General features: G+C 34.4%; 2 pseudogenes; one reads left to right on the forward strand and one right to left on the reverse strand.

Moving 5' to 3' along the window:
- The first annotated feature begins 21,054 nt into the window (after window positions 1–21,054).
- LOC114638338 lies at window positions 21,055–22,248 on the forward strand (annotated as a pseudogene).
- A 24,146-nt stretch (window positions 22,249–46,394) lies between these two features.
- On the reverse strand, window positions 46,395–47,261 carry LOC114638358 (annotated as a pseudogene).
- Between the last annotated feature and the right edge of the window lie 20,446 nt (window positions 47,262–67,707).

A 67,707-nucleotide genomic window follows, 5' to 3' on the forward strand; every position in this document is an offset into this window, starting at 1 on the left:
CTCTTCCCCCCCCTCTCTCTCTCTCTCTCTCTCTCTCTCTCTCTTTGCCACCTTTTTAACTCCACTCCCCATGCCCTGAATAAACTATTTTCTGTACTATACCATCGTGTGGCTGGTCCATCAGTGGAAGGGATAGCTCTGCATGGGCCCACTAAGACATCCCCTTCCCCCATACCTCACCACACACCTCCACAGAACATACTCTCTTTCTCTTTCTCTTTTTATAAACACATCAGGGACCTTAGATGAAATGCCCTGCAGTGGGGAGAGGGAACTTGTAGAGACCACATCCAACAGAAAGACAGGGAATCAAGTGAGGAATTTGATTGCCATCCCACATTCAAAAACTCTGACCCATAATTATTCCTGTCTGAAAGAACTGCAGGGATGGAAATGCAGAGGAGCCTGAGGAAAATGAGGTCAAGCAACAGGCCCAGAGTGTGATCCAGCTCAAGGGGTGGCTCCAAGGCCTGACACTATTATTAAGGCTATGGAGTGCTCACAAAAAGGGACCTATCATGTCTGTCCTCCAGAAAACTCTACGGGCAACTGAAAGAGTCAGATGCAGATATTTACACTCAGCAAATGGACAGATGCTGCTGACCCCTGTGGTTGAATTAGGGAAAAGCTGGAAGAAGCTGAGGAGGAGGGCAACCATGTAGGAGGATTAGTAGTATCAATTAACATGGACTTCCAATGATTTCTCAGACTCTGGACCACCAACCAGGTAGCATAAACCAACCGATATGAGGCCCCCAACACATATACAGCAGAGGACTCCCGGGTCTGAGTTCAGTCAGAGAAGATGTACCTAACCCTCAAGAGACTAGAGGCCTCAGGGAGTTTAGAGGTCTGGTGGTGGTGGTGGAGTCATCCATGTGGAGACAGGGTACTGGGGAGGAGGTATGTGATGTGGATAGTCAAGAGTATGGATGGGAGGGGAATAAAACTGAAGTGTAATCTGAAGTGTTAAGAAAAAAGTTTAAGTAAAATTTAAAACAAAAATCCCTACCCACATTAAGTCTTCCCTTTCTCCTCAGAGTAATGGAAACCCCTCTTGGGTGCCATCCCACTCTGGGACATCTAATCCCAGCAGGATTAAGCACATCCTCTTCCACTGAGGCCATCTCACAAGAGTATCCATTGGCAGGCAATAGTGTTAGAGACAGGCCCTGCTCAAATTGATAGGAGATTCAAATGAAGATCAAGATACATATCTGCTACAAATGTGTACATTCAGCAGCTGCATTCCCTTTGGTTGGTGTTGGAGTCTGTGAGCCACCATGGACCAAGGTCAGTTGACTCTGTAGGTCTTTCTGTGGTATACTTGACTTGTCTTGGCAGGTCTGCTCAGTTCTATCCCAATCTTCCACAAAACACTTTGGGTTCTGCCTGATGAATGGCTGTGTGTTTCTACATCTGTATCTATTTGTTGCTGGATAAAATAACTCAGGAGATAGTTATGCTAGTTTCCTGTCTGCAAGCATAGCAGAGTATCATTTATAGTGTCAGGGATTGGCTCTTTCTCATGGAATGGGTATCAGCCTCTGTTCCACATTTATCCCTGTACATATTATAGGCCAGACATAACTTTGGGTTGAAGGTTTCTAAATGAATTGGTGTTCCCTCCTTCCACTGGAAGTTCTGCCTGCCTGAAGGAGATGGCTACTTCAGTCTGTATATCCCCCAATGATAGCAATTTCAGTTAGGGTCACCACCATAGACTGCTAATAGCCTACCCCATCCCAGGTCTCCAGCTTGTCTCAGAGATGCTCCGCCAGCCCCAATCAATTTTCATTCTCACTACCAGTCTTCTCCCATTCCCTGTCTCCCATACCTGGTTGACACCTCCATACCACTTCCCAACCAGGTTTCCACCCAGTTTCCTCTCTCCATTCAGCTCTGATGACTATTTTGTTTTTCCTTCTGAGTGAGATTCACACATCCGTCCTTAGGTCCTTCTTATTACCATTTTCTTTGGGTCTGTGGATTGGAGAATGGTTATCCTGTACTTTATGCCTGATGTCCATTTATAAGTTACATACTATACACCTTTTCTGGTGGCCTACATTACCTCATTTAGGACGATATTCTCAAGGTCCATCCATTTGCCCACAAAATTCATTAAGTCACTGTTTTTAATAACTGAATAGTATTTCATTGTGTAAATGAATCACATTTTCTGTATTCATTCTTCAGTTGAGGGACATCTGTTTGTTTGTTTGTTTGTTTGTTTGTTTTCCAGCTTCTGGCTATTACAAATAAGGCTGTTATGAACATAGTTGAGCCTGTGTCCTGGTGTTATGAATGAATTGTTCCTGTCTAAAGGAAATACATGGACAAAAATGGAGCAGAAACTGGAGGAAAGGGCATCCAGCAACCAACTTGGCATATATCCCATGCTCAGGCACCAAATTCTGATGCTATTATTGATGCCATGTTGTGCTTGAAGACAGGAGTCTAGCATGGCTGTCCTCTGAGAAGCTGTAGCAGCAGCTGACTGAGACAGATGCAGATACTTACAGCCAACCATTGGACTGAGGCTGGTGAACCCTATGGGATAGTTAGGGGAAGGGCTTAAAGAGCTGAAGGGGATTAAAACTCCATTGAAAGACCAACAACACCAATGAACCTGGATCCCTGCAGAGCTCCAAGAGACTAAGCCACTAACCAAAGAACATACATGGGCTGATCCATGGACTCTGGCAATTATGTAGCAGAGGACTGCCTTGTCTTGCCTCAGTGGGAGAGAATGTGCCAAATCCTGTAGGAACTTCATGCCCTGGAAATGGAAATGTGGGCAGGGGTGGTGTGTGGGGTGGGGAGGGGGCAAGCACCATATCAGAAGCAAAGGGAAGGGAGGATGGGGTGAAGAACTCAGGGAGGGAAGTTGCAGAAGAGGGGCAACATTTGGAAAGTAAATAAATAAAATAATTAAATAAAATAATTGAAATTCATGAACCATTTTATTTGTTATTTTATTGTGTAGGTCCTGTATGTGTGTAAGCAAATCTAGTGTCAAAGTGCACTTTGATGCAAAATATTTTGGTTATTTTGTTTTGTTTTGTTTTGTTTTGTTTTGTTTTGTTTTTCAAGACTTGATTTTCTCTGTATAGTTCTAGCTCTCTAGGAATTCTCTGGCTTAGAACTCAGAGATCTGTCTGCCTCCGCCTCCTGAGTGCTGGTATTAAATGCAAGCATCACCAGTACTGCTCAGCATCCAAAATGACTTTTCATAAGATTTATTTTTATTTATCCATGTGTCATTCCATTGTGTGTGTGTGTGTGTGTGTGTGTGTGTGTGTGTAATGCTTGATAGGACCTGGAATTACAGGTGATATAAGCGGCCTGACAGGATGCTAAGAACAGAACTTAAGGCCTCTAAGAAAAAGAGCAAATGTCCAACAGCTAAAAAAAAAAAAAAAAAAAAAAAAAAACAAACAAACAAAAAAACCCTCTCTCACATGTACCGTATCACTCTTATGAGCAAAATTTGAAACAAACAGTGAGGAAGAAAATCTCCAGTTAGATAAAATTTTGATAAGTTCTGAAGGTAATGCGTCTGTATATCCACGGAGACAAAACTTCTATATGTCTAAATCTTGTAGTTATTTCTAAAATGGTATCAAGTCCATTTTGCCTTTCAAAGCATTTGATAAAAATCTCTAAGCTTGTACCATATATGACAAAAAAAGAGTCTTACTTACACAATTCAATTTTTCTAGAAAAATGTAAGTATAACATTGGTATGGGAATGATTGCTTTTAAAATGTTTATTTTGGTTTCTGCAAAAACATATGCCAAGCTCTAGAACAGCACACAAAGTTGTGCATCAATGTTATCTCCTTGCCAATCTTATTTGCCATTACATAGAGACATAGCAAATAGAGACTTCAATGTATGCATGTGCTTCTAGAAATTTGACCTATACACATATAACTCAACATATAAAATAAACATAAGCTAATCTAATTAATAAATCAGTGGATTGTACTCCACATTCTCATGTAATTATTTAAAAAGGGAATTGTAAAGGATAAATAATCAGTAGAGAATAGTGTTCAAAGTGAAATCCAAAACCTTCAGGTTACTTTTAAAAGATAATATGGAAGGAGATTTGAAATGGTGAATCGTAGGCAGAAACTCTTTTCTTCGGGATGTATGTGGCTTATTATTTGTAGGTGAAAACACCAAAGGACTGGGAAGTTTCTGTCTTCATAACATAATGAATAAAGAACTCCAAAAGTGTTACTTTCAATATTAGAAGAAGTATGCCAAGCAAAAAAAAAAAAAAAATCCTCAGTCAAAGATACTGATGTACTTGTCCCTAAAGCCATACTTGTCCTTTTGTCATCACATAGTATAGCAATTATGAACATCAATGTATATGCAAGCATATATATATATATACATATATATATGTATATATATATGTATATATATACACATATACACATACACCTACATATATACACACATATATACATATACATCATCTACCTCTACATATGTATGGTTTTCAAAGTATATTTTTACAACTTGGATAGCCTTGAAAGATATTAAAATTTGCTGTTTCATTAAATAGCTCCGACTTTATCCTCCTCTGCCTCTTTTTCATACCTTGTATAGTTACACAGTATCTTGGTGATTTAGTACACTCATGACACTTTTCCATCTCCAAACAGAATCTAATTAATTCAAACTTTTTTATTTCTATATTTATGAACATATTGTTCATAGAGATTTCTTATTGTACATGTTATGTCTTATCTTATATTAGGATTACTTTACTTTACAATTCAGTAGAAATGTGAGTAGAAACTATGAGATCTTTCAGTAAATGTGACTGACAATTTTTGGTGTCTTAAGAGGAAGGTTCAGGACTGTGAGTACTGAAATTTTCAGATGTTCAGGTCTTTGATGTGAAATGTCACAGAATCTCCTTATCATCTAAGCACATCTTTCCATATATTTTGATTCCTTTTTAAATAATTTAGTGTCCTATGGGTAATAATGAGGAAAATATTCATATCGTCACACAAGTGTTTTGTTTTTTCAAATACGCTTTGATCTGCAGTTCATGAAATTTATGAATGTGAAATAAATATATATGTAGGTCTTATTATGCTGTCTATGTTCACTTTATTGACATACATTCTATGAATGTATGGATTCACATCATCTAGTATTGTTGCTATAACAGCAACTTTATATAATAATTAACATTATTATCAGTAAGTGTTTAAAAACTCATCGAGGTTTGCGACAATAATAAGAAAATTTCATAAATTCAAAGGTAAATGCTTCTCTTAGAATATCCCATACCAAGTAATTAGTGTAATAGCCTGAGTTTGAGGTTTTAAATAGAAACAATTAACACACTGGTAAATTTCTGAAAGACTAATGTTGTAAAAGCTATTCAACTACTCCCCTTTGGTTTCTTAAATAAATTGAAAATTATACCAAACAGATTGAGCAAATAATTTAAAATAAGCTGTTAACTATATTTGACTCATTTTTAAATTAATAAAACCAATTTACCATGACTGTTTAAAATGACTGTTTCTGGGGTTGTTTTTTCAACTTCAGTTTTGAAAATATTCCTCTTGTATTTTTATTAATCAGAAAATCAAATCAAATATGTATTACATTTAATTAGCATAATATTAAAGTATTTCAGGATTGTTTAAATTAAAACCCAGTAGGTAACTGATATAATTATAATCATGTAAGGAATCACAAAATCTCATTGTGTTATAGTATCTTATAAAACTATCTTCATACTTCATAGATGTAAAGTTGATCTGGAGTAAAGTAAGTATACTTGTGATAGAAGAGTAATTTTCTAGTATTTTAGTACATATTAAACCCTGTAATCTGACTTAAAATCTAAAGAGATGCTAATTAGAGTTTTCCTATAATTGTAGAAGTTTCAGTTCTGATGATCATTAGGATCTTATGTTGTGTAAGCTCTGAATATAAAATCATTCTAAATGGTTGGATATATCGATGACTACAGGAATACAAAAATACCAGTCCAAACGAATATTCAGCACAGATGTTTTTGGAAGTGTGAGTTTTTTTCTCCCATTTTCTACAACAGAGTGTGTGAGTCTGGTGATCAGTTACTATCATGATACTATACTTGAACAACAAACGGTAGGTGCAAATGACATGATAGATCAATTCATTTGGAGCTGGCAGAATGTGATCAGCATTGCTTTAGGTGAATAGTAGAGAAAAGAAGGGTTTTGTGAAATTGATTCCAAAATAATAACTAAAAATAATTGAGTTAATATTGACCTTTTCATGTAATGGTAAACTGAAAATCCAATGAGGATACCATTCAAAATAAGAAATATTTAAAAATTCATTTTGGTTGACATTTTGTTCAATACAATTTGAAATTTAATATATGTTATATATGAGTCTGGATTCTCTTGAGATATAGAATCAACCAGAATATGTGTGTGTGTGTGTGTGTGTGTGTGTGTGTGTGTGTGTGTCTGTGTGTGCACATCATTATGTATATACCATATTTAAAACATAATAAAATAAAACACCATAATAAAAACATGAATTAAATAAATATGAAAAAGTAATAACACATTTGTAAACCATAATGAGAAAGTTAGCAGGTAGACATTGTCATAGCTGAAGTAAGTGAAAAAAATCTAGCAGCAATGGCTTTGCCCTTGTGGCTCGGCTAACATTGGACAGTAGCACAGCTACAATGTGTCTACCCATTTCAGCTATCATTATAAAGAAAATCTCTCATTGGTGCATTCGTAATCCTGTCTTACGAGCAATTCTGCATCTTGTGATGTTGAGCATCCATATTAACCATCACAAATCATGATACTACTGATGAGCATTGTTGGTTCCTTGTCAAAACAACATCATTAAAAGCAAAGCTTCAATACTCAGGACACTAAGAAAGATATGTCAAAACCTTTTAATAACTTCTTGGGATATCTTTACTTTATGTACTATTTTTCTTTAAGACATGAAAGCTAATAATTTTAAATTTTACATCTTCACTAAATGGTCTGTTATAGAAATGTGTGGTTTTTGGAGCCTGGTTTTCAACTACTGTTCAAATGATGAACAACAATAAACAGCCCTGTTGTCAGTGGAGTGGTGAAATGCTGTTTGGCAACATCTAAAAATAAGTGAGATGGAACTACTGGTGAACTTCAAAAAAGTCTAGACCAGTTGGTATTTCTTTTTTTCCTGTTTTAATTAACCACAGTTCGAAGCCTTATAAACTGTTTTCTCAATGAGCCAATACAGAAAGTGGTATCAGGAGTGTAGTACATTTAAGGCACATTGCAAAACCTTTCAATATCTATGCACATCTGTTTAATATGGTTCACATGTGGGTAAAGCAAGTGTACTCTCATTCTGTTTTAATTGCTAGAATTTACCATTTTGAGGAGGAAGTCACTTTTTGATTAAACCAATTTTTCAGACACTGAACTAGATTACAATGAAGCATACAACTTTTATGAATCTACCTTTTAATTGTCAACATTGCACATTGCAGTTCTCTAGATCTTAAACATAATTAAATGTCAGAAAATGTCATGTGAGTTTTTTTCTGGTAGTGATTTGTTGATTATTCTACAAAGGCATTTTAAAAATCTTCAGATATTATATTCTTTGTGTAAGGATCTTCACATTTTCAAACTATAATAATTAAGACGTTGCCCTCTCTGTATTCTTTTCATTTTCTGAACATAGATGAATAGCTCCAATATAATGAAACAGTCTCAAATGCATATGTGTATTAGCATACCCTGAACCTCATGCATAAGATCTGCTGGATAGCTCCTGGAAGAGAAAACAGGTTCACTTATGTGAAACATACAAGATTGTTTGATTGATATTGGTTGATGAACTGGGGTACATCTATATTTTAGTTTTCAGTTTTCATAGATATTCTTGAATAACTCTTAAATCAGCAGTAAGTGCTCCAAGAATCACTCATCATTTACTTATATGATCTTAATATTTTATAATAAAATAGTCATAACATTTACAAATATCTAATAAAAGGAAACTGTTGAGGAAAAGTTTCAATTTGTAGTCCTTGCTGACCTAAAACTCACAGGCATCATCCTGCCTCTGTCATCCCAATGCTAGGATTAAAGGTGTGTATCATCACATCTAGCCAAAAAAACCCACACTTTTATTTAAATTCCAGATAAATTACAATTTTATAACATATTTGCATATAAGTTTTTAATTATTGTGAAAAGGGGGACAAAAAGAATTGAAGATAAAATATTGTCAGCAGAAAATAATAGGTTTATTTAGTACACAAACTCAAATTTTCCATTTCCAGACTCTCAACTGGCACCTAAATTAGATTCATTTTTCTTGTGTTACTCTGACTTATTTATCCATCATCATCAGCATTTCTATCTTCTGGTGTTAGAGGGCTATTATCAGGCTTAACAGGAACAGTAAAATGAGAACAAGATCCTGGGAAACCATCTATTTCTTTATAGAAATTTTGTTCCAGGCAATATTGAAATTGATTCCATTAACAGATTTCATTCATTCATGGTGTTCGCCACTAAAGAAACTTCAGAAGGAAACATCTCAAAAAAGCACTGCCCACCACATCACCTTAGTACATTTTTCACATTGTTAGGTTATGTGATTTAATACTTAACTATTTCAAGTTTACAATTTTAATGTATCCAATTCTATCTGAAGCCAACAGCTTACAAGCAGTATTGCTCTCATCCATGTGTCTTTCTTCTTCTTTCAGAGGCCTCAATTTTCTCCTTTGGAGAACTGGTGTAATAGCAAAGCTCTCTCAATAAAATGCATTCTAAGTACCTCCAAGAGGCAACAATAGAAGAAGAGGCTTCCTCTTGCTCCAAAGCACACTCCTACTACATTTTCAAGCTGAAATTAAAAGAACATGAGCGAGACCTAGTGACATTTGCTCTCTATCCTCTGGAGCAACCTATATCTGCAGATGTCTTAGTGATCTTCTCACTCACATAAATGAGACTTGTATTAACTGGTGATGGTCTGCTCTCATTATCTGTAAGTTTCTCAGCTACTCAGCAGTTTTTCTGGTATCAAGGGAAGACATTATGTGATGGAAAGCTTTATTACCACCTGTAAGATGGTTTTCATTCTAGGCCCAAAAGCAGGAGTAAGGGGACATGTAGTGCCAATATTTTTCAAAATATGAACTTTCATTGGAAATTCTATCATGGACTCACAGTAAGTCACTACATCTTCTACTTACTATTTTTTTTTACTATCATTAGATATTTATTCCTCTATTAGCAATATTTATTGGCTAATATTTCCTTGTATTTATTTCATTCAAATTATTTATAGGATAGCTGTCCTGACTGGACCCTGCTCAGTGTGCTCTTCTTGCCCTCATATGTTTCTTCTCATTTTATATCCTGTTAATGAGACACAATGAATACTTTCTTTGACTTTAAAAAATTACCTCTTTGTGGACTCTCTACTGGAAAAGCAAAACCCATAGGTGCAATTGAAAGCAGCATCCAGAAGAGAGTAGATATAAAGAGTGATGTGTAGAGATTTTTACATCATCATCTTTGTTCAATTTGTGTATATATTTTTGGTTTTCAGAGACTATTGAAAATAATTGCATACACATTTGTTATCTCCTGAGTTCTTCAACAGTAAGATCATATCTTATCCTTTTTCTTCAAAAGTTAAATATAAGACTTGGGGCCTGTTAGACATTTAATAACTATTACTACACACAGAGCTTTATAGATAAAATTTACTAAAGTTCAACAGCTACCATAAATAAGCAATTTAAACCTAAGGAGACCTGGGAACACTTATGAGTTTCTTTTTAAATTAATGTGACAGTTCACAATATTTCATTGAAATTTTATAAAATCATTCGAGTTTCCCGTGTATGTTGTTTATTTAAAGATGTATAACAAGCACCTTCTTTGAAAAAGATCAGTCTTTAATTAAGAAGTTTCTAGGAGAGACTGTTTCATAGCAGAGTTCTTGTCGTTCTGGCTCTTACAAATATTTTATCCCATATTCAACAATGTTCCCTGAGCCAAACATGGAAAAACTCTGTTGTATGTCCAATCATGTATTTGTGTGTCTGTTTGTGGTGTATTTATGTAACAGAAAAAGAGGCTATCAATTTCAGAAGGAGAAAACGTGGCAGGGTTTTCAAGTAGAGTAGCTGGGAGGGGGAAAGCAGAGGGAAAATTATGCAATATTTCATTACAAAATTACATAAGTATTTCATCTAAAATATTTTTAGAAATGGATGTTTCTGGTTCTAGGGAAGCTGAACACTTCATTCAAATACATCCAGTGCAAGCATGAGATCTTACACATAGAACCTGTGCTCAGAACGTATCTACAAACCTAGATATGGTTTCTACACCTGTAATCTCAGAATTGCCATGCAAAGACAGGTGGATTTATGGACCTCAATAGCCGCTCATTCTAGCTAGATGAGTTTTAGGTTGAAAAAGAGACCCAGTGTCAAAACCTATAATTGGGAAATGATTAAAAAAAACATTAAATCTTGACCGCTGGCCTTCACATTCATGCTCACCCATATCCAATGTACATCTTTATGGACACAAATAAATACACATCATACAAACACACCATTTCTATTCCTTTAGAAAATTATTCATGAAAATTATTAGAATAACATACTGTAATGTAACATTTTAATTTCCTTCAAGATAAGAGAAATGATTGTGCAGCCATTGTGTGCAAATAATAATCAGTATTATATCCTTAGCCATTAAATACACAAATCTGCTTTTTTTCTACATTATATCCATGTAGCAAAATTAACACAGATTTTTTTTTTAATATTTGGACACCATTTGCTTGCTGTCTATTAATAGACCAAAGCCGCCCGGCCTAAATAAAATTCAGTGAAAGCGAGAAAGCTCCAACTTGGTGGCTATATTGTTAGGTTGAAGTTTTATATGAACGGGAATCAATGGAGACTGAATTGAATCGTAATTCCCTCTTTCCATGGCCTCTATCCCTGTCACCCATGGAAACTTTATATTCTTAATCTTCTCTGAGACTCTGAAGCAAAGTTTAGAGAATAGAATAATCCCCATCACTGTCCTCTCCACAGCAGTTACTTACTTTCTCTTCTATAAGAAAATAAAATGTATCATAGGAAAAATGTAATATTTCTCTATGACCCTAATATGCCCCAGGAAGTCTTACAGCAGTAAACAATATTTCCAGCTTCCTAATTATTAGAAGTGATGAGCACTGTGAGGAGATAAGAGGCTGATATCACATGATGTGATAGTGTGGCTGCAACTCAGTTATAATTTATTTTCCTAAAACTTTAGATCCTTAGTAAGTAAAAGATTGATCCTATTATGTAACTCTCTTTATACCCTTAGGGTACTGCCTTTTTAGCTCAGCAAATATATAGGTATGGAATTGAAAAATCCTGTGAATAGCATAAACATAGAGAAAAATAACTTTAGCAATTTATCTGAATCTCCCTTGCACAAAAACAATCTCAACAAAATAATTTAATGCATATGCTGACAAAATATGGCTTTTACTCATCAAATTTTCTTTTGATCTGATCAAACCCTTCTAATATTTTTATTAGACCTGAAATCACTTATAGGAATATATTAATTTATTTATAGAAATTCCAGATTACTGTTACACAATAATTGACCGTTAAAAATTGTGTTTAAACCAGAAGATTTGGGACTTATATATAGCTTTATACATCATGTCAATTTAAGTCTGTAAAATCCTGAAAGTGTCATTTTTCATTATAACTTCATCTTTTGGGCACAAAGAGCTATAACTGTTGGACATTTTATTTGAGAGTCTTTTTTGAAATAATATAAAAATGATGGACAAAAGTTACTACTATATCTTTGAACTATATTTTACTGTGTATTTCTTTTTATTTGCTTAAATTTAGTAAAATTTGACATTAAGTAAATATATTTGCCAATTCTGCATATGTTTGAAAGACTAAAACACATATTTCTATGTAATCACAAATAGACTTCATATTATTGAAATTTTAAGTTACAATTAAAACATTAGAGAATGCTATTTTCAAATGATTTGAAACTATAGGGAAAAATTATCAGCTTTCAAATTTAAAAAGACACATGCGATAAAAGAATAAGGGAGAGATACACTAAAAACCAAAGGAGCTGTGATTACAGAGTGATGGTCAAGATGGCAACATTCTAGTTTTTGAAGATGAGGGATAAAGAACACAGGCAAAGTAGAAGAATTTAGATCTTTGTTACATAGTTAAGAAAGTACAAAAACTCCACCAACATACAGAGCCCTTCTAGTTAAGAACCATGCTACAGATATGAATCAATGCATAAAATTTAATCATCAAATTTAATTGATTTTAAGTGCTTATAGTGTGTGTTGTTGTTAACTAAAGAAAAAACATATAAGTAACAAAGACTTAGAGTGTCTACTCTAAGTTTACATTTTTAAAACTGTAAGAAGAGCAAAATTTCTTCCTTCTATAGAACACTTTCTGAAAATGAAGAAATTAATGTTACCATGAAAAAAAAATTGAGATAAGAACCAAAGACTTCCAGAGCTCTCAATCCCTTTTCCAAGAACCCACAAGGCTCATTTGTATAAGGCATATTTGCCACAGTTGGGGTATTTTACTTTCAAATGTAATAATTCATCATCATTTCTTCTGCATTTTGCTTTTGTTAACTCTGTATTTTTAGTAATTACAGGTGAAGTAACATGGATTAGATTTGTTAGAATAAAATAGATGTGTTGTAATAACAAGCAATTCAAACTGTTTTACTAGCTTGGGAGAGACTGATGTCTCTTTTCAGCATAGTTGTTTTTAATGTAGTAGTTCAGGTTGAATACAAATATAATGGTATGGCTCAGAAACATTGGAATAGACTGACAATGGTTACAAAGGCTAGTTAAAAATAGTAGATTTAAGTAGCACTTAAATTCAATGGACAAAAATTTAACACATGATCATTGCATAGATTACAAGAAGCTCTTGAAAATATAAGTAGAAACACATTTAATGATTCTTTCTCTGTCTCTTCAACTGCTATATTTGCTTTTGACCAAAAAATAATTTTTTCTTAAGTGTATAAATTTGTCTCCAAACACACAAGTGAGGAAAAAGTAAGCACATCACAATCCTTTTCTGGATATTTTGTAGAAGTATAAGTGCTTCTGACCTCGAAAGACTCCCATCTTACATTATATTTCAGTGAAACATGAAGAACCTTGATTTATATTATTCCACAAGAGAGATGAATAGTTGTAGTGTGCAGTTACTACCACCCCACTTTAATCTCTGGGCAGACTGTGTTACCAGCCCGTGCCCAGGAGCTATGCCAATATGCTTTTTAGCTCCAATGGCCAGACACTTCTAAGCCTCCTGCAGCTAACATGCCATTATCTCTACATCCAGCTACATACCTCTAATTCTGCCATCAACTTGGTTGCTCAGTTACCTTTAGTCCTAGCTCAATACCCTAAATCTACCCTCAGCTTAATTATGTTTCTAATCTCCCACCTGCTACCCCAGGCCCAGTCAGAGAAGCAGCCAATGGCCACTCTGCCAGAGATCTCACACTGCTGGTGGCTCTTTCTCCCTCTAAAGCATGGCAAATCTCATCTCCTCTCCTAGGTCTTCTAGCCTGCCTGCACCAAACTGGAAGTCCCACCTCTTCTATCCATTATCAGCTACCATCTTTATTGATTGATCAAGAACCATTTGGGTAACAGAGCTTTCAGCATTCATTCCTGATTATTGCATTCGGACCACTTCTTACATATATATAGTGTATAATGCATATATATATATATATATATATATATATATATATATATATATAATATTTTTTTGTATTATATACTACATATATATGTATAATATATGTAATATATAATATATTAAGATTTATTATATATTTATATGTATATATAATTATATACATAGTTATGTATTTCAAGATATATTTATTTTAAGTACTGCTTCCCAGTGTAGCTGGGTTCATCCTAAACTCAATTTTCATGCCTAGGAGTCTAAACCTAAAAATTATACTACCATGTTCAACTCCATGAAAAGATTTTAGTTTTACCATGTAGGCAGTATCTTAAATAAAACTATCATATCGTGTGTGTATGTGTGTGTATGTGTAGCATCTATAAGATGGTTTCAAATTACTATTATTATAACTTAAAAAAATCAATTTTCTTAAAATATTGACCAATCTTGAATATGAATAGCTTTAAGAAATCATCACTTTTATCTTATTACAAATATTATGTTAGATCCATATAACTTTATAAGTTTTACTGGTTAGTTATTCTAGCAGAAGAGTAAGTTCGTGAAGGATGTGACTTTTCATGTCACAAAAGAAACCCATTTCACAAAGTGAAGTAGGTGAGCAAGGCATTAGATTGATTAGCATATATAGGAATGTTACAGTAACAAAACTACAAAGGACCACTCCATTAATCAATGATGAGTTCATTTGTATGTAAAAGTAGAAAATAGTTTTGTGGTAAAATATTAATATTTTAAATATTTTATCTCTTATCTCAGGACCTCAAGCATGATATCCATGTGCTCTACCGTTGAGCTCCACCCTCTGTGTAAATAAGTTTTTGATACAAAATTGCCTTTTGTTTGATAGTTTTAATTTTTATATTTTGGGGATTTTCCTCCCACAAACTAGAAGACTACATAAAATTTGAAAAACATTTTTAAATTTCTTGATGGAAAAATTTAAACTATATTTTTCTTATTTCAAACTTAAGTTGAATTTAATTTATTCAAAAAAATTATGGCTTATATATACATGTGACTATGTGTATATATAATTACATATAAAAGTTTGAATATAATCTTCTTTGCAAGTCTTGTTCCAATGATGTATTTAAATTCTGGCTTTGTATTTCACAATGTGAGCTCACATAATTTTAACCTAACATCATGCTATGAAAAAAGTGTTCACTGCAAAAACAGTAAAATCTTCAGTATTTCTGAAATAAATACTGAAATAGTATAAACCTTAAAAATAGAATGATTATAGCATTTACATTTTAATTTTTTATTTTATACATAAACATTGTAAATAAACACTATCTCCAGAAGTTCAAGAAAAGCCGGGTGGTGGTGGCGCAGGCCTTTAATACCAGCACTTGGGAGGTAGAGGCAGGTGGATTTCTGAGTTCGAGGCCAGCCGGTCTACAGAGTGAGTTCCAGGACAGCTAGGGCTATACAGAGAAACCCTATCTCGTCTCGAAAAACCAAAAAAAAAAAAAGAAGAAGAAGAAGAAGTTCAAGAAAAAAAATATTTCTTATCTCAAGAGAACTATTACTCCTCGCATCTCAGAATTGACACAAATTGTTAAACCTGATTTTAAAATGTTAAATACTTTTTCATTGGATGAAAGGGGACACAAATATTGCAAAAGTTAGTAAATGAGGGAATTTGCTGGGAGGGTGTGTCTCCTAGTAACGTGAGAAGCTCTGCCCATGGTGTCTCATCAATATCACCGAATGAAGCATGAATTGCAAGAGATGACTCATGTAGAAGGGTTTTGAGGGGGAAAAAAGAGAGAAATTGTGGAATTATATTATGATCTTAAAAGAAAGAAAAAGGGGGAAAAGAAAGCAAACAAAAATAATTCACAAACTGTTATCAGTGAAATTTAATATTGTACCATGGCATTAGAAATTTTAAGGACTTGGCATCACAAATATTTATGTATATGTATAAATACAAAACTTGTTTAAAATTCAAAAATATTAAATAATTGTTCACTAAAATATCATATATTGTCAAATGTGATTTATTTTCATTGAGATTTGACAAATACCAGACAGAATACATATACAATTTTTACATATTTACACTGTAGAATTATTTCAAAAGATTTTGAATGAAACAATTGTATGCTGTGAATGATTAACAGAGATATTATATTTATGTAAATATAAGGAATTTGTATGGTATATATGTGCAGGTAGGACAAGTAGAGGACATTAGATTCTCTTGGACTGGAGTTGTGTAGGTTGTGGGGTTTGTGGACATAAAAATATAGCAAGTACTTTTAGCTGATCAGACAACTCCCCAAACCTCAAGAAAATATTTTTAATGTGCTATATCTTTACATATTCAGGGTGGACTGAAATGATTCTCCTTCAGATAACTTATATAAACAGCATTTGAACATTTATATTTGCTAAGTATGAATTCATTTTACTACCAGCTCACATTTGGATAAGGTATAGAGCTAAAACACGTAATTTCTTTTAATTAGCAATATGTATTTTTATTGTCTGTCATATGTGCAATACATGAATAAATCAAGAGATATCACATTTTGAATTTAAATATTTTATTCAAATAAAATTCATAACGAGGCAAAAATAAGCAGTTAACCCAAGGGAAATTATATCATTTTTTAACTTAGAGAACAGAGAACATTGAAAAAATATTTATTTCATCTGCTTCTGAGATATTATGATTAGACGATTAGGGCAATCCCATGGGCTGTTGGGTCATATTTAATATTACGGATAAAGAAATGGCATTTGAGAATCCTGCTGTCAGAATCCTTAGGCTTGATGATATTTACTCATTTACATTTAAGATAATCCAACAAAAATTCCAACTTAATGCACAACCTTTAATATTTTTCCACTGCGACACAGTGGGTTTATCCTTATTTTTCATATTTGTATTAATCTATGCCAGCATGCTTCTGGATAACCTGCTATCATTGAATCCTGTCTGCTTAAATGAGATAAAGTCTAGAGAATTAATATGCCAGCTTTCATATAAAACCTACAAATGAGGAAAAGCAAACTGTTCAATTCTTCACCAGTTCACTAACTATAAGTGATATCAAACTTTTCTGAAGCACCATGAAATAGTGTGAGTTTTCTGATCTATAGTACTTGCCTACTAGAAATAGAACATGCATTGTATTGTTCAAATGCACCTTTTCAAAGGACTTAAATTTCCAGCTGAATTAAACTACAAAGGAAGGGAAAAATTCAGGTGCTTTGTTCATGGTGTTGTATCTATCTGAGAGCTAGGATTTTATCAGCCCTCTTATCCAACAGAATCTCCTTGTGGGAGAAAGAAAGAAAATGCAGAGCTTCATAGCAGAGCAGTAAAGGGAAATCCAATGTGTATTTACGGCTCTCATTTATACGGTTCACTTGGTTCGCTAATACCATGCTCTTCTTGATCAAGGTATAAATCACACTTTAATTTTAACCTTTGCGGTTCATCAATAGCTTCAATATCAAAAGTAATTTGGGAATGACACTACTGGTTTACAGGTAAGTTTAACAGGAATGATGCAGCTTAGTGATGTATTAGGTGCCTTGTCTTCTCAGGCATAAAGATTCATGACTCTTAACCTATGTTTCCATCACAAATTCAGTACTATAAATAATGCAAGCAGCTAACCAGAGAAAAGATAGATTACATCAATGAAATCAGTTATTTGTACTGCTCAAAATTATAAAATATATTCTACAAAGAGTAATATACTGGCAATTCATAAGTGGTATATTCTTACTCAAAAGCCATATTAAGTGCTTATTTTTAAAGTTTTGTTAGTTTTAAGGAAAAGCATTGTTTGTAAATAATTAGAACTTCTGGATAGAATGTTTTGTCTTAAGTTATATTATGATTCACACACAGTTTAAGTGGCTTGAGGTAATGGTTTACAATGATTTCTTTTCTATACTTAAGAATTTAGGCATCATGGAGTTTATTAAAAATGGTATTTAATGTCATATGCAGACAGACAGACAGCAGAGTGTTGGAGGTTTGAGAAGAGTTCGGAAGCTAATAAGAAAAATTTCAGAAATTAACAAATTAGAAGGAAAGTAAATGAAAATTTAAGGAGGAGATTGAGAAGATGCAGAGGTGTCTCCAAGGCTTAAACTACTTGCTGCTCTTTGAGAGGACCTGAGTTCAATTCCCAGCCACCATACTTGATGGCTCAAACCAACCTCTAACACAATTCTCTAGGGATTTTGTTCTCTTCTGGCCTCTATTGACATCCACACTCATGTGGCATCTTCGATTATTCCAGGAAACACACACACACACACACTAATACTACTGCTTCTGCTGCTGCTGCTGCTGATGGTGATGATGACGACGACAATGACGATGATAATAATAAATCTCGAAAGAAATAGATAGATTGAAAATTATGTCAGAAAGAACTGCAGGGTCAAAAATGAAGAAGAGTCTGAGGTGACAAGTCCAAACTGGGATCCATCTCAAGGGGAGTCCCCAAGGCCTGGCACTATTACTGATACTATAGTGTGCTTACAAACAGGAGCCTAGCATGATTGCCCTCTAAAAGGCCCAACAAGAAGCTGAAAGAATCAGATGCGATATTTACACCCAACCAATGGACAGAAGCTGTTGACCCCTGTGGTTGATTTAGGAAAAAGCTGCAAGAATCTGTGAAAGAGGGCGACTCTATTAGAAAGACTAGCAGTCTCAACTAACCTAGATCCCCTAGATTGCTCTGACATTGAGCCACCAACCAGCATCCACCAGCTGATATGAGGCCCCCAGCACATATACAGAAGAGGACTTCTGTGTCTTGACTCAGTGAGAGAAGATGAACCTAACCCTCAAGAGATTTGGGGCTCCAAGGAGTGAGGAGGTCTGCTTGGGATGAGGATGGAGGAGTTGGGACATCCTCTTGGAGATGGGGGAGAAGGAGGCATGGGATGTAGAACAGTTAGAGGGCAAACATAGAGGAAGATAAAGATTGGTCTATAAAAAAGATTAAAGAATAAAAATAAAAGAAAATTATCACTACAGGAGAGATGACTCTAAACTTCTTCCAGGCCCAAGATTATCTTTAGATATTGAACAGCCCGGAATTGAGTTACACAATTGCAATTTTCTTCAATCCAAACTTTTAGAAGCAAGAAGTCTGAGTTTAGGTGTATGGACTTGTAGGTGTTGGGTTTTATTGTTTTGTTTCGAAACAAAATATAGAGGGAAAGGGAGAGGGAGGGGAAGAGATAGGGGGATCATGAGACAGGGAATATATGCCTTTATGTGAATTCTTGAACATGTTTGTAGAGGTGTGCATGCAATGGCACTAAATACACATCAAATCTTTTTCAATTGCTTTCCCCCGCCTTTCTTTTTGAGACAGAGTCCTTTACCCAACCTGAAGCTTATATGCAAATAGACAGACTCGAATAGCCAGCAAGTGCATGAGATGGCCTACCATTTCCTCACTAGCACTGGAAATATAAGCATTTGTCTGATTCTTACGTAAGTTTTGGCTGAGGTCTTTATGCTTATGTGCCAAACACTTAAGCTCTTTACCTAGCTTTACACCAGTTTTGCTGTTTTTGATGGCTACCCAAGGAGAGTGAGTTCTTTGTCTTTCTCCAAATAGACTTAAGTCTTCAAACATGAATTCACATTTAGAATTCCTTGTATATATTTACATATTTCTTAATGAATACCTCTGTGTTAAAATTTCCCCTTTTATAAGAATATCAGTCATGTTCTATTCAACTAGGGTTTAACCTGCTGTCACACACTAATCTTCATTTCCTCTGTAAGGCTCATAATCTGAACAAATAACTCATTTTGAGATAGTGTATCTTAGGGCTCTAAAATATCTTCTGTGGAAAAGTACACAACTGACTGTAATAATCACAAATACTTGAAAGTGTCACTAAAACACTGCTTCTATTCATGCAGAGTAATTTCAGCTTGCAGCTTATCCACGTAGAGCATGGAACACATGCCGTAGCTTTTACTTCATTAATTAAACTCTGTATCAGAAGCAAGATTAATTCTTGTCCTTCTTCTTCCTGATTTCATCTATATTGATAAGACCCGTTAAATTTTATCCAAGTTTAAACTCAAGAAATTATATATCATTATATGTTTACAGACAGATTTTATATTAGCTGCTGGTTGTATGAGTACTTCTGTTTCTGGATTCTATTGCCTTGTTTCAGATTTCATTTTCTATAAAACACAAACTTTAAGTTTGGAACCTGTGTCATACTTTAGCTATGCATGTCTTTTGTATTGTTTCATCTGTAAATGAACTGTGGCTGCATGCCAGAGTATACTTTACTATTCATGACCCATACTTCGCTACAATGTTATATACATTATGTACAATGAAATTTAAGCACCCAGGTTTGGTGATGGTAATAATCTAATTAGAAATTAACCAGAAATGGACATTAAAGTTGTTCTTAGGATTTTCCATTTTCTTATTAATGTTGGAACTATTTTGATTCTTAAGGTAGCTTTGAAGAAAAGCCTAAAAGGTAGTTGGATGGAAAAATGGAGAACACAGGTTATGGCCAGTGTTAAATTAAACAATGAAAAGTGGCCAGAGAGATAAAGGGCATACTACAAGAGACTGATCATGGAGTAGTTAAATAGAGGAGGTCACCTGAATATGATCACAATACACTACTGAAAATTTGTGATGGATTAATAAAACTATTTATGACTATTAGTAACTTCCACTATCTCACCTAGGATCCTGTAGAAAAAGAAACTGTTTCCTTTAAATATGAATACTTCAGTGATATATTGAAGAATATTGTAACCAATGGATTGAAGTTGGAAAACACTGCATTAAATAAATAACTCATGCAAATAGCATATACTTACAAATTAGAACGGCTCCCTAAATACTTCTAGGCTGTTTTGCTGTTGTTGTTGTTGTTGCTGTTTTTAAAAAATAAAGAATATTTAAAATAAGGTATATGAAAGAACATATCTTCTTACTTCCATCCAACAATAATAAATAAATGCTATACAAATTTTTCCCTCATAGACCTCCATTTCTCACTTATGTGATAAAAGAATTCATAAGTAGACATGTTACTTCAAGGAACTATTTGAAAAAGTGGCAAAGAACTGATATTTTTATATATTTGGAAAATTGAATTAATTCACTTGAGAAAGAGAAAGTCTTCTACAATAGAAAAATAACATTAGGGCCAACATGGCCGCCCCCTGTGTGTCCTGCTGCCGAGTGCTTTCCCTTCGGCTCGCTCACACGATTAGGGGTACCCTCTGCCAGAGGCCCAGGTACTGGACATCCTCGGCGTTTGGCTGGCAGACAGTGTCCAGATCCCAGCTATTAAAGCTAAATACATACCACAATTGTAACAACAAAGAAAAATACCCAAGTCTTAAGAAAGGAGTCATATACAGAGGATTTTATTAGAAAGCAGATTGAAGAATTCAACATAGGGAAGAGGCACTTAGCCAACATGATGGGAGAAGACCCAGAAACTTTTACGGAAGAAGATATTGTAAGAGCTATTGCTTACCTTTTTCCAAGTGGTTTGTTTGAGAAGCGAGCCAGGCCAATGATGAAGCATCCTGAACAAATTTTCCCAAAACAAAGAGCAATCCAGTGGGGAGAAGATGGCCATCCATTTCATTTTCTCTTCTATACTGGCAAACAAGCATACTACTCATTAATGCACGACAGGTATGGAAAGGTCGTCCAGCTAGAAAAGCACAGAGGTCCAATTTCAGAAAACACTGAGTCCAGAGACCTGATTGACAGCAGATGGCTGATTAAGGAGGAACTAGAAGAAATGTGTTAGTGGAAAAAGTGTCAGATCAAGATTATGTACAGTTCATCCGACTCCTGGAAAAGTTACTGACTTTGCCGTGCGGTCCTGCCGAAGAAGAATTTGTGCCGAGGTTCCGAAGAAGTGTAACTATTCAATCAAAAAAGCAACTGATTGAACCTGTGCAGCATGACGAGCAGGGCAGGGCCTTCAGCACCAGTGAAGGCCAGAGGAAGAGCGCCACTGCACAGGCGGTTGTGTATGAGCATGGAAGTGGTAAGATCCACGTGAACGGAGTTGACTATCTGCTTTACTTCCCCATCACACAGGACAGAGAACAGTTGATTTTCCCTTTCCACTTCCTGGACCGGCTGGAAAAGCATGATGTAACCTGCACCGTCTCTGGGGGGAGGGAGATCAGCGCAGGCAGGAGCCATACGCTTGGCAGTGGTCAAAGCTTTATGCAGCTTTGCCACTGAGGACGAGGTTGAGTGGATGAGACAAGCTGGACTGCTTACTCCTGATCCGCGGATCAGAGAACGGAAGAAGCCAGGCCAGGAGGGCGCCCAAAGAAAGTTCACCTGGAAGAAGCGCTGAGACCATTCATAGGAGAGCGAAAAGCACCACATCCGTATGCCTGGCTCATGGTGGAACACAGTCATGTACACTGACCAAGGGAGGCAGCATTTATACATTGTCTTGGGTTTAAGTTATGACATGATTTATTTTTTTAGTGCTATTTTGTTATGGTTACCATTGAAAATAATAAAAAGAATGTTAGTTTCAAAAAAAAGAAAAGAAAAATAACATTAAATGAAAATGTTAGTTGAAGTTATTTTTAGCCTATAAAATAACAATGCATTTTCAAAATAAAATCAAGGATTTAAAAGCACAATATTTTCTTGATTGATAGGAATATGCTGTTGATAAAGCAAAGGAAATAAATCTTTGGTTTCATAAGAAATTGTTTTTTATACATAAAAGTAGTGAAAGAAGAAACTAGGCCAAAAGATTTAGATATATGTCATAAGGTTGTGGAGAAGTATTTTCAGTAAGTTTCAGAAAGAAACCAAAATAAAAATGACAAAATGAGAATAATTGTAGACATAAATATTCATTTAAAATTTATGCTGTATCTGAGGAGATGGATCAGCAGTTAAGATTTCCCATTGTTCTCATAGAGGGACAAGTTTCATTCCCAGTACCTAAGTCAGTTGTTCACAGCAGCCCATAGCTCAAGCTCCAGGAAATCAATTACCTTTAGGCTCAATGAACAACTGCACTCACAGGGTCATGCAAACACACACACACACGCACACACACGCACATGCACACGCAAAATTAAAATAAAACAATTTGTAAAATATAGGTAACAATACCTATACATTCAAACTATCAACACAGAAGAGTTTATGTTATCATGCCTTTGATGGGATTGAAAAACAAAACAAAAAAGACTGAGGGCTTCCTGGCAGAGTGAGCTTTTATTTCAGCTTCCACAGAAGAATAATTATTTGCATTGTACTTCTGAGATCATAAAGTAGACATAATGGAAATAAAGACTGAATATTTAAATGTTAAAAGAAAATGCTCTAAAATGCTTGCTATTGTTTAAATCAGAGTATTTTTGCATCGTTTATTGTATTCTACATAAACTTGATGGTCAATATGATTAGTAACATAGTATTAAGTATTTTAATAGCTATGTAACAGAGGCAGAGAGAGAGAGAGAGAGAGAGAGAGAGAGAGAGAGAGAGAGAGACACAGAGAGAGAGAGAGAGAGGGATTGAACATAGTATCAGCAGTGGCAACACAGCCTCGTTAATATTGGTAGGTCAAAAATATTTAAATAAATAATATGAATAGATATGAATGTTTGATAGATATTTATGTCAATGAGGGGTGGATCGTGTGCTAAGGATATAAGAGCTGATTGCACAGGAAGCAAAGCAAGGTGAATGTACAATATTGTGAAATTCGGCTTCAGTAAAAGTTTAAAGAAAATCAGCACACTTATAATATGAGTATTTGAGAGCCTGAGGTAAGAGGACTGTGAGTTTGAGGCTAGCCTAAACCATTTAGGGACGCAGTGTATCTTGAGCTACCTAGCAAGAATCTATTTGTTGGTGGTGGTGATGTACACTTTTATTTTTTTCCTATTTTTTATTGGATATTTTCTTTATTTGTAAAGAAAGAAAAATCATCACACTCGCCCAGGCTACAAAGTTAGTATTAATTTAAAGAAGACTACTCAAAAATAGTGATGTAGCAGGAGTTTGGATCTCTTCTTTCAGAGATCAAATATTCTTTACCTAGAGGTAGGTCTCATACATATATATATACATATATATATGTATATGTATATGTATATGTATATGTATATGTATATGTATATGTATATGTGTATATATATGTATATATATATGTATATACATATATATGTGTGTGTATGTGTATATGTGTATATATGTATATATGTATATGTATATATATTAAAATTTATAAGTACAGCTTCTCACATATAAAAGATACTATATCAAAGCAGATATCCTGAGATAGCTTGGTGTTCTAACTCTTATTTTCCACCCTCTCTTTTAATGTTCCCTAAGCCATAATGTAGGGTTGCATTGTCTATGTATCTGTTGAGATTGCACACCCTGTGCTCTGTTCTCTGTATTTTGACCTGCTGTAAATTTCTGTAATGGTATCCATTTGCTGAACAAAGTTCTTATGAAATGTGAGATTTACACTTACCTGTGGTGTAAGGATAAGTACTTAGAATTCAGCTAAGAGTTATGTTGATTTAAGGACATTATAGTAATAGGGTCACCCCCAGAGATTATAAGTTCAACAGCCACATGTAGTTGTTAAGTCTACAATACTAGCCATGAATTATGTCCCAGTGAAAGATTCTTATATCTAATTAGTCAAGTGTTGGTTAACCCCCAATATATGTACCTCTTTTATAATTTTGGAAATGTCTTGCTGGGTGGTCACTATTATAATTGTTAGGCTGTGTGACTAGGTAGTTTTATTGACTGCTTCCTTTTTTCTTTGGCAGCTAGGATAATACTTTTAAAGTATATAGTATTTGGGGAGTCTCTCACACTACAATAACCAGCAACCTGAGTGGAGGTTTCCCATGCCTAGTACTAGGGATTTTACTAGGTAAACTATGTAAGAGGAGTTTTATCACATCATAAGTAGGAACATCCTTAATACATGTAAAATATACATTCATGTTTCCTTCTGACTTTTCCAGGCATCTTTAGGTTAGTCTATTCTTCTTCCCTTCTATTTACTCTGTTTCAACCTCCCTTTCCTGATACTGTCTTTTTCATTTTTTCCATTAAAAGAGTAGGTTCTCTTAGACACATTTTAAATCTTATCTAGGACATACTCTTTGTACTTAAAACAATGTAAAAGTGATATTTTGTATGATCTAACTACGTCTTTGTGGATATAGTCTTTATTTTTCAGTATAGAAGAAATATGTCTTTTAAGAATCTAAATATTTAAGAAATCCCAACTGTGATTCCAAGTCACTAGAAAGACAAGAATATTGAAACAATGATATGAAATATGTGCAAGTACTTATATTGTGTTAAAATAATTTACATACAAAATATAAGCATATTTAAAATATATTTTGATTTTGTTATCAAAAGGAAATGTAAAATTTACATATAAGACTGACCATTTATGTAAATGTGTATTTTGATGTCTTACAAAATAGAAGTTAATATGCAATTCAATTTTAGAGATTTTATGTAGCTGTCAATTAAAGCGTAATTAATATAAATATTTAATGTATGAAAATAAAAATACAAAAAAAAGTCAGAAACCAAAGTTTTGCTAAAGCTCATGATTATTAAAATGAACATAGACTAATAAAAAAGTTAGTTTACAGAATTGTAATTGTCACTAAAAGAACTTGCTGGGAAATTCTGAAGCCTATATTCAGTCCTAGAGAAATCATTGTAAATAAAAGAATATAGTCTACAATGCTGTCTCCTAGTATTGACACACAGAATAAATGAATGATTGCTGTAAAAATAATACAAGAGAGAACATACACCATGATCAACAGAAAATTATGGAATACATATCTACTCTTAATATATTTATAATAAAAGTTTGAACCACACTAAAGCAAATATTGAAAATAATATTAAATTAAATTAAAACAAGATATTTAATATTAAACAATTAAATTAAAACAAGATTAAATTAATATTAAATTAAAACAAGATATTTTCAATAACACCCAACCATTTTTATATTTTATCATATCTGACTTGGCAGCTATTTATAGTCTCCTGATATTTAGTTGATAATGTAAATCTTCTCTATTCCAAATTATAGACACAATGGGGCACTGTATTTCCTAGCAAGTGGGGAATTCCTAAAGTCTACATTTGCAGACTTAGAACTAATTTCAAATCAAGAGCTAAAGAAGATAATAAGACTCCCCTTGGTCTTCCTCCCCACCTTCCTTGGCTTCAGCCCCAGAATTCCATTCCTGGGAATGGATCCCAGTGGCCCCAAGGTAAGGACTATCTGTGGGCAACACAATAAATTGAAGCACATTGACTAAAGTCAGCATGCCATTAGATTGCATATTGCCTGCAGAAATTGCAAGTTTTACTGATTTACATTTTAATTTGGACCCCTTTAGTCCCAAAGCGCACACACAGTTCCTGTTAAGAATTTCAAAATACCCTTAGCAAAAGGGTATTTCTAAAAGCTTCAGATAACAAGAGACAGGATGTTTAAACATTATGGTTCTACTGATCATTATTATGTATTCCTGGAGGGAGACATGATGAAACTAATGCAATTCATAAATGAAGGCTTTCATTGTATGTTTGTGGAATAGTTTAAATAAAAAAAAACTTAAATATAACCTTATACATGATCTCATCAATTTTAGGGCATTACATTGTGAGTTTATTACAATCTCTAAAATAGAAATATCAATATTGAGTGATGTTTAAGCCTTCATTATTCTCTATTTAATCTCAATTTCAGCACTACACTCACATTTCATTCATCCAATTATAGTTTTCCTTTATTATAAAATTAAGAAATAGAACTTATTGTTTAGGAACTAGATACAATTTTGACCACCATACCCCCCAAAATGTAAAATGTAGATTTATGATAAGCTCAAAAACAGTATGGGCCCTATCTCAAAGGAAGGAGGAGAGGAGGAATGAAAGAAAGTAAAAGAGAGGAGAGATAAAATATGAGAGTGTATAAAAGAGAAAAGAAGGAAAGGAAGGAAGATGTTCAGAAAATTAAACATTTGTTTTCTATAGGTCTATGTTTCTTTTATTCTTGAATGCAAGAAAATCAAGGTACATTTGAGGGCTTTCGTTAGGGGTGCTATGCCACTTGATAACTTGGCTGGATAATTTCTGTACCCCGAAATAAAAGGACTTTACTCATTCCACAAATTTGTTTACATTGTACATGAGGTTTACAAATAATTCCAAATATATTTGTATAGTACATATTATTTATTGATTGAACTCCTTTTAACAGAATATGATTAGTTTTATCTTATTTTAATAATTTATTAAATAATCTCCAAAATATCATTAACTAAATGCAATTAATTTTTCTTAAAGGGCATATGGTATATTGATTTCTATGCTACTTTTCAGTAAACAAGTATAATGGAAAAATCAAATAACTAGGTTTCTAATGATACTGAATAAACAAAGAAACAAAGCTATTTCTAATTTGTAGTTATGATGATGCTTTACTTTCTAAGACAAAATGACATGTCCAATGCAAATTATAAAGAATTTAATTGCCCTTCCAAATACAAAGGGTTAGAGTCCATGATGATCGAACAAAGGCTTGGCAGCAAGGACAGCTGAGAGTACACATCTTGATCTGAAAGTAAGAGTGAGAGAGAGAAGTCTGACATTACTAAGTTCTTGAACCCTCAGAGTTCATCCCTGTAACGCACCTCCTCCAAAGCTAGTTATCTACATACTTCTCAAACAGTTCCACCATTTGAGAACCAAATATTCAAAAGTATGAGCCTATGGGAGCCATTATTCAAACTATAACAGATAGTATCTGTCAAAAGGGTATACCTCTGCTTGAGGAAAGTTTGTCAGAAACTGGTGTGAGTTATCTGAGCACCATTTTAGATGAACATCACGTGTTACTGCAGTAGATGCACATATTTTTAACATCAATAAAAGTATATTACTTATTTTTTAATAAGTTTTAAATTATTGCTTGCTATTGCTAATTTGCTCCAATTCTATTCAGTATGGCAATATATCCAATATCTTAATCCTCTGAAATAGTGTGATAATGACAGAAAAGTAAGAATTGATGCATTATAGAACAATGAGAAAAGAGAATCAAAGTATTCTCTGGCAATTGCTAATCTGATATCCCTCCATATAAGCTCACTGTCACTCTTTGTCCTTTCTCTAGCAAAATAATCTTAACACATTCATTATTCAATGTTATTGTCAGAAAACATTCATATGTTCACAAGCTCAACTCCATAGCCAAACAGGAAATATTGTCATTCCCTTGAGTGTTTCCAAAGGTATATCTTTCAAAGCTTAAATACAGGTTCTTCTCTATGTATATGCAATAATAACATTTACTCAGCATAACATATATTTTCATAATTAAATTATATTAAACTAAAAATTAATCCAACCACTTTGCATATATATTTCAGATTTTTACAAGTAAAAGCAGTCAAAAATTTAAACAAATAGATTATAGAAATATTTTAAATTATAACATTTTAAAATACTAGAAAGATCTTAAGCAGCATTTTTGCCTGTTTAAGCCCTAGTTTTCTCAACTGTAAAATAGAGCTTATTATATTCATAGCAACAACTCTAATTTCTTAATTACTTATTCTTCATCAAGCACCCATTAGTATACACAGCCGTACTTATAGTATATTGCATTGCAGAAAAAGGAAAACAGAGGCAAAGTCCTACCATTAACAAGAAACTATTTGAAATTTATATCAGTTAGGGAAAGAAAATTCAAGTATCTCCAAAGGAGTGTCAGTGAGTATATCAAACACTCCATGACAGGCTCATGCCCAAGTGCAGTTGGCCAACACACAACAACAGGGCGTCTGTTGTTTTGTTTGTGTTAGCTTTATGATTCATTTTGCTTGGTAATTTTTTGTCTTACTGGGTTTTATATTATACTTTAAAATTAAACAAAAGACATCAAAAATAAAAACAAAGTCTTTACTTTGAGAATAACATCCAGTAGTAAAATTGCTGGCTGTCATTCTGAAGCCTTGGAACTCCACATTCAGTGCTACAAATAAATTAATTTACATGAAAAATTGTAGGTAGTCTTTGAGATTTTTTTTTATTTTTGAGATAACTAACACAGAGAGAAGGCAATAAAACTAGTAAAATTCATTTCTGATACAAAGCAAATTGAAACATGCACTTTTCCCTTAAGAGCCATGTCAATCAAACCACTTTTTTCTCTGAATTGATCAAAATGCAGAATGAAATTATGTATATAAAATATTTAGCTAATGCTTGGTCTATAGACAACTCTTCACTTACAATATAAGTTAAAACTAATTAGCATGCTCAATATAATCACAATGTTAAAGCAGTAAAGATCTACTAAGGAAATGCTTCCTGTTTGCTCGCTAACCGATTGTGCCACTAGAGCATCCAAATGGATGTAACTAGAAAATATCATCCTGAGTGAGGTAACCCAATCACAAAAGAACACACATGGTATGTACGCACTGATAAATGGATATCAGCTCAAAAGCTTGAAATAACCAAGATGCAACTCTCAGACCACATGAAGCTCAAGAAGAAGAAAGAACAAAGTAGGGGTGCTTCAGTCCTTCTTAGGAGTAACAAAGTATTCACAGGAGGAATTATGGAGACAAAGTGTAGAACAGAGACTGAAGGAGGGGCCATATGGAGACTACCATACTTGGGGATCCATTCCATGTGCAGTCACCAAATGCAGACACTATTGTGGATGCCAGGAAGTGCATGCTAACAGGAACCTGATATAGCTGTCTCCTGAGAGGCTTTGCCACAGTCTGACATATACAGAGGTGGATACTCGCAGCCACCCATTGAACTGATCACAGGGTCCCCAATGGAGGGATTAGATAGAGGACTGAATGGGCTGAAGGAGTTTGCAGACCCATAGAATAACAACAATCCCAACCAACCAGAGCTCCCAGGGTCTAAACAGTCAACCTAGGAACACACATGGAGAGACGCATGGCTCCAGGCACTTAAGTAGGGGAGGATGGCCTTGTCCCACATCTGTGGGAGAGGAGGCCCTTGGTCCCGTGAAGGTTGAATGCCCCGGTGTGGGGGAATACGAGGGCAGGGAGGCAGGAGTGGGTGGGAGAGTGGGGGCACACTCTCATAAAAGTAGGAGGAGCGAGGATAGGATAGGAGTTTTCTCGGGGGAGGAATGGGAAAAGGGGATAACATCTGAAATGTAAAAGAAATCCTGAAAATCAATCTTTTAGTTTGTATACTGAGAGCCAATGTATACCTCGTGGTTTACAATTACTTGAAATGTTCCTTTTATAGATACTGCTAATTCTTAAATTTTGCAATTACTTATGCAAATACAACTCAATTTAGGAGAATGTACTGTTCCTTAACTTTATAGGACATTTGAAAGCCCATACTGGATTGCTTGGGACTCTTAGGGCAATGCTACAGCAGATTTGTATACCAGGGAGATTATAGTCCTTACAACAGGAATGGTTAGTCAAACAATCTCATTTTTGACATCATCAAAATAGTAATAGCTTGAGATAACAATTTAGTATTTCTAGAGAGTGTGTACATCAAATTGTAAAGACTTGTCCTGAATGTCCTCAATTTCTACTTGTACCACATAATGGTGTTAGTCCTCAAGGACTCATACATAATCAATTATAGTAAATATATTTTACTCATACTTCTGATTTTGGACAATTAAAATATGTAATTTGACTATTGACACACTCTCAGGCTTTCTAGTTGCAACTGCTTTACAGGAGAAGCAACTAAAAAAGTAATCAGTTATTGCCTGCATTGTTTTACTATGCTGGCTGTTCCAAATCAGATTAAACCAGACAATGGAACTTGCTATTGCAGTTGAGAATTTGAGACTTTTTGTCAACAATTTAACATGACCTATATTACTGGGATTCCTTATAATCCTCAAGAACAAGGTATTGTGGAACAGGCCTATGAAACTTTAAAACAATATCTTCATAATAAAATAAGGGGGAGTTTTATCCATGTACACCACAAATTTATTTAAATCATGTACTTTTTATTTTAAATTTTTAAAAATTTGGATGTCAAGGAATTGTTTGCTGAGTGCCTATGACACTCTACAACTAGGCATACTTACACCTAGGTGAAAAGGAAAGATCCACTTACTGGAATATGGCATGATCCTGATCAGGTATTTAATATGGGGAATAAAGCATGTTTTTTTCTTTTTCTGGATGCTAAAGGATGGTGGCTGTCAAAGTGACAGGTGAGACATGCTGATGCTGGGACAAAGAATGATGCTGACCTGTGAGCTTCTGAGTGCCCTAACAATGGTGACTGATAAGCTGTATTGGACATATGTTCCTGACCCACCATTACTTACCTATATCCCAGATGGGACATGCTGCCTTGTCTCAAGCTTTTAGACCTTTTGGGACAGAGAATCAAAAACAGAAATTATAATGACTCTTAGATTTTTCTTAAATGTGACCAGTTATTCAGACTCAATCATGGACTTGTGTAGAAATCAATCCAATATTGGAAATAACAGTCTTCATTTGGAAGGCTGGACCTGGACATTTTTAGAGACATATTTAGAAGTTAGTTGCAGTTCTCTATGATGTTATGTTAGCAAGAGATAAAGTTGGAACAGTATCTGGATTTCAAAAAGGTGTTACCACGTGTGTTAACGCTCTTTTAATTGTCATGTTAAATTTGCTTTTGTTTATTCTATGGTATTTGATGTAAGTTGTATTGACTGTACACTTTCTAATGGTGTTAATGTGTTGAAACCTGGCATGTCTGTTATGGTGGTCTGTCAACCAGGTTTTGTTATATTGCCTTGAGTGTTAGAGGACCTCGGTATGCTGAAAAAAGCTTGCTAGTACTGGAAGAAGTGAGTCAGTCTTTAAGCAGAAGCAAGAGGGTAGTAGGCTTGATTATTGCTGGTATAACAGCTTTACTTAATAGTTACCACCACTGCTTCTGCAATTGCTTTTACACAAGAAGTTAAGAGCTACTTTTGTTAATCATTTAGCAAAAAAATGTTACTAATGCATTGAATATTCAAGAGGATTTAGATTGGCATTTGAAACAGGGATTGATGCTTTTTATCCTATTTCAATTATTGGAAGAAGGCTCAGAGTTTAAGTGTAAAGAGCCAACTCTAGTGTGATGCCAAATACCAATGTAGTTGTGTTACTTCTAAAATTTACAATGATAGTCATTATAATTAGGAAAAAGTTTAAAGATACTTACAAGGTATTTGGCACAATTCTCATACCTCTCTGGATGTTTTAACTTTGCATAGTGAGATTATGGATTTAAAGAATGCTGTTCTGCTGAGCTTTAATCCTGCAGATAATGCTGATAAAATTATCCATGGCCTGAGGTAAGTATTTCCATTTTGGTCAAGCCTCAAGAATGACACATATATGCGTACGGAAGGTATTCTTGTTAGAACAACCTAAGACAGGCTCAGTCTTGTTTATTAAATAAAAAAAGTGGGCAATAATAAAAAAAATGTGGAGAGTTTTGGGGCTGCTTGGCAAGAATATGATATTGACCAAGGACAAGGAAATGGGGTTCAGACAGTAATCTGACATTAGACTAGAACAAAGAAGTAATTTTAGTCAAGAATCTAAATATTTGGCTAGAACAAAGAAGTAAATACATGCAGGACTCTAAATCTTAAACTAGAACAAAGAAGTAGGCTTCAGACATGAAAATGACTTTGGGCTAGGACAGGGAAGTAGGCTCAGATATTTTGGTCATCCTGATAACCCCTTAGAAACAGTGATCATGGGAGTGATCACAGGACTTTGTTTATTGCCTTGCTTGTTCTTTGACTATTGGTGTTTATTGTCTTGCTTATTCCTTGACTATTTGCATCTACTGTATTGCTAGTTCTTTAACACAGAACTGACCTTAATTCTTGCATATAATTAAAATTATATAAAATCAGATTGAGATAAAATAAACCCACCTTCAGCCTCAAAAATAAATAAATAAATAAATAAATAAATAAATAAATAAATAAATACATAAATAAAGGACATGGAAGGAAAAAAGATAGAAAAAATGAAAGAAAGCAAGAAAATGCTTCTGATCAAGAGAATTGAATCTCTGCCCTGGGTAGAGATCTAAAATTACAGTTTTGGGAAGTCAATCATTTGACTAAGTGACTACCCATAGGAAAGTGAGTTTACCTTAATCAATGTTAAAGAGATAGACAGAAGTAAGTGTTCCTTTACTAACTTACTTTTACTTTCTAGAACTCCTAGTCTATGCTCACATCAAAATCCCTACAAGCCCAGAAGATATCAGCTGTCACCTGAATCTGGACCAATATTAGATTCAGAATATTTTTATTTTTCCTCTTGATTTCAGATGTTGATTGTATATATATATGCAATTTTGGCTACTCCAGATTATCTTTTGTTTATCACCTTACCTACCCCCAAAATGTGGTGAGCTACCATCTGGTAACTAAAAGATCTGGCTTTCTCTTTATCTCTGTATTCTTGCAGCACATGTAGAGATATGTAGCTTGCCTCTGCTCCATTCTTCCTCTTCTTCCTCCTTCTTCTTCCTTTTTGTATTGTTAATAATTTTATTATTCCTCTTTCTCTTCCTCCTACATTTTAATTCTTATGAAATTATTCTTGAGCTTCTGTTTGAGTCTATTCTTAAATATTTTCATTAATGAAACTAAGAAACCTAAGTGTTTATATAAAATTTTCCTGAGAAACCTAGAATTAACAAGGCACTCAGACAAATTCTAGTAACAACAGTATTACATCAAAGTGAAATAAATTAAACGAAGCAGAGTTTTTATGTTCATAACATAGTCACAAACAAGCATAGCAAAGTGTACACAGAAAGAATATGCTTCCAGGACATTATTTTCAAACCAGTATTGATTCTGTTAAATTTTATTGAGTTGAAAACTGGAGTAATCACATTTTATGGCAGGTAATACCTATACTGAGTTGTATTTATCAGCTCAGACATCTCTTTCCATTTCAAGTTCTGGAGTTTTTGTCATTTTTCTTTATTATAACCACTTGAATTAAATTAGTCGTGAGCTATTTAAATAGGTTTCTAAAGCCCAAGAGTGAGTTAAGTAACTGTAATATTCCCTTGATTTTAGTGTCAATAACATTAACTTTGTATTAAAAGACTTCCTATGGAAACTAACAAAGAAATATTAAATCTTCCTGAAAAAAAATCTCAGTCTCAAAATGGTGTTCAAGTTGCACCACAGAAACAAGAAATCCCTTACTTCATTAACACACGAAAGAGAACACACAATCAACTTCTGAGTAGAAAACCTGTAATAATGCTGAATGATTCCCAGGCTCATAATTCAGTCAAAGCACAATGGAACTATAATTTACTTTTTAGAATCCCAAATAGCCACTTGTCTGTAAATAAAATTGTCACATAAACCAGTGTCACTGTTAATAAACTCTAACCCCAGAGGTCCCTTAATGTGTGAGGAGTTACATAGCTCAGTTTTTTCATCATGTATTTGAAATCCAATCCTATTCATTTGTTCTTTAAAATCTTAACAGCATGCTATAGATGAAACTAATTGTCATTGTCTACATGATAATCTTCATTTGTATAATTATTCACACACACAAAAAGAAAGAGAAACAGAAAAATACAAATCATCCAATCCTAATTGAGGATTTTGTTGAGATTTTTTTTAACTTCGTGGCTTTAATTTATGTCTGTGGGGAGAGATTCCTGTATCTGAACGAGGAGTTGTGATGCCTTGGATTTTCCATGTTGCTGGAAGGAAAATCATAGATGTGAGTTCCAATTTTCTCTCTTCTTTGAGACAGTTTCATTTTTTTCTTCTATTGGATGTGATAAGCCAGGAAGGCCTGTGGCCTCACACAATTTTCATGATTTGTCACTCTACCTCCCATAAGCATGTTACAATTTCAGAGGTGCAAGTTCCTTTCCCAGTTTTATCTCAGTTCTTAAGGCTTAAATTCAGGTTTATGTGTTGTAAAGACTTTATATCCTCAGCTATCACTTCAGTCCTAAAATTATTTTTTAAATCAACAGATTAATTTCATTAAGATCATAAATTTAGTACCAAGTGTACTATTTCAGGAAGATTTGAGCAATTAAAAACAACAGAAATTAAAAGAAAATGAACACTTCCTGAGGTACATTACTTCTACATCCAAGTGTTTCCCTTAGTTCTTAATCCAAAATATAGAACTTTTAATAGGAGCTGCTTCACAGGATTGATGTGAAGACAATTGTAGCTTCATTTAAGATTTAGAAGCTTGTTAAGTTAATCCATGAATTAAATAAAATTTTAAATGTAAAAAGCCAGCTTCATTATTCTCAGTGATATATTTAATCTGATTTTTAATGTCTTCTATAACTTCTCTTGGTATTGTAAGTGAGAGAATAAGAAAATAATATTATACACAAAATAGTCTTTTATACTTTTATTACAAATTGTGCTAACCTTAAAGTTGGATACAAAATAGCTCTAAGAACCACATTACTGAATTTTCTATGCATAATACTATATAATTAAATCAAAAGTTAACTAAGAATCATAGTTCCCTTTCTGTTTAATAATGCCAAGTGGAAGTTGATTCCTCAAATTCTGAAACAGGTTTCTTTTCTGAGTGGCCTACAAGTACAGATTTTATTTAAAGACTAAAACTACCAGGTGCATGGAGAAGCAATGGCTGAAAAATCTGTCTGTGAAATCTGTCTTCTTCTTTGTTTGAAGTTTCTCCTCATTAACTAGAATCAGCTCCTAGACTCTGATTTTAAAAAGTATGACAGGTGCAAAAATTCGAACTGCTTCATTTATGCCACAGTGTGAGATGGTGAACTGAAAAGTGGCATTTAGAACAAGTTTGGTGTCATGACCAAACTTGGTGTAAAATTTATGGGCCTGAGTATGGATATGAGAACAATATTGTACAAGCTGAATCCCTGCCTGGATAAATGTATTTTGCTAAAAAATGAAACACAGTGTGAAACAAGCTGGTATATCCTAATTCTTATCTAGTTTGCTTGTGCCTTAGAGGAAAAGGAAATATGCAAAATGGTCAAACAAAGAGATACATAATTTAGAAGCAATGCTTTCAAATGTTTTCTCAAGATATTGTCAGACAAGCATTTATATTTGCACTAAAAGATGGCAAGGACATTTAAAAGGTACATTTCATCAAGTACATTGTGATAAAATGTGCAGAATTCATTCTGTCATCTTTAAAATGCATATGCACTCACCTCACATGAACAAAATTATGTTATTCAATGGGCACAATAAACAGAAGTTGAAATTTGGTAAATGCACTAAGTGTTAAGATAAGTGACAAGTGACATGAATCAATGGGTAAGGGCATTTGCCAACAAGTGATGCTTGAAGACAAGTATGGCATCTCATAGAAAGGAAACAACAGACTCCAGCATATTGTTGGAAAAAGAAAAAGAGAGAGAAGTGAAATGGGGAAGTGAGAGGGAGAGAGAGAGGAAAACAGACACAGAGAGGGAAAGAAGGAGAGAGAGGGAGGGAGGGAGGGAACAGAGGGAGGGAGAGACAGACAGAGCCAATTCTTTAAAAGAAAATGATTAAGAAAATTCATAAATACATGCTTAGTTTCCATCTGAGAATATAAAGAATAAAATGTATGGTTCTAGAAATCAAGAACTAATTCTGCTTTGGATTTTGATGTAACTTAGGCCTTTTCAAGGGCCTCCACTGGACATAAAATCTACTTGATGGACCTCCTTTTTCCTCACACATCCTTTTTCCTTACACTTACATCGAAACACCGTCTTTTGCTCAAGCCCTGAAGCAATGCTACCAATCACCAATGCTATCCTTGAAGCTCCCCTATTCTTCCTTTTCCTGAGACATTCTGAACCTGCTTGTCTTTCCAGTCCTCTTCTTCCAGTATTCATCTTCAAAGACACATTCAATTACTTTACAGGTAGATTTCCCACTTTCTTTCTTGGACATTCTAATTCCACAATCCTAGGAATCACCTCACTAACTTTGCTGGACTCATTTCTGGCTTTGCAGGTTGAATCCTTACTCTCACCTTCTGGAGAGATTCTAACTCTACTGCAGAGACGTGTTGATTAATTGCTCAATCTATAGTCAACAAATTCATCTTTCCTTTCTCTGGTACTCAATGCTTGCCACCCCTCAACTCTTTTGGAGGGCTAAATTCTACTAAAATAAAATTCTTAGCATGTCCCTGCAACTCTATTCTGCTATCTGAAAACCAAATCCAAATAGCCATCTCTTCCACAAATAGGGCTTTCACTTCCCTTTTCCTCTGTCCCTGAAACCTGCTCACTTAGGAACTTATGTGGAAGCATATTTTGGACCACAAGAAGAACCTTGACCTCAGTTCTTCCTAACACATCAACCCTTCTTATGCAAATGTTGCTTATTACCTATTTAACCACAATGTCAGAAAACACCCTATGGGCATTCTGATTCTTACAGGTCAAGATTTCAGTGAGTTTCTACTAGCTCCCCCAGTCAGAGATCATGCCCACCACTAGCCTAGTCACTATATCCCTGCTACTTCAGCGTTTACACTCCCATTCACAAGTCAGCTGAGATGCACTTCCATGCAGATCTTCAGCAGGAATGACAGTGGCCACCTCTGTATAAACACTGAGGGGTATATACCTGCAAAGTTAACTCCTGCAGGAAGACCTAATTGAAGATTGCCTGGGAGACCAAGGATTGCTGAAGCAGGCAATGCCCGCCATATAGGAACTGCTATTTGGGAGAGATGCTTGCTGAGAACCAATGGGACTCTGGTGGAGGGTATAAAAGGAGCTTTCAGCAGTGTTCATAGGAGCTTGCTTCTTATTCACACCAAACCCCAGAATCTGTGCCATTGATTCTGCACCACCTCATCTCCATCACCGAAGGGCAGGTAGAATAGGACAGCAGGCTGTCCAGGGCACAAGCAGTAGCTATAGTGTACCTGCCTGTTCCCTAGGTCAAAGATCTCACCCCACCAACCCCACAAGTTTCAGATATTCATCAGTTCTATAGCTATTTCACATCCTAAGTAGTACACGGAAACTGATGACAGCGAGTATTGGCTGATGCAGGTGATTGGAGGTGTTCATCTGATATCCAGCACTGTTCAAAGTACAGATATTTTTGGTAATAAATCCACAAGCATTAATTTTATACAAGTCATATTTAAACTTCAAAACTGATTAACTATAAAGTAATCCATGCCATACTATCAGATTCACTTTTAGATATTCCAGTCTTAATATAAAAGGTGTATTCACATATCACCAAAGTCTCTGTTGAGCTTTGTTATTACTGTGCTAGTTAATTTGATAATCTGAAAATTTTGAGTCCCAAATTATACAAGTTCTGATTCAAATAAAGTGAATTATACAATGATATCAGATTTGGTAATGATAAGACTTGAATCAAAATTCTGAGTAAAACCCTTGCCTCTCATGTGCCGCGGGGATCCCATTCGAACCCACTATTGAACATGTCTGTTGATATTCATACTTTAAATCTGACATTTACATTTGCAATTTTTCATTAAAACCAATTAGGAATCAACTATATCATACTAAAATAGCTTTTAAATGTATTTGTGATGGACTCATCAAAATACACATATAAGTACATTTCAATAAATCTACACATTATTTAATATTAAATAAGTCCAAATATGTCTGTCTTTTCAGATGTGAACTATTGGGTAATGGTGAAAATTTTTACTTTTGTAAAAAATACTTTTAAACTTTTCATATTGATTTATGCCTGTATTTATGTGGAATCCTTGTGGCAGTCAGAAGACAACATTGAGTTCTGTGTTTTCCTTCCACAATGTGACAACATGAGGATCAAACTTCAGTTGTCGTGCTTTGTAGCAAAAACTTTTATCCACATAACTATACCAATGACTCAAAAAATTTTACAACATAATTATTTTATATTTTTCCAAACTCATTAACTTTTATCTTAATAATAAGAAACTATATTGATAACTTTGTATACTACATTTATAACTTAACTTAATCTATGCACCATGCAATTCAATTGATTTATATGTGTGCATGTGTGTGCATGTATGTGTGGGTCTGTGTGTGTGTGTGTGTGTATTTCAGTCATGCTAGATATATAGTAGAAAACAAGTATACTGACATAACAATCCTAGGAGAGAACATAGTCTCTGAGGATGCTGAAGCATTACAGTTACCATTTTTTTATGAAACCACCACAATGTGGCTTTTTAATTTTCAATGTCACGAAATCCATTAGCATATCCTGAATTCAAAATCTTTCAAATAATGGACAATTTGTGATGTTAATCATCAGATGTGAAAGTACTATTCACCAAGCTTTGCTAACCTTTCAGATGCCTACCTTTAACAATAATTACAATCTCTTTGCTTACCCAATTCAGCAGAAATGGCATTGAGTCTTATGTGTCCATGCATCACAAGTTGCTAAATTCATGTTTTCCAAATGCAAATTTTCACTCATAAATTCCAATTTTCTCAGAGCTGGCAAGTACTGCCAGACTTTCCTTGATATGACAAGCATTGAGTAGTTTAATGAATGTGTTTATTGAATATTGAATCATCAATTACACATTTTATCTGACATTTCCTCTTTTAAGTAATTTTGGTGTCCTTTTGGAAAAAAAAAAAGATGACCAGCTAATTCAGAGTAGAGCTCCTGTGGACATCTTTTGGTTAAAATAGCTGTCACATGAAAGATACAAAAGAAATGCGTATTGTATTTGTAATTTCTATTTAATTCTACATGCTTGATGATGTATATCCAATATCAATTAATGAATTCTCCACCCCAAGTATCTTCTTAAGTGAAATTCACTTTCTTTGTGATTTTTGTGTATGACAGCGAAGAATATAATAATTAGTAATAATATTTTCATACCTTTGCCTTTTTGTCCTGAAACAGCATACTACCACCTACTAATGTTTTAAAAATATCATTCAAAATACCAGTATATGGAAAAATAAAGATTCTGTCACTAAGCATAATGAAAAGAGAAGATTTTAAACACTGAAGAATGTATCAGAGTAAAACTGAAGGCCAGAATGTACTCAGAACTGCAGCACAAGCTGCAGTTTCTGTTTTAGAGGTCAATAACATTTACTGAGGATACTTATTTTACTATATCTATTGCTATTTATCAGTTTATTTACTGGTATTAGTTTATTTCCCCACAGATGATATGACATGATCATCAATAATTGCATTAAGGGATACTCTGGTACTTTCTCAGTGAAAAAAACTTAGGAACAGAAAAAAATAAATCTACTATCTGGTTTTATGTATCCAGTACATTGTAAAATACACCTGGTTTCCTTGTCTACCCATATGGTACTGTAAATTTCCTCTCAAAATATATGTTTGCCAGTTTGATAGTATTCTTTGGAAATCATAATTATATTTTAATCTATACTAATTCTGGTAGTCTGAATGAGAATGTCCCCAAAGGTGTAGATAGATGATAGATAGATAGATAGATAGATAGATAGATAGATAGATAGATAGATAATAGATAGATAGATGAATAGATATAGAGATATAGAGATATAAAGATATATATGTCTGGTTCTTGTTGGTGGACTGTTTAGAAAGAATTAGGAAGTTGGCTTTGTTAGAGTAGATGCAACATTTTTGAAGAAGGTATGTCACTAGTGCTGGATTTGTTTCATCTTACCAATCAGATATAAGCATTCATCTACTGTTCTAGTGCCCTGACTGCCTGCCTGTCACCACAATTTCAGCAATGTTGGCTATAGACTGAAAACTATAAGTCAATCCTCAATTAAATGCTTCTTCTTAATATTTTTCTTTGGTCATCGTCTCTCTCCACAGAAATGGAACAGTAATTAAGACACTAACCTGTTAAAGCACAGCAAGAAACCAGTCTTTGTTGATTAATTAAGTTTAATGAAGAATTAGTAGAAATCAGCCTTCATACCATTTTCAAAATTTATATGTATTTGGCAATATCATACACACAATATTATCTCCTCCTATTAAAGGAAAATGCAAATATAAAACTACAGTAGAAATGATGTCCCCATTGGAAGAAATATTTTTCACTGTGATAGTATTGCTTCCGTTATATGTTTTCCAACTACTCTTTTATCAAGTGTATTATGACACTATAAAAATAAAATTTCTTAAGCCCACCATGTTAATGTGCTTGACAAGGGGCGGGGTAGGCTGCTTTGTATAGCCAATAAGTGGTAGATTTGTAACATAAACTCATGTACCTCATAAAACTTCCAAAGTAAATCAGTAGATTTAATGTGACACTTTGAAGACCACAGAGAGTTGCCTATTAAATACATTTCTGTAAAACTGGAAGTTCTATCCTATGCTATAAGCACCAATACCTCAAAAGTAAAGTAAAAATTTCAGAATGTACCAAATAGAAGTTTTGTATTTAAATTTAACACAATTAATCCTTCAGATGTTACCTTGCAATTTACAATTAATCTTTGGTCCAGTTCAATATGATAATAAATATTCATGATATCAATCACTGTGTTCCTCATCATCATACAGTGAGTCAACATTTTATAATTATATCCAATCTTATAAGATATGTAAGCAACCCATTTAAGCTATTTACTCACATATATGAGAAAATCATATTAATGTGGTATAACTAGTAGGCAATATTTGGCTTTACAGAATATCAAATGGTTTCATTGTAAATATAATGTAAGATATTTACTCCTACAAGCCAATCAAGATGCACAAGAGTATTTGGAAGCAAATACCACAAAATGGAAGGAGTATGAGCGGGAAAGCATCATTAGTTCTGAATTTGTACTGTTATTCTTGGAAGTATGTAATAAGTTTCTTCCAATTTTCTAGGATGTTTATTTCCTCAATAACCCTGATATGACTCTAAGGAAATCTATGTTTTAACTTCCAAATTATAATAAAAATAATTTTTTATTTAAGTTGTTAAAACAAAGACAGAAATAATGTGGTTATTCATCAATGTATATGTGTAGTTGGTGTCATTACAGCCTGTTTGACTTGTTTTCCAATTACTAGCTCAAAGCCTTGTACACTTTATATTAAATTGAGCAGTACCGCTAGGCTTTATTCACTATAATATTTACAAAAGTAGAGATATATGAACAGTCATGAAAGTAATTGACATTAATGTACTCACAAATGTGGAAAACAGATTTGTGCCATCAACCAGACCCAACTATGTTGTCTGTTGTATTATGTTCTATATATTTTCTGTTGGTCAATAATAAACTGGAGTTACAAGGTTGAGCATGATATGATTTTATTTTCTTTGTGTACTTTCTGGCTTTCCCACTTAATTTTTAAGTACAGTTATGTCAATATAAAATATGTCTAAAATAAGTTCAGTCATCCCTGACGTGGATAAAAATTCATCATTTAATTTAAAATGAAAAACATAAGTAATATAAAAACAAATACATATTTTTAAATACCATGTACTTTTATATAATAAAGTGTTTTTTTGTTTGTTTGTTTAATGAAGGACACAGTGAAGCTAGAGAGAATCCTCAGTGGTTAAGATCAGTTACCACTCCTGAAGAGCATCTGGGTTCAGTTTTCAAATCTTTTTTTTATTTTGTTTTTTTGCTTTTTTGTTTATTTTTTCCTTTAGAATTGCTTTATTGTAGTATGAAATCACAGGTTATCATTACTTGACTGTGTTTTCACCTACACATTTCACAGAACACAGTATAATTCCTTGTGGCTCAGAGAAACGTACTTTCACATATACCCTTCACAAAACAAGGTACAATGTGAATGCCTGCATGTTACTCTCTATGCTAATAACCAGAAGAGTACTTCATTTAGTGTTCCCATGTACAGTTAGCTTTAAATATCTTAGGTGGTAAACATGTGTTTTTAAGATGACAGCAAGAATGTTTCTCACAATAGAGGTTGTGTGACTAAACCTTCATACTGCATTTAGTAAGCACTGCTTTGGAATTTCTTTATTTTTGTATGAGAACACAGTTTGTCATTACTTTCCTATATTTTCACATACAAATTTTGCAAAATTCAATAAAGTTCCTTATGGCTGAAAGAAAAGTACTTTAACATACACTCTTCACAGAACAAGGCACAATGTGCATGCCATTGTGTTACTCTTTATGCTAATAATCAGAAGATTGTTTCATTCAGTGTTATCATATACAGTTAGCTTTAAATATTTTAGGTGGTAAACGTGGATATTTTTATTATTTTTTTAATCTATTTTTACAGTCCTGTCATTATCCCCCTCCTGGTCTGCCCACTGACTGTTCTAATTCTTACATTTAGTGGTTCAGTACTATCTTTAACTTAAACTATATGGTGCCCAACTCCATCTTCTGGTATCTTCAGGCATCTGAACACACTTAGTGCACATACCTAAGTTCAGGACCAAATACATGTGCATAAAATAATTTGTAAACTATAATAGACATATCACAGTAATAAAGTAAAAGATTATGTGACCTCAATCATACAAAAAACTGCAGGCAACTATGGAATGCTGAGAGTTGGAGAAATAGTCTTCCCAGAAAGAAAATGCCAATTTTAAATTGTCAGCCCTGAATACAAGTAATTTTATACATAAAATCTGTATTTATATATCTGTATATGTATATATATATATGTATATATATATGGATATATGAAACAACACATAATTAAAATATTTAAAATAATCAAAATATAATGTCATTAATTCAAAAGAGAGTAGTAAGGAGTTTATGGCTCAGTTTGGACAGAACAGTAGGTGAGGGGAAAGATATACTCATATAATAATCTTAAAAATGTAAAAAACAATGAAATATAAGAGGTGATATATGGGATATTCTTTGAAGTTTGAAGTAATCTGTACTACAAACTCTAGATAAATGAATATAAACCCTTGGAAAATAAATGAAAGAGAAGTTCTCATTAGAAAAGAATAAACCTGCTCAGGGATAAAGGTTGCAAGTAGCATCAGACCACAGTCAGCAGTATGGAGAATGACTTGTGTGAGAGAGATGATAGCAACATGGAAGAGAATGCATATGACCAACCACTGCAGGTCTCCCTTTGTATTCTAAGTTAAGACATCTGAAGGGTATTCTTCTCTCTAGCAGTGCTTCACAAAATGGATAATATATATTTGGCTAAAAATGTATATAGGACGATTTTGTAACAGTGAAAAATTCCTAACTTAAAATGATGAAGAGGAATAGAGGGAGGGAGCGAGAGAGACTGGGGAGGGGGGAAGTAGGAGAGGGAGAAGAAGAAGATTTAGGAGAAAGAGTGGGAGAGGGCAGGAAGAGAGAATTAGCGTCATAATATAAATAAACCTTTCATAGGGAAGTTATTGCACTATTTAAAGAAATATCCTAAATAATACATGAGCCCTAAAAAGTGAAAGTATATTTTAATTAATCTGTTGGAGAATGTTTTAAAAGCTATTTATGGATAAAATTTTAAACACAGAGAAAAAAGACAAAATTATATGACATGAAAGTCAATAATTGCAAAAAATAATTTTAGTTAAGATGAACTCATCAGAAAATCAAAAAAATAATTTCAAGTTATTGCTTAGGGAACAAGTTTGACTTTTTAATGGGATGTAGGGGAAAACTTCCTATTGTCGCTTGCCTAGACTAGTATAATTTAAAACTGTATTTTAAAGACACTCTGGTTTCTCTTCAGATCAGATAAATCTTTTGCCTTTTACTAAAGATTTTAGCCCTTTTTTAAGGTTTCATTGTCATCTAGATTATCTAATTTAATGTTATTGAGTTTTGCTGCATAGGCACTTTTCCAGCAGAAAGCTTATTTTTCTCCCTGAAATTTGAGAGACATTCATTCTGACTCAAATATTACCTTACCACCTAGTGGTTTAGGTACTGTCCAGTATTATTAATTGTCAAATATTTCAGTATAAATCTAGTGTTTCAGGATATATGCTTCCTCTTTTTGGCATTGAAAGTGTCATGGTGTTTGTTTTTACTAGAAAAGTAAAAGAAAGATTGTACACAATCTCCAGTAAGAAGGCAAGATGATTAAGCACATGACTTGCCTATTCCCTGGGTCCTCCATCAAGGATAAACTGGTACTAGATTGAGTAGGTTATAATGCTTCAATCAATCTGGGTCTATGAGTAAAATTAAAATTAATAAGGAAATAAAAGGTGATAAAAATGGCAGTATGCAAAAGAATATTTTCTTCCTCACAGGATTATTTTTCTCAGAGAGAAAAGTGGAGGCAAAACAGCAAAAGAAAAATAGGAACACACTGTCTACAGAGTGTTCATTCTTAACATCCAAAAGCTTAGGTGAAAGTGAAAAGTTAAACATTGAAAATTTTTAGTTCACAGTAATGCCTTTTGGTGGAAATAATGGGCATCAGAAGTCAAAGTAGAAAAGGAAGTTAATGAAAATGTACCTCAAACATGTCCTTGACTTGGAGGGCTATTGGTTCAGATATGCCGTTAATATGGTACAATATTATTTAATAAATAAGTACTTAAAATAGTATTTTATTTATTATATAAAATGATTTCACTTCTAGTTATTCCTTTTTTGTGTGTGTGTGTACACATTGATTTTATTGTAACAAAGCAACTTGTACACTTCAACATTTAAAATGAGCATCTTTTTCCTTCCAGTGAAAACCAAAAAAAGAAAAAAATTAAAAATAAAGTTACAACAGAAAATGTCAACTCCAAATAAAACCCTCCAGGTTCTGCTGATTCTCCCACTGAGTGGCAGGGCTCAAGTCATCGTCAGGAGAGAATTTTATCTTAAAAGTGTCACCTTAAACTGCAAGGATGTCTGTTAAACATCACAATTAAACATGTCAAAGGAGAAGCCATGTTGTGAGATGTCCACCTACCCTCCCTCCCGACACCTCAAACCCACCCTTGCTCACCGTCTATATCCCCTCCTTTTTTTTTCTTTTCTTTTTCCTTTTTATTAAACAAGAGAAAGTAGACAGGTATGTGTTGGTAAATGCTAACTGTCTGCATTCACATAGAGACACAGTGTAATCTCTGAGCCCAATACACAGAGAAAAGAAAAAAGCTAGAATTCTATACACTACTACCCAGGGGCTTAGCACCCTCCAGCTCCCAGCAGAGAGAGCCAAGGGAACTGGAAGGCTTTTCTTTTTCTCCCACAGAGCATGGTGGTGGTGTTGAATCCACAAGTTTTTGAGACAAGAAATGATAAAAATGAATTTAGAACAGAAACATGGATATTCTTTTCCTGTTGTATTTGCTCAAGATATTTTTTCCCAAATTAGTTGAGAACCATGATGTTGAGACCTCAGAAACAGGGCAACTGAGCACAGAGGGACAAGGCGGAAGGGACTGCAATTTGCTCCCAGGGACTGGAGAAAATTAAAAAATGAAAAGAAAATAAAAAAGGTTGGAATCCATCAATCTTCTGTGCTAGTCGTCCTCGCCTTCATCCTCCTCTCCTTCTTCCCCTTCATCCTCATCGTCATCTTCTTCACCTTCATCCTCATCGTCATCTCCTTCTTCATCAATATCTTCCAACCTTTCCTCTTCTTCATCATCATTATCTTCTGCCTCTCCTTCTTCATCATCCATATCGGGAACCAAATAGTACTCCAAGGGATTTGGCCAAATATCATCTTTGATGACCTCTCCTAACTCGTCAGCACCTGCGTCAGAATGGTCAGTAAACCAGGTAAAGAAGCTCTCTGGCTCTTCGTGCTATCTCTTCCTGCTGGCCTTATTCTGCGTTTGACTTGAGCGTTATGTCAAATCCTTTCCAGATTTCCATTTGATCTCGGTGGACTTTGAAGGCGGGTCACCACTCTCATTCAGATGAAATTCTTTGGAGAGAATTTTATTTTAAAGGAAGGATTTTCATCAAAATAAAAATCTATTCTGTAACCTGATTTAATGTCTTCAAATTCTGTCACTTCAACTCTGGTCAAATAATGAGGAGCCTCCTCGTCTTCCTCCCCAAGCAGTGCAGACACTTGTGGATGATTGACAAATGTTGGTACCCAAAATTTGCGGGTTTGGAGATCAATTCTGACCTCTTCTGAAAAAATGATTGGCAGAGTTTGTTATATTTTTGTTCTACTTTCAAAATTTCTCACTGGCTTGTTTATTAAGTCTGTCTATTTCATTTTGTACTTCATCAATATGTTCAATTGCTTCCTGCTGTTCTTTTTCTCCCTTCGGCAGGCCCGGAGAGGCCGACTTGTCCTCCAGCTTCGTGGCAGCAGCCGGTCTGGGTTTCTTGGGGGGAGGCAGGATTTCAGAATGCCGCTTCGTGGCCATGGTGTGAGGGAAGTGGCCGGGAGACTGAGGCCAGAGCCCCGATGTTCACAGCAGGAAGAAACTCGCAGGAACTGACTTCTAGTTATTCTTGAAGCTAGCCATGTAATTTTTCATAAAGGAGAATATCTTCTACATAATGAGTGAGATGCCTTTTTAACTATAGAATAAGGATGCCATCAGTTATATTAACGTATCAAGATTAATACAAGAGGAAAAAACTATCATTTTTATCACAAATGTCAAATTTGTTAAATTAACTCTATTGTCCTCAATAATTGGAACTCATTCATATCTGTATCTTTATCTAGCTACTAAGAAAATATAATTGATTTAACCCTCAATCATTGTATATTCTCCTTTTATTAAGATTTATTTTAAGTATGTGTTTTCAAAAGGGTATGGCGATGTGTGTAAAAATGCCCACATTGTCCCAATGGAGAGTAGAATATGCTGGATCTGGGGTTACATGTGATTGTAAACCAATTGGAATGGGTGTCGCAAGGTGAACTTGGATCTTCTTCAAAAGCACTACATGATCTTACGCACAGAGCTATCTGCCTAGCCTCTACTTTTATTTTTAATAAATGATTAGTCTTTTAAGCTTGGAGGTAGAATTTTGTAATCCTAGGCAGTTGAAGGGCCGAAGTAAATGCATAAATCTCAGACCTACATTTCCAATAGGGTGACTTTAAGGTCATCCTGGTCAATTAAACAAGCCTGACTTACATTTAAAAAAAAATAAAGCTGGTGATATAGCTGAGTACAGTACTAAAAAATAAAATAAAACCAGTTATTAGATTCTAGACTGGTTAGAACAGTTCTTTTGTGCTTAATTTTCTACTAATTTGCCAACATTAGTTTTCTTTCCTCCTATGATGAAATATGTTTTTTTCTGTTTACTATCTGTTAAATACAGCATAACTGGAAAGTCAAACAAAAAGATGTGTCAGTTTGTATCTAGGATTAATGTAGTTTGTAACTAATTTTTTACAAAAGATAATATCAACATATTACAGAAAACTATTAGAAGAGATAACCATTCACTGTATATCACAATATTGATATATTATTAATTATTTCTAAGAGACTAGCTTCTGTTCAATCACCTCAGCATCAAATTGGGTGCCTGTGAAGTTATTTTCCTCATCTGACACTTGTTTTTCTACATTCATAGGGAAGAGTATTCTGTGAATCAAAATTCCCATTTTGGTAGATGAATCCCATCTGGAGTTATGTCAACAGCTTCTGGTTTTCTACTCGTGACACTGTTGTGGGTCAAAAAGCAGAATCACTGCCTAGTCACAGTGCTTATTTGTGAGTGGGTACATGATAAAGAATCTAAACCCTGCCATTTGATCATACCAGTCATAGTCACAACAAATTAAATATAACTCTTAAGACTATTTCTATCTGAACCGATCTTAGACATGTTTAAATAGTTCCCAGATGAAAACCAATTTTCTCCTTCTGAGCTAGGTTATTTTTGGCTGAGACTATAAGTAGAGAGGAAGTATACCTACGTGATTACTTCTATCATTTTACACTATCACCTGGTCATCACATAAAGAACAAAGATGATGATTTAGACATTATAAAAAGTGTGGAATCTGATAACACCTATAAGTAAAAAGGGGAAGTTTCATCCACACTTTACAGAAACAAAATGAAAATCAGAGAAGCAAAATGCCAAGGAGTCTTGTAGCTATTTAGCATAAAATCGTGTCACCTGTGAAATAAATGATACTTTTTTCCCCCCAGTATTCTATTGGAAGTATGTTTTCTGTCTATTTGCGAATAGAAATTACATTTGATTGAAGTCTGTGTAAAGGAGCACTGGTGTTTACTTGCCAAGTTGTCACTGTGTCAAGGATTCTAAGTCATCTTAATTGTCAAGCTTTGATCCCTTTCATCTTGACAAATCTACAATAGAGCTGGTTCCACTGCAAGGAAACAAAACATTTGATTTCATGTTGATCCTGAAGCTTGAATAGCATCAGTCATCTTTCAGAACTCTAAGAAGGGCCAATATCAATATAACCAATGATAAAACACATAATAAGAGAGGATAGAATACAACTGTTATCTGTAAAGATAATACATTAGGATCTTAAAGAGTGTTCTCTAGACAGAAATTTTGGAATTCAAGAATCATAATGAATTAAAGTAAAAATATATAAAATCCCAGTGGCAGTATCTATCAGTATGCACCTAAGTTTAAACTCATCAGTATTTCACAGGTTTTTTTTTTTTTTCATGAAAAGTGATGCAGATTGTAGAAAAATGACCTCATGTCTAGGTTTAAGCTTAATTTTGACTTGTTTACAGGGCTCAAATCAATTAATGCTAACATAAACTTAGTAGTTGCTGGTGAGATTCTACGAAATTTGTAAGAACATAAAATTCGATAAAATTTTCAGTCTTTGTTGTATCTCAGGTCAGTTTTTAATGTCTTCCTTCTATTTGGTAATCCACTAAAATCTATAGATTAGAAGGGCTTTTATGATTTTTAGAAAATTTATAATCAAATATGTATTTTTCATCCTTTACATCTATGCTATCTTAAAAATACACTAAGGTATTTTTTTGTCTCTTTAATATTTTAAATCCATTAAATAAAAGATGACCAACTGATTTCAACATCCAAAGAATTAACAAAATTTTATTAATAGAAAGTGTATTTTTCATTGTGTAGTTTTTCTTTGTCAGTGTATACATTTTTTCATGTCAGAATTAAAATATATATATAATTAATAAAGCAGAAAACTAGTCAAACCATTGTCATATCAGTTTCCTGCACTAAATTCTTGTTGTAATAAGAAAATGAGAAAAAGTCCTTCACTTGGCTTTGCAGAGAAATCTGAGCTTGTTTCTTATCCATGAAACAATACAAAGATTAAAGTAACACAATTACTCTTTTGATGATTTAAGGCTCATAAATAGATCAGAAGAAGAAATGGAAATGGGAAATGAAGTAGCTGAGTTTTACTCTATTAAGTTGAAAATTCAGCTTAAATTAAGTAAAACTGTTCAAGGATAGAAATTATATATGGTCAAAATAAGACTATGATTTGGGCCATCAGAGAAGCTGAATTAACTCATGCCTATGTACATAGAAGACTATACATAGAACTGTTCATGCTTCCTAATTAACAAGTTTGAAGATGAGACTTGGGAGTTCATTAAAATTACACCAAGTCATGAAAGAATGTTTGTTCAATATATATCCTGGTTCAGCCACCATAGACTAAATATGACTTGCATAATTTTGAAATACCAGTAGTGTGTTAACTTTCTAAATCATATAGTTAATAGTGATATTCTGTCTTTGACTTTTTCCCCTTGGTCAGTCATATTTGTCTCTAACATAGGTCTCTGAGCCACCAAACTTCTGGTTCCTGGCCATCCAGGAATTGTTATGCGTGGGCTCATTCTTGTGAACTGGGCCTCAAATTAGAGTAGTCATTGATTGGCTACTCTCACAAAGTAGGAACCACCATTGCCCCACCATATCTTGCAGGCAGACCAGGTGTTGTTCAAAGGTTTTATGACTGCGTTGTTGCCTTTGTCCTACTACTGGGAGCCTATTCAGATTTTGTAGATGGCAAATTAGGACTCCATATCCTGTGATACTAAGATTCCTCCTTAGAGTTGTCGGTAGCAGTGAATTAGTTAACTAGTCTGAGTGAGGTGTGAGTGTCTCCTCTGCACCCACCCAAGGACTCTGGATTTGTAAATAAAAGACACACTCACACACACACACACACACACACACACACACACACACACACACCAGCTTAAATTTGATATGCCTTAGTAGTACAATGTCTAGGGGCTTCCAAAGCTTCCAGTGGCAAGCATACACTCCCCTCTGGTATTCCTGTCTTAATATCTTCTAAATCTATATTTTATCATTGCTGCCCTGTTACCTTCTGAGCAGCATCCCTGTTGGGCCACTTTCCCTTTAAACCTACATTGTTGGATGATTTCTCTCTTGAAGCTCTTAAATCTAATCTCTCTGCCTCTGAATCATGGTCACTCTCCTATTTCTCTTCCCCTTGGTCCGTTGCCCATACAATCTAAAAGTCCTGCCTCTTTCATTCTGTTTATACACTGACTGTTGGCAACTTTATTTCCCAATCAGAGCTAACTGGGTTAATGCTTCCTTTAGTCTATGTGCAGGTTTTTGAGATAAGACTATTAGTATAAGAACAGAAGCCACTACATTTTCCCCTATTCTGTCCACTTAAAAGGACTTTTCTTTCCTATATACATTGAACATAATTATAACAGTAATGTAAAATATGACATATGATATACACTAAAAGCATCCAGTTCATCAATTTTATCAATTTATACTCTACCATCTATCCTAACATAAAGAGTTTACAATTACATGAATTAGGCTATGACTTTAACTTGTATTACCATTTGAAAACCATCCTTTCAATCTGTATCATTTTCTTCAATGTTAAACAACTTAGGTTGATTATGGAACTATGATTAGTCTTCAACCCTATCAGAAATCTGAAAAAATTAAATATTACTAGAATGTATAGGAAACATAAAAATGTAATTTCCAAAACTTAACCAATTTGCAGAGACAGCTGACTACCTAGACAGTCCCCCAATTTCTTATAATGTTGGAGCATCTGTCTTCAGCCTTCTGGCCCAGAATAATCTGGCAGACCTTATGTGAATCAGGAAATATGAAGAACTAGCTTACTCTGTCTTGGCAGAACCTAGCAGGTGACTATTCCACATCTGTTTTTCCTTTTTGCACAGTATTCGTCTGCATGAAATAGGTAACTCCTACCCAGTGGTTACCTTGCCACAATAAGCAACCTTGCATGGAGGTAAAGATGCTCAGCATCTCCCTTGAAGGAGAATGGGGAAGTTAGGAGTAGACATGTCTAGTTGTCAAATGATCTTTAATAATGAAATAACATTAAATGTCATATTCTGTGGATTTCTGATGTTTTTAAAGACTATCTATTTATGTAAAGTAAATCTGAACTTTTAAACATTAACTAATATTAAGCATTTCTATTTCAATAATATTGAAAATGCTTTATCATGAATAAATCAGAATCTAATAAAACCATGGTTGTACTATCTGGCTCTTAACTTGTATTACTTAATAATCGTAAATAATATGTAAAAGCAGATACAGAAAGACATGGTTAAAGCCTTGTATTCTTAATTGAGTTGCATAGACACAACGCCTATCTAAGAGTAACAATAATAATCTCAAATTTTGTATCAATATAACAAATTTATACCAATGCAAACCTTAAATCTGCATTAAACTATAAATTCTGAAACACTGTAAAATTATAACTTCAATTTGTATCAATTATATAGATTTCTACTAATATAAGGTTGTGGCAATATAATGGTTTGTTTAAGAATAAATTTAGTAATGCATTCCAACTATTTCCTTTCTATTCTAGATTAGGACCATTTCCAAATTACCCCTTAAATTGACAACTTATCTTAATTTGTAAAATAACAATAACCAGACACCCAAACCCAAGGGATTGGGATGACAACTCTCCACAACTTCTTCCCACTAAATCAAGGTGATGAAAATTCTTTAAAAGGATGGATAGGAGTGGAAAATGAGAGAATTTGGTTAGACTTAAGAAAACTAGCTTTAGTATCTGTTATCAAGTCTCTGTATGCTTTGAAGGTTTGAGCTTTATTGAAGTTCTGACTAGATTTGTCTGAATGGCTAGATGAACCAAGTTCATTAGGAATCATCAGCAATTCCTGAAGCTGTTCTGGAAGGAAGTCTATAGACAGCATCAGAAAGCAGGGGGCAGAAACAGCAGATCACTTCAGTATCTCCAAGGATGCATTTGCGAAAGCTGTACATTCTATAATATGTGAATCCTACAACCAAAAATTTAATACTATTATGATATTCATATGGATTTTCCAAGGTACACAGATGAATGTTGTTTTGATGAATTTTGTTCCTTCTTTGAGCAGGTGAAACACAACTATCCTTTTATGAGTTAATTGGATCAATGATCAATTGTAATAAATCTTCATTCATGTCATATGAAGGAGGGCACAAAGAATCTTAAGGATTTGGTAACCACAAGATTTATTATCTAAATTTAGCTGAGGTTTTGGCTAGAGATATTTTTATGTCTAAACCAGTTATTAGGCTGATCCCATGTCAAGAAATCAGCAAATCAAATTACCTGTCCTGTTTGATTTTTTTGAATTTTATTTTTCTGTAGCCAAGATCTTCATGGGAGTCTTCTACTGTCATCCATTTCACTATGGAAAGGGTCCAACATCTTTTCTTCTTTCCTGACAACACAAATACAGCCCTAATGTTTTTCATTATCCCCCTGGTTGATAGAATCCGTTTCTAAAACCAATAATCTCCTGAAATCCACTGAGCCACAAATTACTCATTAGGGGACATTTTCAAAGATCCCCTAGTAGATCCTTTCCCATAGATTTTTATTCTTGGTCTCCTAGATTCTTTCTGGTAATGCTCCTTACAACAAGGAAAGACATATACTCATTGACAGAGGATAGTTCCATGAAATACAAACAAGGAATCTGTTTACCACTATAAAACCTCTACTGCATTGAGCCATGATATATCACCTCATACTTAATATTGTGTCTGCAGATCTAATCAATCATCATTAAAATATAAATGAGATGGTGTCAGAAAGATTGTAGGAGTCAGAGAGGTTGAGGATACCAGAAGAAGACCCACAGAATAAATAAAACAAGGCTTTTAGAAGGTCAAATGCACTGAAGCCATAATCACAGAGATGGTATGGGTCTGAACTAGGCCATGTGCATACATGTTGTGGTTGTTATTATGGATGTTTGGGGACTCCTAACACTGTGGGGGAGGTGCCTCTGACACGTTCACCTGCAAAAGAGTCCTTTTTCTGCTAGTGGGTTATCGCATCCAGTCTTGATATGTGAGTTAGTGCCTAATCTTATTGATCTTGTTATGTTGTATTCAGTTGATATAACTGGAAAAGCTCTCTCTCTCAATCTGTGTGTGTGTGTGTGTGTGTTTAAGGAAACAGAGGAACAGTAGATATCTGGGAGAGCAAAGTGGGAGGGACTCAAAGAAATAGAAAGAGCAGAGGCTGCAGTCAGGATGTATTATATGAGAGAAGAATAAATTTTTAAATAAAAATTCTGTCTTTGATATTTGTTCTATATGAGGTATGGTCTACTGTAATAGTGATTTGGTGTTATTTGAGTGATTTTATAAAGCATATATCCACAAAGTAAAAGATAAATAGCCACAAAAAAGATAAATTGCAAACTGGCACATAGACAGAAGCAGCACATGGCAAATTATCATCAAATTGGGCATTGTAATTACAATATCTACCAGAAACGACCTAAACATCCTAATCAGGAGAGTTTTCAAAGTAGCTTGAAATGAAGATCTTTCAACATCAAGTTCAAACTGGGAAGCCCTCATGAAACATCATTTTTTTTTCAAACAAAACAAAGTGAACTCCATAAGTGACCTTCTGGCCTATTGTTCTCACCACAGATATGTTGGGAAATAAACAAGGGTAACTTCTGGAAGCAGTTTAGCTTCAAGCTTCTCTAAATCATGCTTTATATGTATAATAATATAATAATATAATGTAATTATATTACATGGTATTCTTGTGCATTGTATATTATTGTACCGCAGGAATAAGGACTCATCACACAAGTGTAAGTGCTCTTGGAGGCCAGAGTAAGATATTGAATCCACAGAAACCGAACTTAGAGACCTCTTTGAGGCATCATGTGAGTGCTAAGAATTAAACTTGGGTGTACTACAAGAGAATATGCTGCAAAAGAATACTGCAAGAAAAACTTATCATTTCTCCAGCCCCTAGTTTTTATTTTTAACAGATGCTAAAATGTGAAGTGTGTATTTTTGTGTTTTCGTTTTTTGTTTTTTTTTGTTTTTTTCTTCAACTGATATTCCTCTTCCTGGTTTCCCTTCCACAAACCCTCGATCGCATTTCCCATCCCTTTTGCCTCTATAAGAGCACTCCTCAACCTCCACCTACTTACCCACTCCTGCCTCACTGCTCTAGCATAACCCTACACTGAGTCATCAAGCTTCCACAGGACTAAAGGCTGGCAGTTTAGTCGCTACATGCTCTAGGTGGTCAGGTTAGTTGATAGTGTTCTTCCTATGGAGTTGGAATCCAGTTCAGGTCTTTCAGGGGTCTGCTGTTGGTTGACTGTGAATATCTGTATCAGTCAGGTGCTGGCAGAATCTCTCAGGGGACAGCCATATCAAACTTCTGTCAGCAAGTGCTTCTTGGCATCAACAATAGTGTTTGAATTTGGTGTCTGCAGATGGGATGAATCTTTAGGTGGAGCAGTCTCTGGATGATCTTTCCTTCAGTCTCTGCTCCATTTTTTGTCCCTGCCTTTCCTTTAGACATGAACAATTCTGGATTAAAATTTTTAAGAAGGGTAGGTGGCTGTGCTTGTTTACTGGAGATGGTCTCTACAGGTTCTATCTCCCCACTGTTGGGTATTTAGTCTAGTCATCCCTATTGGGTCCTGGAAACCTCTTGCTTCTCTGGCTTCTTGGACATTCTAGTAGTTAACCTCAGTTCTCCATCCCTCACTGCTGCATAATTCTATTCAATTTCCTAACCTTATGAACTTCTCTCCTCTCCCTTCACATACCGAATCCTGCTCCTCCTTTTTTTCCTCTCTCTCTTCTCTCCCTCCCAGGTCCCTCTGTCCCTTAATGTCTGAGAACATCTAAAAACTGTTCAGTATCCTTAGTCATCAGAGAAATGCAAATCAAAACGGCCCTGAGACTCCACCTCACACCAGTCAGAATGGCTAAGATCAAAAACTCAGGTGATTGCAGATGCTGGCGACAATGTGGAGAACGAGGAACACTCCTCCAACAAGAACATTGTTGGTGGGATTGTAAGCTGGTATAATCACTCTGGAAATCTGTCTGGTGGTTTCTCAGAAAATTGGGCATAGCATTACCTGAGGAGCCAGCTATACCACTCCTGGGCATATACCCAAAGGATTCTCCAACATACAACAAGGACGTGTGTTCCACTATGTTCATTGCAGCCAATTTATAATAGCCAGAAGCTGGAAACAACCCAGTTGTCCCTCAACAGAAGAGTGGATACAGAAATGTGGTACATTTACACAATGGAGTACTATTCAGCTATTAAAAATCAATGACTTCATGAAATTCTCAGGCAAATGGATGAAACTTGAAAATATCATCCTGAATGAGGTAACCCAGACACAAAAGAACATACATGGTATGTACTCACTAACAAGTAGATATTAGCCGAAAAGCTCAGAATACCCACAATACAACCCAGAAACCCTATGAAATTTAAAATAAGAAAGACTAAAGTATGGATGTTTTAATCCTAACATTTTATCTTTCCTTTTTAATCCAAAGAAATTTACATGCTAAAGTATAGAGGCGGATGCAAGAAGAAAGGAGACAGACACTAAGGCAGAGATACTCCTTGAAAATTAATGATAAAGAAATCTTTATATCTGATGCATGTGGTATTAATGTAAACATTTGAGAAGTCACATATACTTTAAACAGGATGAATACAAAGAAAATTCAACTCACACATCTAAAAATCTTCTTAAAAAAATCTAGATGCTCCACAGAATTTATGTAGAATTTACACATATTTTATGTTACTATATTATCAGTTTTATCATGTACTACGTTTTCAATTTACCATATGTGTAACATCTACAATATATTGTATTTGGACATAATGTTAAGTATTTGAAAGCTATAAACAAATATTAATCATGCCCTTAATGATGATGAATTCTGTGTATTTAATGTTCTTATCTTCATACTTTCAAAATTTATCTTCATATTGACTGTGTACTTTGATTTAATAACATCTATTTAAAATGTTATTATTCCTCATTTTAAAGAACAATTTTATTCCTGTTAGGATATCATCATTAGTAAATTTATCATCATTTCTTGTTCTCCTAAAAATAATGTATTTTTAAAATCTTTAACTACTAATTATGAGGACAGTTTGTAAAAACACACACAAACACACGGTTTTTATTTTAATCCTTGATGTAAAAGTCTCCAGTAATATTGACAAACTGCCATGCGGAAATAAGCAGTTGGGACTCCCATTTACTTTAAGTATTTTTATTTAAGTTCTTTTATTTATTTTATTAAATTCTTTTATTTATTTTATTTAAGTTATGAAAAATTCATTTTCTAGCTCTTCAGTAGTATTCACGGTATGCTTCTTATGTTATCAACCACTATATGAAGAGCATATCTTTGAATGAATAAGGGAAACTCTAAAAGTGGTACAAGTGACTCACTGGTCCTGGTCAAAACTAAGAAGAGCAAGTTACAACATTATTTCCAGTTCTAAAGACTATATATTTATTGGTAGAATTAATCATATTCCACCTACAATGGCAGCAAATATAGAATGATAGATGATCAAAGTTCCAAAAAAATCATTAAGATCGGCCTGGATAGATAAAGCATTTTACTTCAACTTATTCTGACTCACTATTGAGACATGTTCAAGGCATGTTTTGAGAGGGTTCTTTTCTCCCTGTATTCTAGCTTTCTCCCTCACCTACCAGGAACTTAAGTTCACAACTTTGCCTATATCATCTGAGAGCCTATCAGCTGACAGACGAGAAGGCCAAATATATGACCATAAAAAGTAACAAGAGACTAGTCTATACTCCATGCCAAATAGAGTTACCTAGTGTCCTCCCAAGATCATAAAGAAACATTCACAGCACAAATGTTTATCGAGATGTTTGAAAGACAGTTAGGGATATAGCCTCATCAGTTTTAATGAAAGTATAAACACATCCCTAGTATTCTTTGAACATCCACAAAATCAGCATCTGGCTCTGCTAATACTAACTAGATATCATTTTGATATATGAAGAAATTACAGTGGGCTGTTAGAAAAGTCAATGAATTCCATAATTGCTATTTCATTAAATATATTTTTATGGTAATTAGAGCAAGAATATCGCGTTTATTAAGCATGAGATCATTGCAACACTTTCTCAGATACTCAATGAATAACTATGTTTCTGGGGATTGAGAAGGTATGTTTTATTTTCTAAAGCTGAGAAAAAATGAACCAAACTATATACTTACCACAACAAACAAAAATTGAGAATGTACAGACATATTTATTGACAAACACCTCAAGATAAATAGTAAATATATCAATTTACTAAAGTATATTTGACAAATTCTTAACACCTGATTCACAGTAAAAATTTCCTTGACATTAAACAGTTCTTTCATTTTACTTCTTAATTGCTTTTCCCCACCATATTTAAGTGATTTAATTTTTTCCTTAATTCTTTTACTGTTTTGTTTATAAAGTGTGTGTGTGTTAATTGAAGATACTTTAGTGTATTTGATTACATGCAAACTAAAGGTTTTGATCTGAAACTTGTTGAAAATTTTATTAATTCATTTGAGTCATGTATTTCTTTTTTTGAAATCAATTATTTATTTAAATTAACATATCTGCATTAATTAATCAAACAGAAAACACAATACATAATGATAACTCAGTGAATCATGTACCATTTACATAGTAATGGGCACAAAAAATGTTACTGGAACTAAAATTTTTTTTTCTCAAATCGTAATTAATTCACACAGGGGTTATAAACACAGAAAGGCTGGATGTGGGGAAGGGAATGACACTGGAGTGTGGGTGTTCAGGGGGAATACAGATATCTTCAGAACCGGGTATCGGCTGGGTGAAGGTTCAGGGGACAATTCACTATGACTCTGCCTATGACTCGCTTGTCCTTATCTAAGTTGGTATTGTCTGCCAAGGCTACCTATTTACAAGGTCTATGACTACTCAGGCTTATAAATTTCCACATGTATTTCTTAACACGGCATTGAATATTAACTTTTTAAATCACATTTTCAAGTTTGATAGAAATATATGTGAAAAGCCTGAATACATAAAACCGACATGGTAAATTTGAATTGGAAGTATCGAACTAATTTAGTTTTTATTATGTATTTAAATGTGTATTTAAATATATTTAAATTTGACTAAAATTGTAAGTATAGCTTTTAATTATGGCAAGGTCCCATTCTGTAACACTGGCTTGCCTGCATCTGAAAATTACATGACTATATAAAACAAGTTTTAAGTTTAATTAAATATTTGTTTTAAAAAGAGCAGTGTGATGACATTTTCTTATTCTGTAATTTTAGAGTTGAAATGACTTTGGATCTTCTGCTACTTCGCAATATATGTCATTCCAATAATATTTCTTTATTCAAATGATTCTTTATTAATTTTCAAATTTAAAAACATTGAAGTTTAGATTCTAGTGTTTTTCACATATGGCTTGTTTTTGAGGTTTCTAAAAAGACTACCTGTTATGTTTACAAAAAGATACGGAGAGAGAGAATGTATTTTGGTGTATACGTAGTCAGGTATACGAGAAGGGGGTGCCTCTGCAGGCCCAAGCTGAGGCACCCCTTCCCTCAAGGGACCAGCCACATGGCGAAAGTATAGTACAGAGTTTATTCAGGGGAGGGGAGTTGATGGGGGCGGGAAGAGAGAGAGAGAGAGAGAGAGAGAGAGAGAGAGAGAGAGAGAGAGAAAGAGAGAGAGACAGAGACAGAGTCAGAGAGACAGAGACAGAGAGAGAGAGACAGAGAGAGAGAGACAGAGAGACAGAGAGAGAGAGAGCCAGAGACAGAGAGACAGAGAGGAGAAGTACGCCAGTCATGAGCATGTGACAAGAGAGAGGAAGGAGAATGGGGAGGGGGAAGGGAGAGCCAACAGCCAACAGAGCAGGAGCTAGAAGGCCAGAGAACAAGAGAGAGTGAAGTGGGTAAGCAGTCCCTTTGATAGTAGGTCAGGAACACCTGGATGTTGCCAGGTAACTGTGGGGCAGAGCCTAGACAAAATGCTAACACTACCAAATTAAATGTCTTAGGATACTGAAAATTACTCACTGCTGAGGACCTGCCTCTATTTGGAGTGGGGTTAGAGGAAAGGGGTGTCTGTGTTCTCAATACATCTTTCCCAGTCTGCTTTTCTCTGTCTTCTGCTTTCTCTCTGGAGATTTCTGACTATATTCTGCTTGCTTGCTATTCTAAGAGATCTCTCTGTCCATGTCTTGTTTGCTTGATTGTGTGTGTGTGTGTATGTGTGTGTGTGGGTGGGTGTGCGCATATCTCTGTGTGTGTGAGTGTGTTCTAATTAGTTCTCTCTTTTTATCCTAAAAAAATCTCTGCATAGCTCATCTCTTACAGAACACAAGTCTATTCTTTTATTTTATATTATCAATCTAGTCTTTTACTCGAGGTTCCCTTTTGATTACCTTACAAATCACCATCCCATGACCCTAGTCCTTTTATTCTTAGGAGAGAGCAAGCATACATTTTGTTTTCTTAACATTGCAAAAGAATTCAGAGATATGTCTGTCTTTGATAACCACAGACAATAAACTACTTGAATGGGACCCAACCCTGATATTACCTTTTCTTGCATGTCCCAGGCTGACCTTGAACTCAAGAATGTCTGCTTTTGTATCGTTCTGACAACCTGGTTCATAGTGTAGCTACCTCTGCTCCTTTAGGTTCATGAAGCCCCTCATATAGTTCATACTGCATCCTTTTTTGCATATATGAGAAATTTATATTTTCAAACTCATGTATTTAGAGCTCTTTCTAATAGTCTTAAAGTCTGTCCCAAATGTCCCAGTGTTTACCATTTTGCTAAGACAGAGTCTCACCCTCAACACCTGGATTTGTACTGTTTCTAATTATCATGAAATCATTAGTTATCAGAGAGGACATTCCTTAGAGGAATGTAAAATATTTGAATTATTATACAAATAAGTCTTATGCCCACAGCAGCCAAGGACAATTGTGGAGGCTTACACCTGAGCCCTTTCTGTCACCCTGTCCCCACCAGGGCCACACTGGTCTCTGCAACTCAGCTCAATGAAATGTACTGTTTTGTGCCCTTACTCTAAGGTGTGATTTCTGATTCCACATTGGAATTCTGTTTCCTTCAAAATATTAATTCATAATGTATTGTTCACATTAGTATAGACTTTTATTGTTCATATAAACCATTGTTCTATTTACTTTTATTAAATTCTATTTTTAGATGATAATTGGCTATTGGTTGCTGGGAATATTAACCAATTTTTAAAGAAATACAGTTAACAAAAACATGAAACTAAGAAAATAAATACAAAAATTATTTAAGGATATAGAACTTCTCAAGGCTAAGAGTGGGTACAAGTGTAGACTAACGGTTACCTAATATTTCAGTTTGTTTTCTATAATTGAGAAATTTAAAGTAAGTAGCCCACAGTCAGGTTTTATTGAAAGATTCAAGTAATTTGAGTTTTATTTTTAAAACTTACTCTTAATGTGAGGGATGTGAATCTGTGTCCATGTGTATGCATGCATGCATGCATGTGTGCTTATGTCATTTGTGTTTAGGGGAGTATACATGCCCAACATGCACATACTTGTCATCACTCTACTTTGTGGAATCCTTTCTTTCCTTACACCTTTAGATATGTTATATGAATCTAATCTTGCCTTTGCATACACTGCACCAGCTTGCTTGCCTCAGATCTTTTGATTTGAAGAAAATTATTTTTGTGTGAACTTCCATTATCATACCTCTTTAAATTACTCTTCTCTGATACAATGCATCCCAAGTGTGATTGGTCCTCATTCCTTCCAAGCATTCACCACTTAAACCGGCCCCCAGGTCCATTCTTCCTTTGTTTCCCTTCAGGAAAGAACAAGCCTCACACATCAGCATTCTTACTTAAACTTATACTTGCTATCTCCTTCTTACCTGTCTGAAGTTTCTGAGAACCACAAAGTGTACAGGGGCCATAGAGCAGATTTACTCCTCATTTTCATGAGTTTGAATCATGGCTGTGACTTCACATGTTATGATCTTCTATGTCATTCTTTTCATTTAATTTTTGAAAGGCTAGTAATGTAGCTCAGTTGGCATAGTGTTTACCTTACATACCCAAAACTTTAATATCTTCAACTCTGTACTCAACTCTATATTATTTGGATATGATGACACAAAGTTGTAGTCATAATAACTGGGAGGAGGAAGCAAGAGGATTAAACATTAATGTTCTTGGCTACACAGGAAGTTCAAGACTAGCCTGGGTTAAATGCAACTCTTTCTCAAAAAAAAAAATCTTCTGAAGAGTACGGTTTTAAAATTCTTTTCTGTTCTTTCCATTCTTGTATTCTTGTAGTTTTTACAATTTTGTTAAATTTTCACCACTGTGATATCATCTTGGTGAGTTAGTATGGATGAGCACAAGGTACACTCATCATCTTGAAGAAAGGTATGTATATATATATATATATATATATATATATATATATATATATATATAATATAGAGGTTAGGTTATCTTTGAATATTACAAGTTATTATCTTGAATTCTTTTCTGTTTTTTTTTCTATTTTTTTTTTGTTGTTGTAGTTTGTTTCAGAACTGAGTTCTATTTTGGTAACTGACTGAAAGATATTCATTTGTAATCCAGATGGAATTCACAGTATGTTGTCAAATTTATTCTTAGGAAATACTTTCTCTGTATAAGAGAAGTAGTTTCAAAGAGATGTAAACATGCATTATTTTCCCAGTACATATTCCTCTTCTCCCTCTAGAGAAGAAGAAAGCCACTCAGTCATGCAGCCCCTTGAAGGTTACTATATAAAGGTTGCAAAGCAGTGACCAACCTAACCTAATACTGACTATGGTGTGAAGGCATTGAATGCAACAGCATGTCAGTAGAGGGGGTTACTGAAAATATAGTTTCCAGTAGAAAAGGACACTGATTTCTGGAAGTAGGGCTGATCCTTACTGAAGCTATTTATTAAGGCAGTGTGAGTCATTAAGATCTTCAGTAGTATAAGGTAACTCGATGCAGAACTCAAGACATTAACTGAAACCAGATATTTTCAGATTGCAAGAGGCACTGTCTTGACCACAGTGCACTCATTTTAATATTGCTTCATAATGTTTGTTGTGTTTTAATTTTTTAAATAATTTTTAAATAATTGTTTTATTTCCATGATCCCATTTTCTTGCACCCATTACAAACAGCAAATCCCCATGGAAAGTTCTTATTCCATGATACCTCTTTATACATTCACAATATTTGCATGAGAATAATATCACTATCACACTTTGCTACTGTTTTCTAATATCTGTCTCAGTATTATTGTTATGTTTTATAACTCAGTATAATGTGGTATGGTTGCAATGGTGGTGGGATACCTGATGGGACCACGTGGAGGTGTCACATGATGAGAATACTTAGGGAAACAGGAAACAGATCTATGAGGGCAGAGAAGGGGGTGGGAGAAGGACAGAAAGAGAGGAGAAGAGAGGAAGGGAGGAAAAGAGGCATAGAGCCCTGCAAGGAGTACATCAGGAGAGACTGTAAGTGAAGAAGGGAAAGAGGATGAGTAGGGTAACTAGTGGTCTTATAAGCTGCTATACCTGGTTTGCACGTGGAGGCAGGTGATGATACAAGCTCTTGTTAGGTGTCTGTTGCTAGGTTCCTAGAAGGAGCCTAGTAGAATTGTCTGTAAGCCAATAATTGTGATACAGTTATCTTTAGTATGATGTCTATTCTTTCTGAGCTTTCATTCTCTTCATGTATTGCTTATAAGTGTGCTGAACTGGTCAATGGCATAGTTAATTTCTCAGACAAAGCCAAAACCAATTAATTATAGAGAACATGGTTTGTGTCAACAAATGAATTACTGAATCATCTACAAAAGTACACACAGATATTGAGATGATAGAAAATGAAGGGTTTTATAATCAGTGGATAATGTCAGGGGATAAGAGCAGTTGTAATAAGGCTTTTGACTTGTTTAGACACCAATGGGTAGTATTTTCAGATTTACTCAATTTCAAGGGCCTAATACTCTAATGGTTTAGCTTTTTTAATGACAGATTTTCTTCCTTGAAATTTTAATTAGTTGCTAACAACCTCAAGTAGCTTTTAACAATCATTCTCATTCCTCATGTTTGCCAGATAAATCAGGAGAGGATCACAGTGGCAGATGCTACGAATTCCAGTGAGTAACTTTTAAGAGTTTAGAGTCTTGAAATCCTCCGAAAACAGCTGCAGTTGTTTATCCAGCTATGTTGTGATATAGGAGCATGTTAATATTTGGAACCATTTCAATTCTTATGTTAATAATTTGTTTACTGAATACAACACACAGAGCTTAATGTTTCAGTGTCTTGTAGTATAGTTTCAACATCATTTTTTACTGCTGCTCTTTCTTCTGTTATGCATGTTGTTTGCTGACTTCATACACATCATCATTCATTTCCTCTTCTCAAGCAATACTTCCAAGCCATCTCCCTGAAAACAAATCTGTCACGTGCCAGGCTTAAAGTAACATGCCGTTAATTCCTGCCCTCAGGAAAGAGTGGCAGGTGCATCTCTGTGAGTTCAAGCCCATTCTGTTCTACAGAGTAAGTTGCAGGCTATTCATAGCTACATAGTGATGTAAGGGTCCATGATTCGAAAAAGAATGATACCCTGGACTCAAATCATATGTAAATTTAAAGAGTGTTTTATTTTGCAGAAGTTCAGCATGCTGGGGTCTGCCATTACCAAGAGAGAGAGAGACAACCAAGTAAGCTTGCAAACCTGACTTAAAGTATAATAGGGGAATTTCAGAGTAGGCGACCTTTATCTTGCTCCATCTTAGGGACATACCAGAACCATTCCCGTGATGTGGGGGCTGGAAACTGTTGCTGGAGAAAGCTGGAGCCGTGTTACTGAGGAAGTCTGGAAAGTGCTACTGATCCAGTTTCCTTGCCTCAGGCCAGGTAGCAGGGCAGCATCTGAGGCCTGAACTTAAGTGGACTTGCTAGCTCTTGGAGACAGAGAATTAGGCTTCATCTCCTGAACTGTCAATTTGAAGACTGTCATGGAGTCAGTCAGCCTAGCCTTTTCACTGAAGCCATATTTGTTTCAAAAAAAAACAAAACAACAAACAAAATCAATGACATAATCTAAATATTTTCTTTCATTATTGATGATTAATACTGATGTACATTTATGGATACTTACATATACATATTTATGAAATAACAGAGTTAGCCAGAGCCAAGCTGACTCTATCACAGGGTATAAACTGGCAGTTTGGGAGATTAGGCCTAAGTTTCTGTTTCTGAGAACTGTAATAGTCTGAAACAAGTCAATTCCAGCAAAAACCACAAATCAGCAAATGTCCCCACAATCTCCCAGAGCCTTATCACAAAGGCATCCATACCTTTGGAAATATAACCAGCCAATCTCGAGGAAAGAATATAAAGTCACCTACTCTGGCCCTAACAGGCTTTAAATTGACTGCAAAGTCCACACCTCTGTTTTCCATCCCAAAATCTAACGGACCCATGCATTCAGGTTCTCTTCAGAATTAACACTCTGCTGTTGCATACATTTGAGTCTGGAATATCATTCTTCCCATATCACAGACCCTTACATTTATAGACCTGTATATATGCATTTATATCTTTATTTTCTTCTAGAATACAGATTGAATTTTCCTTATTAGTCCTTTGTGATTATAACTACTTAATATTTCTTCAATAGATGTACTTGATAACAGGGAAGGTAGGTCATAATGGTAAGAGGTTGCTTGCCTAATATTCATAAAGCTTTTTTCTTACCAATCTTAAAATATCTCTTTCCCAGTAACAGCATAGTCAATATATCTTTTAGAAGTGGATGACAATATTGGAAGAAACAATCTAATTCTCTAATTAAATTTCTAGCAATGGTTAATTTAACAAAAATTGTCATGTGCCAGGCTAATCTTGATTGGAAATTTGACAAATCTGGGAAAAGGGAACTCCAACTCGGCAATCTATAATACTGGCAGATAGGTATGTCTGTGAGGCATTTTCTTTATTGCTAATTGATAAAGGAGGGCTCAGTCCTTTGGTGGAGGAACTGGCTCTAGGGTATGTTCCTGGGCTGTATAAGGAAGCTAGATGAATGTGAAACAGGTTGCTAGAGACTAAGCAGCATTTTTCCATGGTATCAGCTGCAGTTTCATTCTGTGAGCTACTTCTGTTTCTTTCATAGTTGACAAACAGTAAATGTTAAACAAAACAACCCTTTCCTCCCCAATGCTTGTTTTGCTCAGTGTTTATCACAGCAATAGAAAGCAAGCTTCAGAACACATCACACAGAAAGTGCAGTTATGTGAAAAATAACTTTGAATTCTTTTGGCATTTTATGTTTTCTGACTTATAAAGAAAAACAACAACATGCAGGTCACACAATGTGTTTACACTACTAGTACAGTAAAAATGAAATGGAATACCCTGTGCACAATTTTTATTTCTTTAGAATAGAAGTGATATTTTGGGATATATACATCATGCTGTTAAATATATATATATATATATATATATATATATATATATATATTCTTTGGTATATGATGAATATAAGCACAACTAATCTTTAATAAAGGGAATAACACCAATAATTATAGTTTCTATGACAAAAATAACAAGATTAGTATGTGCCATATTCTTAAGCAAGCTATAAAAGCATTAAAATTTTCCATATTTTCTGTTATATGTGAAAGTAAAAAAGAAAAAATGTATATACTAAGATATTGATAAAACTAATCATTTTATAATCATACTGGGCTGCATACTTGACCTTACTGTTTCCTTCTCTATGCATTGCATAGCTTTCAAAGAAGGAAAAGTTAGTACATAAATAAATGTGGACTATTTGATTATTTCACATAACAAGAGTGAAGTAACATTAAACGGAAACCATAATGATAATAAATTCAAAGACATATAAACTTAAACAATGCTTAAGAAATGGATAGTCAATCTAGGCCTAGAGTACATGCTTGCGATCCCTGAATTTGAGACATTATAAGAAAGAGTTCCTATGTAAGAGGATCTTGGACTGTACTGTAAGTTCAGGGTTAATGCAGAGTGAGACTCTTGGTTTTTAAAAGAAAAAAGGTAGTTAAATGAGGTATGAGTGTACTACAGGTAGAGAACATTATAAAATGAGAGAACATATATGAAGGATACATACAAACACACACAAAAAAAGAAAGAGAAATACAGTGAGATTACTCAAGTATTTCAAACTAATATAAGATACCTAAAAAACACATTTTAATTTCTTCTATGATTATTGATTATTTTGAAGATCTTTTTAAAAGACTGAAAATAGGAAAGATTTAAAATGACAGAGAAGTTACAGGACAAGCTCTATTTATATCTATTTATTGAGAATTTTGGAAGTATTACTTTGTTTCAATGTAATATATATATATATATATATATATATATATATATATATA

This window comes from Grammomys surdaster, unplaced genomic scaffold (genome assembly GCF_004785775.1).
Source record: "Grammomys surdaster isolate TR1022 unplaced genomic scaffold, NIH_TR_1.0 125580, whole genome shotgun sequence".
Classification (NCBI taxonomy): Eukaryota; Metazoa; Chordata; class Mammalia; order Rodentia; family Muridae; genus Grammomys; species Grammomys surdaster.